At 39.8% G+C, this 72,089-nt stretch overlaps 1 protein-coding gene across 1 annotated transcript; it reads right to left on the minus strand.

Moving 5' to 3' along the window:
- Window positions 1-6,934: 6,934 nt before the first annotated feature.
- Window positions 6,935-41,641, minus strand: cplx3b (complexin 3b). Its single transcript, XM_057847313.1, has 3 exons — window positions 41,263-41,641; window positions 14,024-14,111; window positions 6,935-11,395 (listed from the first exon to the last, which is right to left on the minus strand). The coding sequence occupies exons 1-3, from the start codon at window positions 41,418-41,420 to the stop codon at window positions 11,171-11,173; spliced, it is 471 nt and encodes a 156-aa protein (XP_057703296.1). The 5' UTR covers window positions 41,421-41,641; the 3' UTR covers window positions 6,935-11,170.
- Between the last annotated feature and the right edge of the window lie 30,448 nt (window positions 41,642-72,089).

Raw genomic sequence — 72,089 nt, forward strand, 5'->3', positions numbered from 1 at the left:
ACTTTTATTGAGGGCTTGTTGCTGGGGTTACATCACTGTTGTCCAACGTGGCAGTTTCGATCGGGCAAGTTCCTTATTCTAGTCATTGATTTAACAGTCACACTCTTGATTAAATTAACAGTCACACTCTTGAGCGGGCAAGATAACTTTGTTTTGAACACACATTTGCACTCGAAGTACTGTAGCTTGGTGGAAAAGTACTGAGACGTTGTGTGATGAATCAACATACGTGTGTGTATCTGTTTATCAGCAGAATGTGAGCAATTGACGGTAATAAAAATGTAGGCACATTATTATGGGCTAAAACTGTATTCTTCATAATAGCTTGGGAGAGCTAACTTATATAACCTGCAGAGTATAATGGTCATACAATCAAGCATATCTTACACCCACCTACCGCCCTATTACTGTGGCTGCCAGGTCCCCAACTGGCAGCCAATTGAAATGTTTTTAAGACATTACATGTTGTCGATTGACCTCTTAGCCAAATGCTACACGTTTGTTTTGTTCTAACCACTAAATGACTCCAAGAACACTAATTTGGGTCCAATCAAGCAGCACGCACTAGGCATCCAAAGAAGTGATCAAGCAGCACGCACTAGGCATCCAAAGAAGTAATGACCTTTGACGGAATTGTTCAGTCTTTATGAAGGGCGCCGAGAGGCGGGGCGTCGGATCTGATTGGCTGCCGGGTGTCGCCCGGGGTTGTCCCTGTAGTCAGGGGTATGCTGCTTATCTTCTGTCAGCGTCAGCCGAGAATGGGCGTGACGTCGTCTTAGAATGTTATGTCCATCAGTTATTATTGTGGATTCATGCTATGACTTGCATAACGGCCTTTTTCATGTCACGTACACCGTTGTATCCGAGAAGTGCAATGACGGTAGTTTTCGGAATGTCCTGTTTTTGGATATCTGAAGGGTCAGCGTGACCCAAAGTCTCGGCCAAAGGATCCCAAGTGGACCCCTTGTTTTTGCCAGAACTTGACAATGCTTGGGAGGTAATCCAGATTACCAGGTTACCCGCTCTATAAAATCATGCTCTCAAATAAAATGTGCAGTATTTGCCTGTCTACATCCGAAACCAAAGTGACTGAGTTCAATGTCTTGCCATGACATTATCACATGGTGTGGGTGAGAAGTGGTTCGGTCAACTGTCAGCATAGTGGCCTGTTCTTCACACTTACACACTCATTTCTTTCATACAGGGGTCTTTTTGTCTGCCCACACAAACATTCTTCTCATGCACATAAATTTGAGATGTTTTTTATTGTTGGTTATACAATGGTTTTAATATACAGTACTAAATGCATTATGGACTAAAGCAATGGAAGCAGGCATGTCTAAGTGTGGGTATTGATTAGCATTTTAGCATAAAAATATACATGGCGGAAAACACTCAGGTGACTTGAAGTTCCACTCTGAGACCCCCAATTTGGCCAACTTTCAAAATTAACTGATATGCATGTGTGATGCATCATTGGAAAGCTTAAAATTTCAATTTTCTGGGGGAAGAAAACATTTGAACAGGAGGGAATTAAAAAAAAAAAAAAAATTAAACAGCAAAACCCTATCTGGAGGTGAGAGCACGCGAGAGCAGAATTACAGACGCTATGATTTTAACGAGATATTATCGCATACTTACCTTGTTTCGATCCAAAAACTCCATGTAGCATGTATCACTGAGTGTCAAGACATAGCTGTGAATGGCCACAGCTGGATTTTGGGGGGGATTTTATGGGTGAAACATGGTAATATAACAAGGGTCGCGATGCAGAAATCACAGACATCAAGGAGTGGTCCAGATTTTGTTTTCATATATTTACCCTTTTAAACGTTTATTTATTTATTTTTTTCCCTTTGTTTGGATCGATTATTTATCATCTAACATATCAGGAAAAAATGCGACAGTAATAAAAAAAATACAATTAGGCGATAGTTATGAGGTAGACATCGTGACTTTTTTACAGACGCCATTTTCATTTTTTTCATTGTGACATAATTTGTTTAAAGTTTAAAATATGTGAGTGAATTTTTTTTTTACGTCGTTTTTTTTAAAAAATGAAATATGAGACATCAATGAATGATTCTAAGCTAAAAACGACAGACATTTTGAATAATAAATATAATGTAATTAATTACCTTCGTTTTATGGCTGGGTTGAAACAAAAGCGGTTGCGTGATGTCTGTAAATGAGGGTTGTCAGGGTAAAACGGACAAATTAAGAATAGTTTGGGGGCTTAATGCGCCATGAATATGCTATGGCAGCATATAGATAGATTGTTTTATCAAATACAACAGTTGTTTTGGCTTAAAATACAGCAGTTTCTTTTAAAGAGGAGTGCAAGAGCAGAAACTGCTTTTTCAGTCTTGTCTGTGTTTTCTGCCATATATAATTCACATTTATTAAAATGGATTGGACGTCTATTGCTGTCAATAAGGGTTTCCTATATCAATTTCCTTCTTTTACTAACTACCTATCTACCACAACACACACATACCTGGGCTGGCAGTGAATGGGTTAAAGCAACTTTTCAGTTCTGGTCCATTTTAGCGACCCCGGTGGACAAAAGCGGAAGTGTTTTGTCTTAAGGAAAACTGTGTTTCCCATGAGGACCAGCGCACACATGCATAGTGTTGTAAAATCATGATGGTCACCTGCAGATGGATTAAACAACATTTCTCTTCCCAGAGGATGTGAGAAGGATGAAAAGTAGTGAGGTAATGAATCCATTTGTGGCTAAACAATAGCATATGGCGGTTCGCCACCGTGTGGCTTTTTGTCTCTTTTGTTGCTCTGCCATCTTAGAATTCGTGTGAAAGCGTTAGCATCAACTTCCGTCTTTATAATGAATGGAGAAGGGGGGAAGTGACGTATGCCGTAAACCAGTCAGCACATTTTTTTTTTTTTTTTGTGGCTGCTGCCACCCTCATCAAAGCTAATTAGTGCCGGTAAATGCAATACAGACCCCCTCGAAATATAAAAGAGGTGTCATTTAACTAATTGTCAGTCGACGTATCACAAATGTTATGAACATTTTTAGAAAGGTACCTAGTGTTGCTTTAAAGTGTTAGGCTTTGTGTTGGTTTTCTCCTAGTGACTTGTCCCTGTGATTGCCCATTGATTTCACCTGTTGTGCCTTCTCCTAGTGTATCCTCTAATCTGCATCCTCCTGTATTACCCAGCTGTTCCTCGTTGTCTCGTTACCCCTTGTCGGCATGTATGTGTATATAAGCACCCAGTTTCTTGTCACTCCTTGTTGCGTCATTGTCAATGTACTTGTCCACATTCATGCATGCGTTTTCCCCCCCAGTTCCTCCTGTTACTCGCCCTGCTTTGAAAGTAAGTTGATTTGTTAGCCTGACCTTTGTTTGTTAAGAGTTCTTGGAAACCCCAGTCATTTTGTTGGTACTTTGTTTTTTTGTTGGCATTAATTAAAAACCTTTTGCACCGCCATTTTGCCTCGCGTCCCTTTCCCTGCATTTGGGTCCACACACCACCTGCCTGCCCGCGTATTCCTGACAGAAAAAGCATGTTTATTTCGTAATTCATGCTCTATTTTTTCGCTCCTGAATGAAATGGACCACTTGGATGCGTGAGGAAGCGATCGATCTATTTATTCAGTTTTTTTAATCCCACGCTACGAAAATGACAGACTTCGTGCTTCGGTCTTGCTTTAAGGAAGAGGGCGCTGTGACATGCACGGGAGAAGGAGTCGTCTTCACTGTACAGCTGTACTGTTGTATGAGAAGGACTAAGGATTCAGCTGATTTTGCGGATTAATCCGTTTATTTTTCACATCACGCCAGCCAAACGGCTGCAGAAACATTTTGCTATCTGAGGAAGGCGTGTGAGCCTTTTTGGGGTTTCAAAAGGTTCCCATTCGCCGGTGGATATTGGCCAAAACAAGCCCTACTACTGTGGGATCATGGGACTTATGAGGAAGTGAGTAAACATCGTGTTTTGTATTATGTCAAATACTGGGATCATTTTAATATGTAGGTGGCTTGCTTTTTGTGGCTGACATGCTTGTCGCACATCACCCCGCCGGGAGAGCACTATACTTGGCTTATTGCCCTCTTCATGTGCCCGGTGTTCTGTCAAATTTTCCAAACGATCAGAAATTGCAACTTTGTGTTAAAAATAGCCGCGATTACAAAGTAAACACTACAAACTTTCTTTAAATAAAGGACTACTTACGTTTGATCATGGATGGGCATGTAAAAAGCTCTCCTCATACACATATTGTCACGTTAGCTGCATAACAACTGCAGCCGCCCTCCTATGAGTCTCTCGCTGTTTACGACTTCGCCGTGTAGTAAAGCATTATTTTTCCATATTCGTGTTAACCATTTGGCAGCTACACGCTCCTCCGACGTCGGCCGGTTTGTTCGGCGGTCATTGTCCAGCTGCTTCCCCGCAAACGAGCCCTCTGCCCTCAGCAGGGGAACGACGAGCTCTAACTTCTTCGCCGCCGGGCGGGTTCCCGATCGGCGAAGACAATCGACAACCCAGTCGTCATGTGAAATGATCCGGGCTATTTATGTGTGATTTTCCGCTTCGAAGACTTTGAAACATCACTCGGTTTGGGTTAGCATGTCGGCTAGCTGCCACACCTCTTGGTTTGTTTACATTCTCCGAAGCCGGGGAAGGGAAATGACATAAGCCTGATTTAGGTGGCATAAAATATCGTTCGGGAGGTGCGACAGTAAAGGTGAAGTCAACAGTTTTGACCAATATGGAGTAATTTTTCCATGTCGTCTTGAATAAATGCATTTGTATTATTTCATATTCCATTTAGCACAAGACTGTTATTTGTCATGACGTGCCATTTATTTAGCTATTGGGGGGAAAAATACTTGGATAAAAAAAATATCTTTTTAAGATATTGGAGTAGAGAGGCTGAAACAATGACATTTTGCGGCTCTCTTCGTCGCGTTTTCTTCGTTCTGAATATTTCCCCCTCAATGGGCTGAATAGTTAAACCGATGAGCCCATTCTCCCGCTGACGTCATCCACCTGTTGGGGACGCTAGAGCCCAAAAATGGTAGGCGTGGCTAACCGGCAGATTAAAAGATTAATTTCTTGTGCACTTTGCTAAATTGTTGTATATAGTCGAATCGTCTCAAAATATGATTCTAATTCACATAATAATGCTTTTTTTTCTCTCTCTCTCTTGTCATACGCACATTAAGCTCGTGATAACAATAACTCATTCATGTCACGTGACTGAACCCAGAAAACGGGTGATAACTGACGTTGGCAATGCACTTCGTTCCAGTCCACAGCAGAGGGCGGTAGAATGTCAAATTTTGATGATGTGACTAACAAGTGGATTAAATTGCTTTATCTCCTACCTGGTTAAATAAAGGCGAATTGTGATTCGGTGAGAATTGAATAATTTATGATTATTTCAGCATTCATACTTTTTCAGAATTTGTTTGAGGTTTGTTTTCATATAATCCTTCTTAAACATCATGGTTGTCTTGTCTTGTGATTGGGAAAACCTCATTTAATATGAACAAAAATGCGCAATGGGTACCATAATCCGACAATTTAAAATACACAAATGCCTTAAGTACTTTTGAGTAAACAGTTGTTGACCACAGTTTATAGGTGGAAAATTTACAACAACTCCATAATTACTTTGAAATGTGGTTGTTGTTTTGTTTTTAAACACAAAAACAAAAATTTTCTTAGCATGAGAAATTATGGCAGTCCTACAACTCACTGACAGTGCTTGACGTCCTTTCCATTTTGACTGGAAGGGGCATCAATGGCAGCCATTGGGTTGATTTATTTGACCAAAAATAAACCGGTGCAGCCCACAGAAGAACTACTTACCATGAAAATGAGTTTTGACACCCCTATTCTAAATGACACACAACTGAAAAACATAATCCAAAAATAAGTTTATTGCAGTCAAAACTCCCATCGAAGACAGAACGACAGAAATAGTTGATGAGAAAAACTAAACACTCATACAAAGCAAGCAAGTCTTGTGTGTTATGGCTTCACTTCCTCCTTTATTAGAATTATTATTGTTATTACTAATGCTGTTATTATTATTATTACAGTAGTTGTAGCGTTATTAGAAAACAACTTATTGCTACTTTTTCTTGTATATATCATGATAACCATCTACTGGTCTATCACTATCACGTAACAAGAACCACATCAATGAAGATTTTGATTGACAAAAATATTGAGACATTATTTCATCAATTTGGACAGCCAAATGTTGTGATGTAATTAGCAAATGTCCTAATATGTTTGTCCATATGTTGCTGCTCCCCCACAATCCAACTGGATAACAACAAATTTGCTGTAAAACACAAAAACAGACGTTCACGCACACTTATATGTAATCCAAAAGTAAAAGAAGACCATAAGCGCATTAAATAAAATTGGCAAAACAAAGCTAGGCCTGTTAGAGAAGTGCGTACCACTTTTTACAGTAAGGGTACGGACTTGAGTTGTCCGATAATTTTCAACCGATATCCCAAAATATGCAGTCGTGGACTTAACATATTTTTGTTATTGTATTGTGATGCCCTACTAGATGCTTCAATAATGATAAATGTAACAACTTCAAGGTTTTTCCAAATTAAACAAACATTCTGTGAAAAATAAGACACCAACTTCAAGTGATAGAAAAAGTGCCAAAATAATCTCCCACATAAATAAAATACATTGAAATGAGCCAAAATGTCCGTAATTAAATAGAAGCAACAATTCACAAATAAATCACGTTTAAGATAATTACCCCAAAAGAGCCACTTGAGGGCAACAAAGCATTACAAATACAGGCAGACATGTCAATGCAATGACAACTCCCAAGGTGGATTTTGCTTAGCTTTTGCACAGATTTTAATTATAACAGTGTGTTTTATTACTTTTCTTACTGACTATTTCTTTCTGGTGACTCTGTGATGAGTTAATAATGGTGTTATTCTTTTTTTTTTTTTTTTTTTTTTTTTTTGAATGCGATTTCTTCGGCACGAGGCACAGCCCGAATCGTTTGCCCGATCGGCACCGTTTGAATATCGAAACAACCACAATTTTCACGCGACGCAGGGAATTTTTCGAACGATCCTGAAAAATGTTCCGTTTGCCCGTAAATGCCAATTTTTCACAGACCCCCCCAAAAAAAAAAAAAAAAATTGTCAAAATGTATCTAGTCCTACGTGAGGCGCATACAGTTGTATACAGAATTTGGGAAAAAAAATTACGGTTCCCCAGAAATTTGCCAAAAACTTTCCCATTCATTTTTAATGGAATGCAACGTTGTTTCAAATTTCCCATTCACTTCTAATGGAATTTCCAATGGAATTTACAGTGCATTGATGCCATTGACGGCCATTTATGTCAAATCTATTGACGTCAATGTACTTGGGTTCTATTGACATACTATATGTAAGTCAATGCCATTGACTGCCATGGACGTCCAAATTTCCAATTCATTTTCATTGGCATTTACTTTGTTTAATGCCATTGACGGCCATGTTTGTCGATTCTATTGATGCCAATGTACTTGGATTCTATTGACGCAACTGTAAGTCGATGCCATTGACGACCATGGACGTCCAAATTACCCATTCATTTTCAATGGCAAAAACACAAATCAAAAGGAAATGACCAGATACTGTATGACCAGGCCACGGCCCCAAATGACGTGATATGATAGGACACGCCCCCAGAAGTCCCTAAATGACCTGATATGACCAGACCACGCCCCCCAAATGTCCGCAAATGACCTGATACGACCAGGTCCCGCCCTTCAAATGTCCCCAAATGACCTGATATGAACAGGCCACGCCAGCAAAATATCCCCAAATGACCTGTTATGACCAGGACGTGTCCCCCAAATGTCCCCAAATCAACAGGAAGTGACCTGATATTGTCTCCAAAATGTCCCCAAACCAGCCTGGGCAAGGTTAAGATCTCCACACAGCAAAGACCCAGAGTAATTTCTTCAGAAATTGCAGTTTTTCATATTTTGCTCATTTTATTTGTGCTCAATGTGTGATTAGAGTCTTTCCCTCAGGTAACAAATCCCAAGCATCTTTGTTTAGAGACATCTAGAGGTCAATCTGAGCGTAGTTACTGTGTTAAGCTGTGACCAGCCCATGCAAAAAAGGCTGCAGGCTTGTACATTAACTTAAAACCCAGCACACATACTAACATAATATTTCCCCATCTTATTTTACATGCTTTTATCGGCTGATATTATCGGACAACTCTAGTACGAACAATGGCTAATTATTAGCTTCTTGACACATTATGCTAACGCCTTCTTGTATTATTCTTGTAGGTCCAAAAGCATAAAAACAGTAGCCCGACTGTAAAGTGCTACAGATAAAGCGCAAATTGCCATCGCTGCACAAAAAAGAACAACACCACAATCACACCCCTCCAAAAAAACGACATCATGAAGCAGTGGGGTTAGCGTTAACGCCACGAGGTTGATGAGGATACCACTCAACTTGACGACAGCGAATCCACCGGCACGAAACGGTACCACACAACGAGCTCGGCGCGCACACACAACACTTAATAACGGGCACAAAATTCCGGACGTGTCGCGCTTTGGCTTCTGAAAGCGTTCACATTTATGCTTTGTTTGTTTTTTTTAGCAGCTGATTTGTACAGTATTTACATGTAGTATTTTAATGACACTTCCATGTGCAGCACAAAGACAGTTTTTTCCCCACCCTGTATCAATTATCATTTTAGGAAAGTATTGGAGAGCTACATCTTTATTTAAGAAGTTTGTTGAAAACTCCCATGTATTGCACGTAGTAGCCCAACTTCCCCAAAGTGACACATGGCTTATTTGCGCAGACGTCATATGTTATTATTTGAAAAGAAATTAAAAAAGGGCAGTCAAAGGCTTGGCTTTTTTTAAAGGGAACCTCGGACTTAAAGACTTGTAGTCTCTAATAAGCCATAATTGTTCTTTTTTACTAAAACATGTTATTAGACACACATACCGTAATTTTCGGACCTGACTATAAGCCGCCACCCACCAAATTTGACACGAAAACAACATTTGTTTATAGATAAGCTGCACTGGAGTATAAGCCGCAGCTGTATTATGGGATATTTACACAAAAAGATATTAACCGGTAACACTTTATTTTACAGCGGTATCATAAGATTGTCATAAGACCAAATGAACCATCATGAATTGCTTCAAGAAGGTTCATTTGGCCATCACTGCTTTCCTTGGGTGAGACAGTCAACCTCTGCTGCCACCTGCATTCAACACTGTTGTCGTCCAACATGCCTCCTAGAATGCATTGCAGCACTACAGATTTATGTTCTGTGCAATTTTTTTCTTCAGTTACAGTTCCAATTGTTTCATTAATCGCTAGTTCTGGTATTTGGTAACACTCTATTTGACAATTGTGCTATAAGACTGTCATAAGACAATCATACTTATGACATGACACTGCCATGAGCATTAATGAATGCTTCTGACAGATGTTATTTTGTGCCATCCAGCAAATTATCTCACTTTTGAATGGATGTAAAAGATCCGAGGTGGAAGTTTGTGACATAATTTGCCGATGAAACTGAACGACATATGTCATAAGCAATCCTTAATGCCCATGATAGTGTCATGTCATAATTATGACGGTCTTATGGTAATCTTTTGACACCGCTATCAAAGTGTTACCTATAAATCCAAATAAATCAACAAATAAGCCGCACTAGACTGTAAGCCGCAGGATTCAAAATGAGGGGACAAAATTGTGGCTTATAGTCTGAAAATTACGGTATATTATTGCCATTAATTTAAAAATCTATAATATTTAGTACTTGTTTTGACCTACGGAGGGCGCCATGTTTTACATTCGCAATGCACGCTGAGGGTGATGACGTGGTTGGGAATAGCTGTGCTAGCTAGCAAGCGAAGCTAGTATGACGACTGGCATGATTTTGTCACATTGTGCTGCTCAGATTGTTTTGTTACAGAGCTGTGGGATCAGTTCCCAATGTCGTACCTGCATCCAATTCCAGCTCATCAGCAGTGTCTTTAAACCGATCCTCAGCGGCTTGCCGAGATATTAACTTGCTGCTATAATGCCAATCGACAGTTTGTATTCTTGACCCCCTGTAGCGAGTTGCATCTTTGCCTTGGTTTTTCCGTTCATCTGCCTCTCACCGCGATTTTCCCAATTGATTTTTTTTTTTTTTATTGATCCCAATTGATTCGCGAACCATAACTCTTTTAAGCTTTATCGCACAAAGACAGACAATACATGTGGGTTATGATTGCTTTATAAGGAAAATCATGCCTCTGATGTCACGCGGTAGTCCTGTGGTGTACGCACTCTGGAAACGTGGTTTTGAATCACGCCCAACGTGCTTTGCGTTTTTTTTTTTTTTTTTTAATTTCATTAAAACGAAAACATTGAGAGGTTTTAAAATCCAATTTTTAAAACTCATACTAACATTTATCTTTTAAGAATTACATGTCTTTCTATCCGTGGTACCCTTTAAATCTAGCTTGAGATGCTAACGCTTAAGAAAGTCTTAATTAAAGTTGCCATTTTTGTGCTTTTCAAACGCTTCTATCCACAAAAAGTCATCCCTAGTCCCAGTGGCAGAACAAATGTGAACAGGGCCCAGGTGCGATGAACATAAACGGGACCCCCTGAGTGGGGGCCACTTTGTGCCTGCAAACTGGGCCCCTTAAAGGCCCGGATGCATTCGCACTCCCCTAAGTTCCACCCCTGCCTAGTCCCCAAATTGAGAAAAAATTTAATTCTCTTCAAAACAGTGTTGTTTTGTCAGTGAAATAAGACGAGTTGTTGTGTTGAGCGATTATAGAGAGGAAAAGGGAGGCCTAGATGGACCATCGAAAGAAGGAAGGGGGAAGTTCACAGCATAGTTCACGAAACAGGTTTCGATTAAAAATGTTTGGACTGTACCACTAGGCCCGGAAGGGTACCAGAAAGTGTTAGTGATCAGTAAGTTTTGTTAGAAAAACAAAAATCAGTGAACACGATTCTGTTAAAAACGATTGACCAATGTTTCGTGAATTCGAATGGCAATCTAAATTTGAGCGTTATTCCAAATAAATAAGCAAAGCGAACAACTACTTGGCGTTATTACTTCCTCCTTGCCAGCAACGCTTCGTTCAAGAAATATTAGCTCCCCGACATCACATGAGACTACAGTTCTCCGTCTGCTTCTTGAGGTCTTCAAGTGTGGCCTGGGCCTTGTCTTTCAACTGGTCCATGTCGACGTTCTGAAGGTTGGACAGCTGGCCCAGCACCGACTGCTTATGCGCCTCTTCCTGGTTGTCCTCGGCGATCATCTTTGCCAGCTCCGTGGGGAGGACCACGTCGTCGCCTGCCTGCTGGATCTGGGTCTCGTCCAACTCATTCTGATATGGTAAACAGTCAAATTGTACAACGTGAGGCTTTGCGTACTGAGAATAGGTCTGTAAAAAATTGTATGAGTCTCAATAACTTTGGAAATAATTCATGGTCTTCAACAAAACTGAAGTATGTGAATTTGTAATCATTAAAGACAATTTCGAGTTTTCCACGAAACAAAGATATACATTTTTGTTGAGTTTAGTAAAACGTCAAAGACACAGTGGTATGAAAAAGTATCTAAACCTTATGGAATTTCTCACATTTCTGCATAAATCACCATCAAATGTGATCTAATCTTGGTCAAAATCACACAGATCAAAAAACAGTGTCTGCTTTAACTAAAACCACTCAAACATTTATAGGTTTTCACATTTTAATGAGGATAGTATGCAAACATTGACAGAACGGGGGGGGGGGGAGAAGTGAACCATCAGATTTAATATTTTGTGCCCCCCCCCCCCCCCCCCCCCTTTTGGCAGCATAACTTCAACCAGACACTTCCTGTAGCTGCAGATCACTCTGGCACATCGATCAGGACTAATCTTGCCCCATTCTTCTCTACAAAACCGCTGTAGTTCAGTCAGATTCCTGGAATGTCTGGCATGAATCACTTCCTTTAGGTCATGCCACAGCATCTCAATGGGGTTCAAGTCTGGACTTTGACTTGGCCAATCCAGAACGTGAATTTTGTTCTTCTGAAACCATTCCGAAGTTGATTTACTTCTGTGTTTTGGATCATTGTCTTGTTGCAGCATCCATCCTCTTTTTAGCTTCAACTGTCTGACAGACGGCCTAAGGTTTTCCTGCAAAACGTCTGACTTCAGTTTTCCATTAATGATTGCAAGTTGTCCAGGCCCTGAGGCAGCAAAACAGCCCCAAATCACGATGCTCTCTCCACAGTGCTTCACGATTGGGATGAGGTGTTGATGTTGGTGTGCTATTCAATTTTTCCTCCACACATGATGTTGTTTGTTACTCCCAAACAATTCAACTTTGGTTTCATCAGTCCACAAAATATTTTGCCAAAACTTCTGTGGAATGTCCAAGTGCCTTTTTGTGAACATTAAACGAGCAACAAGGTTTTTTTTAGACAGCAGTTGCTTCCTCTGTGGAGTCCTCCCATGAACACCAGTCTTGTCCGTAGTTTTACGTATAGTTGATGTGTGCTCAGAGATATTGGACTGTGCCAGTGATTTCTGTAAGTCTTTAGCAGACACTCAAGGGTTCTTTTTTTTTACCTCTCTGAGTATTCTGCGCTGAACCCTTGGGTCATCTTTGGTGGACGGCCACTCCTTGGGAGAGAAGCAACAGTGCTAATCTCTCTCCATTTATAGACAACTTCTCTGACTGCCGATTAATGAACATCGACATTTTGAGATGGTTTTGTATCCTTTCCCAGCTTTATACAAATCAACAATCCTTGATTGCAGGTCTTCAGCGAGCTCTTTTGACCGAGCCATGATGCACATCAGACAATGCTTTCTCTTTCAATGCTTTTCTTACCAGGTGTGTGTTTTATAGTGGGCAGGGCAGCTTTAAACCACTCATTAGTGATTGGGCACACACCTGATTTAAAATGTTTGGTATAAATTAGGGCTGTCAAAATTATCGCGTTAACAGGCGGTAATTTTTTTTTTTTTAATTAATCACGTTAAAATATTTGACGCAATTAACGCAAATGCCCCGCTCAAACAGATTAAAATGACAGCACAGTGCAATGCCAACTTGTTACTTGTGTTTTTTGGAGTTTTGTCGCCCTCTGCTGGCGCTTGGGTGCGACTGATTTTATGGGCTTAAGCAGCCATGAGCATTGTGTAATTATTGACATCAACAATGGCGGGCTACTAGTTTATTTTTTGATTGAAAATTTTTACACATTTTATAAAAACGAAAACATTAAGAGGGGTTTTAATATAAAATTTCTATAACTTGTACTAACATTTATCTTTTAAGAACTACAAGTCTTTCTATCAATGGATCGCTTTAAGAGAATGTTAATAATGTTAATGTCATCTTGTTGATTTATTGTTATAATAAACAAATACAGTACTTATGGACAGTATGTTGAATGTATATATCCATCTTGTGTCTTATCTTTACATTTCAACAATAATTTACTGAAAAATATGGCATATTTTATAGATGGTTTGAATTGTGATTAATTAAGATTAATTAATTTTTAAGCTGTAATTAACTCGATTAAAAATTTTAATCGTTTGACAGCCCTAGTAAAAATTGGTTTCAATTGCTTTCAAAAGTCTCCTCAGGCAGAGGGTTCACTTACTTATTTTTCCCCCTTATATCATTGTTTGCTTGCTATCCACATTAAAATATGAAAAACCTATTCATGTTGGGATGGTTTCAGTTAAAGCAGACACTCTTTTTTCATCTGTGTGATTTTGACAAAGATCAGATGACATTTGATGGTGGTTTTATGCAGAAATGTGAGAAATTCCAAAAGGTTCAGATACTTTTTCATATTATTCTACGCTCATTTTAATTAATATCAAAAGCAACTTTGTGACACCTGAAGTTTGGATAATTTCATAATTTAGATGTGCATGTATTGAGACAATTTAGTCAAGATGTATTTGCATAAACGTTACAAAAACATTAATGAAAATCAAGAATACCTTTGGAAGTCGGTACTTGTCTCGAAAATGACTCCTCACCGTGGCTCGCTCTGCTTTTTTCTGGGCAAAACTAGCCTCTCGTTCTTGCCTGTAACACAGTATGACATGTTATTTGCATCGCTGATTTTAATTTCCTACAAAGTCAAGATACTCAATTTTCAAACTGATAAACGTCATTGTGTATTGCAAATGTTCTATAATTTTGTATTGAATAAAAAACCTGGAAAGGGCCAAAAATAACCGAGAATGATGAGAAGTGCATAAAAACCCCTGGTAGTTTGGAATGTTACAGAAGTTGGTGAGCTTCATCACTTTGTGAACTACTGCGGGAGAAAATAGTCCAACAGTGGAAGAATATTTCTTAACCATTGTTGTTTCATATTATTTTTTTTTCAAAAATAGCCATACAATTCTCAAAAATGTGTTTGCCTCTTGCGCCTAATGACCACTCGATAGTGCTATAGTTCAAATGAATCACCATGAAGCTTTGAATCAATTGGCTGCAAAGCTTCATTGTTTCAAGAAGCTTCATTTAGCCATCACTGCTCAATGTAATCTCCCACTTCCCTTGGGAAAGACAGACAACCTCTGCTAACACCGGCTGTCAACACTGTTGTCGTACAACATGCCTCATGCTTCCTAGCATACATTGCATCACAGCAGATACTATATATTACATTTAAACTTCATGTTCTGTGCTAATTATTTTTTTTAGTATATGTTCCAGTTGTTTTAATAATTGCTTGTTAAGTTACTTAGTTTGTTGTTACGTGATAATTTTAGTTTAGTTTTGAAACTGCGAGTTTAAATGACCTTTGATTTAATCACCTGCCATTATTTGTCTGTTTTTCATGAAGTGGATGCTCCTCAAAGGTGGGTACAGTAGCCAAAAATTTGACTCAATTAAGAGTAGCTTTACTTCTAATTAATATTACTCAAGTAAAAGTAAAAGTTGTCATCCAAAAATGGACTCAAGTACAAGTAAAAAAGTATTCATTGAACAGAACAATCAAGTAATGAGTAACATTGTGAGTAAATGCTTACTGATTTTTTAAAATAATGGTGTATTTTTTTCTTAACACAACTTCCTCGATAGGAACTGTTATTATTAGGGCTGTCAAACGATTAACATTTTTAATCAAGTTAATTACAGCTTAAAAATTAATTAATCGTGATTAATTGCAATTCAAACCATTTATAAAATATGCCATATTTGTCTGTAAGTTATTGTTGGAATGGAAAGATAAGACACAAGATGGATATATACATTCAACATACGGTACATAAGTACTGTATTTGTCTATTATAACAATAAATCGACAAGATGGCATTAACATTATTAACATTCTGATAGAAAGACTTGTAGTTCTTAAAAGATAAATGTTAGTAAAAGTTATAGAAATTTTATATTAAAACCCCTCTTAATGTTTTCGTGCAGCACATAGCCCACAGCAGCTAACGTTACTCTTATTGGCTGACCCTGGGCTGCTACAGGTGTGCAAACACCCCAGTAATGGCGGCCAACAACAAGAGGGCGACGTACACAAATCTCTACTCAGATTAGTCACGATGCACAGGCCAGATTGTGGTTGTTAACAAATTATTTATTATTTCTCTGCAACCCTATAGCAAATGTGTCACGGACTGGTACCAGTCCCCGGCCCGTTGGTTGGGAATCTCTGATGAGCTGCTGAGCCTACCATATTATGCCAAAAAGATGACACAAAAATCACCAAATTTAGACCAGAACACTCTAACCCATTACCCGTTCAAAGAGCATGAGTGCCCTCTAGTGGAGAAAAAACATTGTTACCTCTGAATGGTATAATGGAGTCATGTGTTTATTGATACAACATCTCCTTGGTGAAACTGTTAACGCTACTGTCGGCATCTCTGGCAAAAATAAAGTCAATATGTAAAATAAAGACAAAAAATGTAACGACTCTAGCGTAGCCCAAAGTAGCTGAATAAGAGTAACGTTTCTTCTTCACAAATCTACTCAAGTAGTCTCTAAGAAATACATTTTTCTCAAAAAGTTACTCAAGTAAATGTAACGGAGTAAATGTAATGCAATACTACCTGTGATCATCTTACATACTGTAAGTGTGATGATTCAAAAAGTAGTAGAAGTACACTTTCTACACCCAGCAGCACTCCATGCACCTCATGTTATACTATATTATACTATACTAAGTGTGGACTGTTCCTCCCTGTGTGCCACAAAATAGCAGGTGCCTAATACAATGCAGGTTAGAAATGGCAAATATTTTTTTATATGTAGCCTATTCAAATGCACTTGATATGTTAGAAAAACATCCTGGAAGCGTAGCGTGAGAATTTTTTTTCAGGGTACTTTTTTCCCCAAAGCAATTTGGTGCCCCTGCCAAAAGATGGCACCCGAGGCAACCGCCCAGCTTGCCTATGCTGAGAGCTGGCCCTGGGCCTTGGGCACCCAATCATTCTGCTTTGTCTTTTTATTTTTTATTTATTTATTTTTTTAAATGTGGTGTACATTGTTGTTTTTGGCAGCCTTGTTAATTTTCGTCTAAGTCTTTTGGACATAAATACATAATATAAATACATAAATATATTAGGGCTGTCAAAATTATCGCGTTAATGCGCGGTAATTAATTTTTTAAATTAATCACGTTAAAATATTTGACGCAATTAACGCACATGTCCCGCTCAGAAAGTATTCTGCCTTTTGGTAAGTTTTACAGCAAGGCTTTTTGTGCTGTCCAACAGCGAACTCTTGTGGTCGCTTTGCGACATGGTTTATTGTTTTCTTGCCAGTTCATTATGGCTGCACCACGTCTCGGGCTGATAATGTTGTGCTTATATGATCCTTGGACAAGATTTGTCCGTAAGTATGGTTGTTGTAAAGAATGTACATATTATGTTAGTAAGCGGAATGTTATATTTTTTGTATGAGACGCTTTTTGTTTATGTTTAGTGAACCTGTATAGCGTGCTAAGCTAACGTTGTTGCTAATGCAATGCTTGTATACTTTTATTTTGTAGTTTTACGACGGTCTAAAGAGGACAATGGTTTGAGGCCATTTTATTAATAAATCACATGAAAAAGGAAGAAGTCTAATTATTAAGGCGTCGTTCACTAGCTGTCTAGCTTTGGAAAAAGTAGACTCTTCGGAGTGAGGACAGCATAGACAGATTTAACTGACAGTAGAGTGAAATGCCCACTACAGTCCTTATGTACCGTATGTTGAATGTATATATCCATCTTGTGTCTTATCTTTTCATTCCAACAATTTATTTTACAGAATATATATAGAATTTACAGAAAAATATGGCATATTTTATAGATGGTTTGAATTGCGATTAATTGCGATTAATTACGATTAATTAATTTTTAAGCTGTAATTAACTCAATTAAAAATTTTAATCGTTTGACAGCCCTAAAATATATATAAATATAAATACATAAACTCTTAGTCATATTTTAGTCATTTCAAAATGCAATCGTCTCCGTCTAGTTTTAGTCAACAAATACTCAAGATGTTTTCCTTTGTAAACTTCAAAAGTTTTGGTCCGTGAATAAATAAAAAAATAAACAACAAGTTCGAATGAACATTGACAGGCGAGCACATAATTGTAGAGTTTACAAGGACATCACCCAAGGTTCAAACAGGTTTCTCCAAGTTAAATTTAAGACTTTTTAAAACCCAATTAAGACCATTTTAAAAAAAACTTAATACCCATTTCACAGCCATATCGTCAAAAATTACCACAAAGTCACTGATTTTGTTTTTCTATTTCTCGAATGTGGATTGTGTCCAAGGTGGTAGCTGCTTTCGCTTAGCTTACATTAGCAGCTTGCTGGCTGGCTTTAGCTTCTGTCTGTTCAGGCTCGTGAGCAGCTGGCTGGTTTACACAGGCAGATTGAAAAATGCCAGCAATGGAGGGAGTTTGTTATTTTTCATCTAATGGAGGTTATATGCTTGGATGATTTAGCATGGGACTCTAGCGCCTTCCTGCCCATTGTACCCAGCTGAATTTTGTTTTTGCATACGATGCAAAACGTCTCGAACACACTGCTATCCACTGGTTTGAGCCAAAGGCGAAAGGATTGTTGACTCAACCACGCTTCCTTGAATTTACATTTCCCCATCACTCTAATATGAAATGTATGGCTAGGTCAGGGGTCGGCAACCCAAAATGTTGAAAGAGCCATATTGGACTAAAAAAACACACAAAAAAATATGCCTGGAGCCACAAAAAAATTATAAGCCCTTATAATGAAGGCAGCACATGTGGTATGTACTGTATCTCTATATATTAGCTATATAGACCCTACCCACGTGACGTCACACACAGCCCTAAACCACGCCCCCGCACCATGTTGGCCGGCAACACATCGTTTTTCCCCATTGAGGCTACATACATTCCTCCTATTTACGGCGTTTTTCTGCTACTTAACGGCGATTAAACAAAATGGTGAAGGCATGTGTGGCTGTTGGTTGCACTAACAGAGAAGGTGGACGGAAAGACATAAAGTTTTACCGTATTCCGAAAGATCCCGAGAGGAGAGCAATGTGGACGGCTGCTATTCGACGCCAAAACTGGGCACCAAAAAATCACCACCGACTATGTAGTAGTCATTTTATATCAGGTAAGATGCATTTAAGATATACTTAGAGGGTTTGGGGCTGACAAATAACCACAATTAAGATCACTGCGAGGCTAATCGCCGACAACATACACGTATGTATGTAGTTAGTACTATCGCTAAACCATATAAACATAAAAACCCCTAACTGCATTGACAAACGACATGAAATAAATTAGACTTGACAGTGGATGTTAGCGAGAATAAAAGATTTTGAATTGAAAATGTCGTAACTCACCTTCCCGAGCACAAGATAGATTCCTGCCGAATTTTCGCGGACGAGGACTTCTTTCACCCAACCAGCAACAAAGTATTTATAAGCCTCCAAGCTCTTAAAGTTTTTTAAACTTTCGTGAGAATATGCCGACTTTGTGTGGATTAGGTAGTGATAGATATCTGGATAGCAGATGTCAGGCAGAGACGGCGAAGAGAACGTGTCGAAAAATAGCGATTTAGGCATCAAATATGGATCCGGCGACTGTATAAAACGAAGCTTTTCCACATAACGCCTTTTGTGTAAAACATCCAGTGAGTTTACGGCGTCGGAAAGCACTGGGTCTTCCATAAAATGCATTTTAATTTGCTCGTTCCATTGACACTAATGGTAATATAGCCACAGACAGACGGCCAAGATGGCGGGTCACGTGATTTTGTGACGTCGGTGGGTAGGGTATATTAGCTTATTATCAAAATGACTAAGTTGGCTACAAATACATAATTACCGCATTTTTTGCACTATAGGTGAGCCATATAGTGCGAAAAATACGGTAATCATGAAAGCTCATTAGAATAGAATCAAATCGAACAGAACATTGTCGTTGCGTACAATGTTCGTGCTGACAATGACAATAAAGTTCTATTCTATTCAAGGGTGTAGGTTTGGTCACAACATTAGTAAGGACAAAATAACAGCATAAACTGCATGTACACTTTTTGCTTGGAAGGGCTTAATTTCTCACAAATATGAGCCTAATTAATTGATATGCTAAATCAAGGGGTGCTCACTACGTCCATCACGATCGACCAGTCGATCGCAATGCCAGTGTGGCAACTACATATCTCACAGATTATTTAACGTTAACAGTAGAAAACACAAACAGAAGGACACTTATCTCTAAGCAGCTTCCTACTCACACAGTTTAATGTTATGCTAACTCTGATGCAGCTTGGACTTTCAGTTTCCCACCTCCACAACATTGGCGTCTTTTTAAATTACTTACAGTGGCTGCTTTTGGTCAAAAAAACGTCTAATATCTCTCCTCTTCGAAAGGGGCGGGGGGGGGGGGGGGCGTCATGTTTTCGACAAGTATTTCTGTCGGGGCTGTGTGGGGGTGAGTGTGTGTGTGTCGGGGGTGGGTCAAGTCATCAGCCATTCAAATAATCAGCACTTCATAATGGTAGGGTCAATTCTATTCTTACAACATATGGGAAGACAATCTAAATAACCTACTGCATATAACTAAACTCATTATATAATGCATATAAGGTCGCTTAAAAGTTGGTGGGGACAATTTGAGCGTCCTGAAAAGTTGCTAGTGTTATAACCCTACCGTCCCTATGAAAACCTACGCCTTCTATTCTATTCTATTCTATTCTATTCTATTCTATTCTATTCTATTCTATTCTATTCTATTCTATTCTATTCTATTCTATTCTATTCTATTCTATTCTATTCTATTCTATTCTACTGAGCCTTCATGCTTACTGTATTTTTCGCACTATATGGCTCACCTAAAAGCCTTCAAAATTCTCAAAAGCTGAATGTGCGCCTTATAGTCCAATGCGCTTTATATATGGATCAATATTGGTTAATCATGGCATGACATACCCTTTAGCGCATCTCCATCTAGAGCAGGGGTCGGCAACCCAAAATGTTGAAAAAGCCATAGTGGACAAAAAACAAAAACAAAAAACCTATATGTCTGGAGCCACAAAAAAATAAAAAGCATTACATAAGCCTTATAATGATGGGAGCACATGTAGTATCTACTGTATCTATGTACAGTGTATTAGCTATATTAGCCTACTATAATAAGGACAAAGTTGACTACAAATACATAATGAGCCTTCATGATTACTGTATTTTTCGCACTATAAGGCGCACCTAAAAGCCTTCAATTTTCTCAAAAATCGAATGTGCGCCTTATAATCCAATGCGCCTTATATATGGAACAATATTAGTTAAGCATGGCATGACATTTCCTTTACCGCAGCTCCATCTAGAAGATGCGTAACGCAACCCCAAATGCCAGTATTACTACTACTACTACTGTGCCTAATAATGCGGTGCATCCTATATTTATATATAAATATATATATTTATATATATGTATTATACAGTATGTATCAATACGTATTTCCCTCCCCCATCTTTTTCCATTTTCAACAATTTAAAAAAAAAAAGCTCCAGGGAGCCACTAGGGCAGCGCTAAAGAGCCACATGTGTCTCTAGAGCCACAGGTTGTTGACCCCCGGGCTAGTTGTAAAAAAAAAAAAATCTGTTTCTGTGTATTGTAGAGCATGACATTTTGCCAGGACTCCCATTGTGACACGGGATTCACGTGGGAATCCTGCGGGACGGGATTAAAAAAAAAAAATGTAATCCCGTGATGGGGACGGGACGTGAATGAAAGTCAGCGAGAGCGTGCCGGAGCGGGAGTGACATCGATCTGTATAATAATAGTGATCTTTTTCAGTTGGTTGTAAAGCACACCAAATTAAAGCAGCAGCCATATTTGTAGTCATCTTTCAGTGAGCCACCGCTGTTTTGACTTGGGTTAGCAAATCAAAAGAACTACACTCTATCCCATAATCCATCAGTGTTTGCAATTGAGGATTTTGACCCTGGGCTGCGTTGCGTTCTCAATGATCGGCCCCCCAGCCCCGTTTATTTATTCAAGTTTTTAATCAAAATGACAAACATAAAGATATGAAATTTAACTTTTTTGTCAAGAATCAACAACAAGTGGGACACAATCGTGAAGTGGAACAACATTTATTGGATAATTTAAACTTTTTTAACAAATAAAAAACTGAAAAGTGGGGCGTGCAATATTATTCGGCCCCTTTACTTTCAGTGCAGCAAACTCACTCCAGAAGTTCAGTGAGGATCTCTGAATGATCCAATGTTGTCCTAAATGACCGATGATGATGAATAGAATCCGCCTGTGTGTAATCAAGTCTCGGTATAAATGCACCTGCTCTGTGATAGTCTCAGGGTTCTGTTTAAAGTGCAGAGAGCATTATGAAAACCAAGGAACACACCAGGCATGTCCGAGATACTGTTGTGGAGAAGTTTAAAGCCGGATTTGGATACAAAAAGATTTCCCAAGCTTTAAACATCTCAAGGAGCACTGTGCAAGCCGTCATATTGAAATGGAAATAGCATCAGACCACTGCAAATCTACCAAGACCCGGCCGTCCTTCCAAACTTTCTTCTCAAAAAAGGAGAAAACTGACCAGAGATGCAGCCAAGAGGCCCATGATCACTCTGGATGAACTGCAGAGATCTACAGCTGAGGTGGGAGAGTCTGTCCATAGGACAACAATCAGTCGTACACTGCACAAATCTGGCCTTTATGGAAGAGTGGCAAGAAGAAAGCCATTTCTAAAAGATATCCATAAAAAGTCTCGTTTAAAGTTTGCCACAAGCCACCTGGGAGACACACCAAACATGTGGAAGAAGGTGCTCTGGTCAGATGAAACCAAAATTGAACTTTTTGGCCACAATGCAAAACGATATGTTTGGCGTAAAAGCAACACAGCTCATCACCCTGAACACACCATCCCCACTGTCTAACATGGTGGTGGCAGCATCATGGTTTGGGCCTGCTTTTCTTCAGCAGGGACAGGGAAGATGGTTAAAATTGATGGGAAGATGGATGCAGCCAAATACAGGAACATTCTGGAAGAAAACCTGTTGGTATCTGCACAAGACCTGAGACTGGGACGGAGATTTATCTTCCAACAGGACAATGATCCAAAACATAAAGCCAAATCTACAATGGAATGGTTCAAAAATAAACGTATCCAGGTGTTAGAATGGCCAAGTCAAAGTCCAGACCTGAATCCAATCGAGAATCTGTGGAAAGAGCTGAAGACTGCTGTTCACAAACACTCTCCATCCAACCTCACTGAGCTCGAGCTGTTTTGCAAGGAAGAATGGGCAACAATGTCAGTCTCTCGATGTGCAAAACTGATAGAAACATACCCCAAGCGACTTGCAGCTGTAATTGGAGCAAAAGGTGGCGCTTCAAAGTATTAACGCAAGGGGGCCGAATAATATTGCACGCCCCACTTTTCAGTTTATTTGTTAAAAAAGTTTAAATTATCCAATAAATTTTGTTCCACTTCACGATTGTGTCCCACTTGTTGTTGATTCTTGACAAAAAATTAAAATTTTATATCTTTATGTTTGAAGCCTGAAATGTGGCGAAAGGTTGCAAGGTTCAAGGGGGCCGAATACTTTTGCAAGGCACTGTACATTTTAAGACCCAGATATGAAAATTCAAAACTCTTTCAAGACTTTAAAGGTATTATTTCCAAATTAATGTGCTTTTAAGACTTTTAAAGACCACGCAGGAACCCTGAATGCACCATATTTGTGATGATAATACACACTCAGCATGTAAACTATATTATTTTCAATTAATTAAACTCATCTGGACGAACTGTTTGTAAAAAGTTTTCCAAGAGTTTAGAACGACACTCACCACGCTAGTTGCTAATGCTAATGCGAATGCTATGCTCACGCTACAATTTACATTTCCTGTGTGATGATCACTCAGTAGAGACCTTTAAAGCGTACCACAGATAGTAAGACATGTAGTTCTTTAAAAATAAATGTTAGTAGGAGTTAGAGTAATTTGATATTAAAACCCCTCTTAATGTTTTTGTTTTAAGAAAATTTGTCAAACTTTAAATCAAAAAATAAACTCGCCACTCGCTTGCAGATCTTTCTCACACCCTCATACTGGATGTAACCCCAGACCATGATTTTGCCACCACCAAACTTCATTGTTTTCTGAGTGAATCTCGGATCCATGCGGGCTCCAGTAGGTCTCCTGCAATATTTGCGGCGACTGTGGTGTAATTCAATAGAAGATTCATCCCGAAAAATCCACCTTTTGCCACAAAACAGTGAAGTTTGGTGGTGGCAAAATCATGGTGTGGGGTTACATCCACTATGGAGTTGTGCGAGAGATCTGCAGGGTGGAAGGCAACATAAATAGTCTTAAATATCAACAAATCTTAGCTGCCTCTTACATTCCTAACCATAAAAAGGGACAAATTCTGCAGCAGGCTGGTGCTCCATCACAAACTTCAATCCCTACCTCAAAGTTCCTGAAGGCAAAGAAGATCAAGATCCTTCAAGACCGGTCAACCCAGTCACCAGACATGAACATCACTGAGCATGTCTGGGGTAGGATGAAAAAGGAAGCATGGAAGACGAAACCCAAGAATGATGGTGAACTCTGGGAGGCATGCAAGACTGCTTTCTTTGATGTTCCTACTGACTTCATCAATAAACTGTATGAATCCTTGCTGAAGCCCATGGAAGTCATACAAAATATTAAATTTGGATCTCACAGCACCACTACTTAATTCGCTTATGTTGTGTAACATATTTTTGTATTTGAAGTACATTTTTTGTTCAATTTTCACACTACTTTCTGTAGGCGACAAAACTTTTGTCTTGCCAAAATTTGACCTTTATGTCTTCATTAAAAGATAAATCTTGTTTCAGTGAAACAAATATATTTTTGTACATTCAACATCATTTGGGAGGGTCTTAGCTTTCATATGAGCCATTTCTGAAACCAATTGAATAATTAAAGGTCAGGTTCTGAGCAATTGTTTCTACAAAATGGATAAGCAACAAGACTTTTCTCAGGGACTGTAGTAGAAATGGCATTCCATAACGCAGTGCCATAACAGCTCAAAAATTGGTGAGTATAACTGTTTGTAAAACCAACACATTCTCTAAGCCCTTTTCTTCAGCAGAGGGCGCTAGTCTCCTAAAGCCAAACCTCGGTGAGGCTTTCACGCCCCAGTTGGCTCTCGCTTGTCCCTCATCACAATTGCTTAATTTGCTGAGAGCCCCGTGACACGGCAAATCAACAAAGCTGACATAATGTCAGCCAGATGTGGCGTGTGAGCTCACAAACAAAATATGGAGACAAGACACACATGCACGAGCATGGCTGGGGGAATTGGCGTCTCTAGAGAATGAGGATCACATCCTCTGAAGGCGATGCACCAAATGTGTCAGCGCAAGGTCGTTTTCTCCCTCGCTGAGATGTCTGTCACGTTAGGCCCGAGTGGGCTAAACAGCAAAAACCGAGTAACTGCTGTCTCGGGGATGTTACGTGAGAGCGGCCGGGATGGGATGGGACGGGATGGCGGCCTCTCGGGCTTGGTAATGTGACATCCCGTGAAAGCCAGGAGACACCAGCTGGCTGTCTTCACGGAAACACTAAAGATAACTCCTACATGCTGATGTTTAACTCCTCGAGCTAACAGGGCACTCCGCTTTAAGGTCACGTGAAAGCGGCCTAAGCATCATAATAAAGCATCAAGTGTCTTTGATTAATTTAATACGAAACATTTTTGTTGACCATAACGAAACTATTTAGTCGACAAACGATTTTTTTTCATGCCGACAAACTAAAAACGTGTCTTCAACAGTGTTGGGCACGTTACTTTAAAAAAATAATTAGTTATAGTTTCTCACTACTTCTTCCAAAAAGTAACTGAGTTAGTAACTGAATTAAGTAAAAGTAACTAGTTACCAGGGAAAGTAACTATTTCCGTTACTTTAAAAAGAAGTTGTTGTATGTCAAAGAATTTGAAATTTTCTGAGCAGTATTCGAGTCAGTTGAATAGAGAAGAACAGACAGGTAGTTGTGTTATAGAACCTTGTAATATTTATTGCACCTCACTCATTGTGTCAGCGCCGCTCTGCGTTCCACTCCAACCTCTGAACAGGCCGGGACGCGAACTTGTGCGCAACGACGCTTCCACTCGGCAGGCAAGGACGGTAACCACTGCGCCAATAAAGCTCAAGCCAACAACGTAGCCGTTAGCATCCTTACATGAAGGAATCGGCAGGGAGGTTTCAACGTTCCACAACGGACCAGCGTGTACCCGTTACACTCACCCCCGAAACCTTCGCTGCCGATCCGGGTCACGGCACCATTGTAACCGGTGTGTCAGCGCCGCCCCGCGTTCCACTCCCACCTCTGACCAGGCCGGGACGCGAAACCGCGCGCCACGACACTTCCACTCGGCAGGCAAAGACGGTAAAAGAATTTGAAATTTTCGGAGCAGTATTCAAGTCAGTTGGATAGAGAAGAACAGACCGGTAGTTGTGTTATAGAACCTTGTAATATTTATTGTACCTCACCAGCAACAGATTTATCCTACTGTAACCGGTGTGTCAGCGCTGCTCCGCATTCCACTCCCACCTCTGACCAGGCCGGGACGCGAACCCGCGCGCCACGACGCTTCCACTCGGCAGGCAAGGACGGTAAACACTGCGCCAATAAAGCTCGAGCCAGCAACGCAGCCGTTAGCGTCCTTACATGAAGGAATCGGAAGGGGGGTTTCCACGCTCCACAATGGACCTGCGTGTACCCGTTACACTACACTTGAAGTGCAACAAAAATAAACAGTAAACAATATAATAAAATAACCATCAGCAGTAAACAATATAAAGTGAGTTTAATCAATTAAATCTAACTCTCACAACCTGAGACAACTGGTCAAGTAAACATAGCCACATAACATTGACTTGAAATAGTGTTTATATCTCCACCTCGTAAAGGACAAATTTTCCTCTGAATGCCCTGCCATCATATCCCTCTGCATCTGTTTTGCGCATGTGTGTTTGCCGCACGCTCTGTTCTGGTTTGTTTGTGAAAACACCGGCTCTGATTGGCTTACCATGACCCTTGACTCTAACCCTCAGCCAATCACAATCACTTCCATCGCATCTATCCAGGTGGTGCATTCAGGTAGCCTCGTCCCCCTACTCCTCCCGTCACCCTCAAAGCGTCTGCCGTCCTCAAGATGGAAGCAGCATTCTTGCTGGCTGACAGTGGGGGATGGGAACGAGGCTAGCATTCTGGTGTAGCAAACACAGAAACGTTAGCAAGCTTTGGAAAGCATTGTGTAATTGAATGAGCAGGGACAGTCAGTCAGTAACGGTAACGGTAACGGCGGAAAGAATAATTAGTTAGATTACCCCGTTAGTGAAAAAAATAACGCCGTTATGTAACGTTCATTCTTATTAGCATTAGCAGTTAGTGTGGCGGTCTTAAACAGATTTTTTTCATACAGTTTATGCTGTCCATTTGGGTTAATTAATTGAAAATGAAGTACTGTTGTCCTGCTGAAAGTTGGCGTTGTTCTAATAGATGCTACAATACAGCCATATGAAAAAATTAGGACACCCTATTAAATATTCAGTTCTTGATTAAGAAATGTTCACATGTCAATGTTTGATCTTGTTTTTCTTTATCTCTGGAAAAGAAAGTGATGTAATTGCAGGTGAACAACAACAATTAACAGTTTTACCAATTTAACCAAATATATCTACAAAAATGCATATTCTAATTGAGGAAAAAGTTAGGACACCTTACTTCCTAATAGCTAGTGTAATCCCTCTTTGGCCGAAATAACTTCAGTAAGATGCTTTTTGTAGCCATCTACCAGTCTTTGACATCTGTCTGAAGGAAGTTTGCCTCACTCCTCAACGCAGAATACTTTCAGCTGTGAGATGTTTGATGGGTTTCATTCAGGTACATCCTGTTTCAAGTCCACCCTACAGCATCTCAGTGGGATCAAGATCTTGGCTTTGACTTGGCCATTCCAAGACTCTCCATTTCTTCCTTTTCAGTCAGTCCTTGGTGGATTTACTGGTGTGTTTTGGGTCATTGTCATGTTGCAAGGTCTAGTTTCGCTTCAGCTTTAATTTTTTTCACAGATGAGCTCATATGCTACTCAAGCACTTTCTGACAAACGATAGAATTCATTGTGGATTTTATGATGGTGAGTTGGCCAGGTCCTGCTGTAGCAAAGCATCCCTGAACCATGAGGTTCTTTTCTTGGAAAGCTATACTAGGTTTACGCCAAACATGTCCTCTGTTCGGGTGTCAATTTTAGATTCATCACAAGAACATTATTCCAAAAGTCCTGGTCTTTGTCTACATTCAGTCTGGCTAACTTCAGTTTGGCCTTCATGTTCATGTTTCCTCCTTGCACACCTCCCGGGAAGGTTAAACTTGTGAAGTCTCTTTCTGATTGTGGAGGCATGAACTTTCACATCAACAGTAGAAAGAGCCCGCTGTAGGACCCGTGATGACATTTTAGGGTTTTTGGAGACTTCTTTGAGCATCTTGCGGTCTGCTCTCGGGGTGAACTTGCTTGGGCGGCCAGACCTGGGCATGTTGGCAGTTGTTTTGACTATCCTCCACTCGTAAACTATTTTCTGGACAGTGGAATGGCTGATTTTATATTCTGGGGGTGTCCTAATTTATTCCTCAACAGAAATGGCATTCATTTCAAATTACATTTCACAGAAAGTTAAAAAAAATACAAACTTTTTTCAGTTTTAATCATTTAGTTCTATTACTTGAATCTCTCAAGATTGTTAAAATTGATATTATATATCGATATGACCAAATGTGTTTGAAAACACACAGGCTTACATAAGGTGTCCTAATTTTTTCACAAGACTGTATGTGCTCGTCTGTCAATGTTCATTCCAAATTGTAGGAATCCTTTATTTATTTAGTTTTTTGGGGGACGAAAACTTTTGAATTTTACAGACGAAAACATTATGAGTAACTGTTGACCAAAACTTTGACGCAAACGAAACGAAAATGGTATGAGATTTCATCAATTAAGGCATGGCAAGGCAAGGCAAATTTATTTATATAGCACAATTCAACACAGGGCAATTCAAAGTGCTTTACATCACATGAAGATCATAAAAATCCCATTTAAATTAATACAACGTAAAAACCAAGACAAAAGATCGCATTTAATCACAAATAGAATAAAAATAAATAAATAAAAATAAAACAGAAATAAAAATAAAACAAAAAGTACTACTACTAATAATAATTGAAATCAGCAATGGAGATAAGCACAAGAGGAATAGAAAGCAGGTAGATTGAAATATATAGCCAGTTATGGATATGCAGTACTAAACAAAAGCGTTTTTAGCCCTGATTTAAAAGAGCTAACAGTTTGAGCATACTTCAGACGTTCAGGTAACTTGTTCCAGAGGTGAGGAGCATAATAACTAAATGCTGCCTCACCCTGCTTTGTTCTTGTTCTTGGAACATGCAGAAGACCGGTTCCAGACGACCTTAGGGGTCTAAATGTCTCATAGGAATCTAACAAGTCAAGCATGTATTTTGGTCCAAGGCCATTAAGTGTTTTGTAGACGAGCAGTAGTATTTTATAGTCTATCCTTTGACTTACTGGAAGCCAGTGTAGCGATTTCAAAACCGGTTTAATGTGGTCCAGCTTCCTTGTATTTGTGAGGACTCTGGCTGCAGCATTCTGTACTAGCTGCAGCTTCCTGACTGATTTTTTATCAAGACCCGTAAATATACCGTTGCAATAGTCCAATCTGCTGAAAATGAATGCATGCATAAGTTTTTCCATGTCTTGTTGAGTCAGAAGCCCCTTAATTCTGGTTATATTTTTTAGGTGGTAATAAGCGGATTTAGTGACGGACTTTAGATGGCTATCAAATTTTAGGTCTGAGTCAATAATTACGCCAAGGTTTCTGACTTGATTTGTAGCTGTAAGTGACATTGTGCTAAGTTGCCTGCTTATCTTTGACCTTTCCTTTTTTGGCCCAAAAATGATCACCTCTGTCTTCTCCACATTTAACTGGAGAAAATTCTGGCACATCCATTCATTGATTTGATGAATGCATTTACTCAAGGAGACTAAGGGACTATAATCATGTGGGGACACAGAAATGTACAGTTGTGTGTCATCTGCATAGGCGTGATAGGAGATGTCATACTGTTCCATTATCTGAGCTAACGGAAGCATATAGATGTTAAATAAGAGTGGTCCAAGAATTGACCCTTGAGGGACTCCACACGTGAATTTGGTTTGTTCTGACTGATAGTTTCCGATTGACACAAAGAAATCCCTATCATGTAAATAGGATGTGAACCACTGAAGAATAGTGTCAGTAAGCCCTACCCACTGTTCCAATCTGCTGAGTAGTATGTTGTGATCAACAACAATCAATCAATTAAAACTAGAAAAAGATGAACACATTTTGAAATGACGAAAAATATGACTAAAACTAAAAAGTATTTTTGTCCAACAGACTAAAACGAAAATTAAAAGGTTTGCCAAAAACCATTGCATGTCACCTAAAACCATAAAAAAAAAACCAAAGCAATTCTGACATTTTTACTTTTATTTTTTACAATTTTGATACCATTTCAGACATGAATTAAATTTTTTTTAAAAAATTTGCATATCTAATTTATGATTATGTTCATCAATGTTTTGCATTTTGATCGATTTGCTCAAACAATATTGATCCAGATCAATGTATTGTTACACTCCTAATAAAGCTATACTTTACAGTGTCACCTTGAGATACGAAAGCTTTGGTACACGAAAAATTCATTTAAGAAAGTTTTTCGAAGCTTTTTTCCCTTCATATTATCAAAAATTATTCATCATATGAAAGATAATACAAATTGTAACCGCTCATTTCAGCTCGCAGCAATGCAATAATTACGTTTGACTGTAAATGTAAACCAACGATATATGGTGGAAAACACAGACAAGACTGAAAAAGCAGTTTCTGCTCTTGCACCCCTCTTGAAAAGAAACTGCTGTATTTTAAGCCAAAACGACTGTTGTGTTTGATAGAACAATATGTCTATATGCTGCCATAGCAGATTCATGGCACACTAAGCCTCCGAACTATTTTTAATTTGTCTGTTTTAACTTGGAAATCCCCGTTTACAGACGTCGCGCAACCGCTTTTGTTTCAGCCTAGCCATAAAAAGAAGGTGAGTAATTATATTTAATATTGAAAATTTCTGTCATTTTTAGCTTAGAATCATTAAACGTCTAATATTTAGTTAAAAAAAAAAAAAAAAACTTAAAAAAATTATTCACTCACATATTTTAAACTTAAAAAACAAATGACATCACAATAAAAAAATTGGCGTCTGTAAACAAGTCACGGATATCTACCTCATAACTAACGCTTAATTGTATTTTTTTTTGTCACTGTCGCATTTTCTCCGATATGTTACATGATAAATAATCGATCCAAACAAAGAAAAATTGAAAAAAAAAAAAACGTTTAAAATGGTAAATTTATGAAAATGAAAATCTCGACCACTCCTTGATGTCTGTGATTTCTGCATCGTGACCCTTGTTATATTACCATGTTTCACCTATAAAATCCCCCAAAAATCCGGCTGTGGCCATTCACAGCTGTGTTCTGACACCCAGTGATACATGCTACATGGAGTTTTTGGATCAAAACAAGGTAAGTACGCGATAATATCTCATTAAAATCGTGGCGTCTTTAATTCTGCTCTCGCGTGCTCTCGCCTGTCCAAATTTTTCTTCCCCCAGAAAACTGAGTTTGGTCAAAACTTCAAGTCACCTGAGTGTTTTCCGCCATATACATACCACAATGCTCATGTAAATTGAAACAAAAGAAGAATATAACTTACAAGGCATAAACAGCGAGATGAAATAGCAAGCAATGCTGAGTTAGCTCGTCATTTAGCACTCCGTGTTTGCTATGAATTGGAGTCGTCACGTGATAACGTCTGTAGAATGATCTGGAGCCCAACAAACTAGTTACACTTAAGCGTCACTAAAGGCAACAAAGAATTACAATTAAAGACAGGCAATTAGAGGACATGACAGGAAATTTAATGTGGTGTTTTAGTATAGCTTGGAACAAATTAGCCACTGCGGAACGAATTGATCTCATATTTTGAGGTACCACTGTGTATGAATTATAGTGCTGCAACGATTAAATGAACTTGAGGAATTCGATTAGAAAAAAGCTTCGAATCAAATTTTCCTGCTGCGAGGAATCATTGAATTACGATTGGCGTTGTAATGTTGTTGTTTTTTTTTTAAAGTGTTTGCATTTAGTTTTATTGATTTTGACGGATAGACTGTCCTCCAGTGGCAACAGTGAATATGACATAACTAATCTAAAATCAGCTCAATCCAGCTGCTCCCTGTTAAGACCAACATAAGGTAAGTGTTTGTTTGAGCTAATATGTTTTTTTATGCATTTGTAATTTAGTATATGGGTATATTTAGCTGTTTTTGTGGGAATATGTGTTTGAACGATTTGTTAAGTGCATTGTAAAAAAAAGTTATAATTTTTTAGCATTTAAGCTAGCGGCCTTTTGCTATGTAAATTAGCCAATTGTTCTTTTGTTGTACCGTATGGGCCGGAATATAAGACGGCCCTGATTATAAAACGACCCCCTCTTTTTCAAGACTCAAGTTTGAAAAAAGACTTTTTGAACACCGAATTCATTTTTATACAGAAAACAATTACAGTACATCCGAAAGAAATGATTATAACAATATGTTTGAGAGAAAAAGCATGTTATTTTGCCTCATTCAAATCTTAATATCTGAACATTTGAATATGTAAACTAAAGTGCAATCACATTCGGAAATGAATGGTTTCTGGTTTTTGAAATGTAAATAAACCAATCTATTGTGATAAAACAACAAAATTGCCATCAAAGTGAAGTCTAACTGTAACTGTAGTCTTGAAACAAATCTGAATAAAGAAAAACATTGCAATAAAATAATGCAAACTGGTTAAACTTGGGAGTAGCTGAGATCTGTCATGACAGAACATCGCTTCAATGATATCTGGCGCCATCTAGCGTCGTGAATGGGTATAATGTCTAGACTGCGAATATAAGACGACCCCCTCTTTTTCAGTCTTATTTCAATGCATAAAACACCGTATACGGTACTTAGATGCTGATTTATTATTTTTTTTGTATTGTTTGAGGCTAATTATTTTCTGTTATGCCCCCCTCAGGAAGACATAAACATTCCGCGCCCCCCCAACTCTCTGCCGCCACTGTAAATATACTGTAGTATCATTTGTATATAAAATACTCCTCTGCATAACATTGTGTTCTTTTTATTATTAATAAAAAAAGTTAAAGAAAAAAATACTCATCCATACTGTAAAAATACACTCAACATTTTTTCACCGTTTGATACTGAAAAATACAATTAAAAAAAAGTCAATAAATAATAATAAATTCAAATTGATTAGCAACATTAACTCACTATTAGACCAAAAAAACAACAATTAATAGAACAAAAACGACAGTGTCATTAGACAGAGAGACAGTTAATTTTGCTGCTGGCAGTATCAGCTCCTTTCCCAGCTTATTTTGTGGAGTTATTTTGCACTGAGCAACTTGGTATGCTACCTTATATGATTATATGACAGTGCTCGCTGGTTTACTGATGTAACACTAACAAAGCGGGAGGATTGTTGGCAATATTCGGCACGTTTTCGCTGAAAAAAATAATTCCTGCTGTCCGCTGCGAACATTTTTAGACAAAATAAATAGACCGGTCTTTCCTCATCTCCCACTGTCAAAAAAGTCAAAGCCAAAAGTCAAATGCTGCATACGCTTCCTCATATTTCCTTGTCTTAGCTTTTTATATCTCCAGTGCTCTTATCTATGTGCTTTTGTTTGGTTCAAAAATATTGCGCACACGCTGAAAATGAGAGCGGCACTGCCACCCACTGAGTGGATGTACAATTACACTTTATTCTAGTGCGGCAAAAAAGCACGTTCCCCAATGTCACATGCGCTACCCCCAGCATTGCTCTGCGCCCCCCTGGGGGGGCCCGCCTCACTATTTGAGAAGTACTGGGCTAAGCTCAGGTATCTTAATTTATTTTTAATGCATTTCATTCTCTTGTGAAATTAAAGTGCAATTCTGCATAGTTTGAAGAAACTTGGGAATGTTATTTTGTAATAGCATTTAATGCTCTTTTGAAGTGCGTCTGTGATAGATTTATCGATTACTTAAATAAATGATAGCTACAGCCCTAATTATTGTCTGTCTCTGTGTGTGCCCTACAACTGACTAGCAAACAGTTTCACCGAAAATCAGCTGGGATAAAATCACATTTTTGTTTATACCGAATGCGATTTTTCCGTTAAACATCATTAGCTGTACAGTTTAGTGAATTAGTAAACATCAAACAGAAATACAGAAGATGTACTGTATATTTTTGCTTTTCCTTTGCCTTCAAGTGACCTTAAAGGGAACCTCGGACTTAAAGTGCATGTGACACGAAAAAGCATGTTTATTTCATAATACACGCGGTATTTTATGCTCCTGAATGATATGGACCGCTTGGATGTGTGTGGAAGCGATCGCTGTATTTATTTAGTTTTTTGAATCCCGCGCCATGAAAATGAGTGACTTCCGGCTTCGGTCTTGCATTGAGGAGGAGGGCGCTGTGACGTGTACGGTTGAAGGTGTCCTCTTCACTCTACAGCCTTACTGTTGTGTATAAGGACTAAGGATTCATCTGATTTTGCGGATTAATACGTTTATTTAGGACTGTCAAAATTATGGCGGTAACGGGCGGTAATTAATTTTTAAAATTAATAACGTTAAAATATTTGACGCAAATAACGCACCTGCCCCGCTCAGACAGATTTAAATGACAGTACAGTCAAATGCCCACTTGTTAATTGTGTTTTATGGAGTTTTGCCACCCTCTGCTGGCGCTTGGGTGCGACTGATTTTATAGGCTTCAGCACCCATGAGCATTGTGTAAGTAATTATTGACATCAACAATGGCGGGCTACTGGTTTATTTTTTGATTGAAATTTTTACAAATTTGATTAAAACGAAGACATTAAGAGGGGTTTTAATTTAACATTTCTATAACTTGTACTAACATTTATCTTTTAAGAACTACAAGTCTTTCTATCCATGGATCGCTTTAACAGAATGTTAATAATGTTAATGCCATCTTGTTGATTTATTGTTATAATAAACAAATACAGTACTTATGTACTGTATGTTGAATGTATATATCCATTTTGTGCCTTATCTTTCCATTCCAACAATAATTTACAGAAAAATATGGCATATTTTATAGATGGTTTGAAGTGCGATTAATTGCGATTAATTACGATTAATTAATTTTTAAGCTGTAATTAACTCGATTAAAATTTTTAATCGTTTGACAGCCCTAGTTTATTTTTCACATCACGCCAGCCAAACGGCTGCAGAAAAATCTTTATGAGGGAGAGGCGTATGCGCCTTTTTGGAGTTTCAAAAGGTTCCCATTCACCGTGGATATTGGCCAAAACAAGCCCTACTACTGTGGGACCATTGGATTTACGAGGACGTGAGTAAACATCTTGTTTTGTATTATGTCAAATACGAATACAGCGATTACAAAGTAAACACTACAAACTTTCTTTAAATAAAGGACTACTTACGTTTGATCATTGATGGGCATGTAAAAAGCTCTCCTCATGCACATTAGCTGCACGTTAGCTGCACAACAACTGCAGCCGCCCTCCTCTGGGGAATTAGCTATAAATTGCTCTCCGCCGGGCGTTTTGCCGGTCCGCGAAGACAATCAACAACCCAGTCGTCATGTCAAATAATCCGGGCTAGTTATGTGTGATTTTCCGCTTCGAAGACTTTGAAACATCACTCGGTTCGGGTTAGCATGTCGGCTAGCTGTCACGCCTTTTGGTTTGTTTACATTCTCTGAAGCCTGGGAAGGGAAATGACATATGTCTGATTTAGGTGTCATAAAATATCGTTCGGGAACTGCGAAAATAAAGGTGAAGTCGACAGTTTTGACCATTATGGAGTAATTTTGCCATGTCGTCCTGAATAAGTGCATTTTTATTATTTCATATTCCATTTAGCACAAGACTTATTTGTCATGACCATGCCATTTATTTAGCGATTGGGGAAAATACTTGGATAAAAAGAATATCCTGTAAAAATATTGACGTAAAGAGACAGAAACAATGACATTTTGCGGCTCTCTTCTTCGCGTTTTCCTTGTTCTGAACAATTCCCCCTCAGTAGGCTGTATAGTAAAACCGATGAGCCCAGTCTCCCGCTGACGTAATCCACCTATTGGGGACGCTTGAGCCCCATAATGGTAGGCGTGGCTAACCGACAGATTAAAAGACTAATTTCTCGTCATCTGCGCTTTGCCAAATTGTTGTATATAGTCGAATCGTCTCAAAATATGATTCTAATTCACATAATAATGCTATTTAAGACTTTTTTTCTCCTGTCGTATGCTCTTTAAAGACTTGTAGCCTTTAATAAGCCACAATTGTTCTATTGTACGAAAATACAATATTAGAAACACATAAAATATTGCCATTGTTTTAAAAATCTATAATATTTAGTACATGTTTTGATCTACGGAGGGCGCCATGTTTGTCACTGTCACTCGACGAATACTACCGGGTTACTGCAATTCCTTCTATGCGGTGAGACGTTCAATACATGCGCTCAGCGGTTAAAAGCGGCGAGTACTTACTATTTGGTTTTTATGGAGTCTTTTATTACCTTTTCATTGCCTCAAAATACTTTATGCATGTGTTTCCCTCTCATACTTTTAAGCATTATGTTTTCTTGTGGTAGCTTTAAAGCAGATTGTTGATCTGTTGACCAAATTAGTCACGTCGCATATTTAATCCAACCTTATTTGATATGACAAAACAAGCTGAAAGCGCACGGTAGTACTTTGGGTGTCAAATTCACCTCTTGTAGCACGTTTCGCCAGTGTAGCACATTTTGGCAGAAAACTGAGTTTTTTTCTACTCTCGTCTCGTCTCATCCCGTCTTTCCTGTTCAATTTGCTTTTGCTGCTCGTTTTGTGAAATATCGACAGTGCTGTCATGCTCATTCATGTTCTTGGGTTGAAACAAATTTCCCATTCATTTTCAATGGCATTTACTTTTTTTAATGCCATTGACGGGCATGTTTGCCGATTCTATTGATGCCAATGTACTTGGATTCCATTGATGCAAATGTAAGTCGATGCCATTGAGGGCCGTGGACGTCCAAATTTCCCATTCATTTTCAATGGCAGAAAAACAAATGTCCCCTAATCAACAGGAAATATCAATAGGTCATGTCCCCCAAATGTCCCCAAATGACCAGGACACGTCCCCAAATGTCCCTAAATAACCTGATATGACCAGGACACGTCCCCCAAATGACCTGATATGACCAGGGAGTGTCCCCCCAAATGTCCCCAAATCAACAGGAAGTGACCTGATATTGTCCCGAAAATGTCCCCAAACCAACCTGGGCGGGGCTAGGATCTGTATCTCCACACAGCAAAGTCCTAGAGCAATTTTTCCAGAATTTTTAGTTTCTAGTCTTCTTCTGGGGTTCAAATTGAAAGAGCTGAACAGAGACATGTTTATTTTGCTGGAGTCAGACTCTGGAAGCCCGGCAGCATAACCATGTTACATCACTGCCCTTTGACGTCAGCAACAATGACGACCTACAAGTTAAACTAATTTTACAAACTGTATAAAAACGAAAATATCAAAAGGGGGTTACGGTGGAGCAAATAAGCATTTAGTCAACCAGTAATTGTGCAAGTTCTCCCACTTGAAAATATTAAAGAGGCCTTTAATTGTCAATATGGGTAAACATCAACCGTGAGAGACAGAATGTGGGAAAAAAAAAAACAGAAAATCACAATGATTTTTAAAGAATTTATTTGCAAATCATGGTGGAAAACAAGTATTTGGTCAATAGACCCTACCCACGTGACGTCACAACTCCTTCCTCCTGACTGGTGCCGCCCATTTGTCCGTCAACAAATCATGTTTACCTGTTACGGCTACGTACATTCCTCCTATTTACGACGTGTTTTTCTGCTCGTTAACATTAATAATCAAAATGGTGAAGGCGTGTGTGGCGGTCGGTTGCAATAACAGAGAAGATAGACGGAGAAGACGGACAGACTTGAAGTTCTACCGGATTCCGAGAGACCCGGAGAGAAGAGAGCGAGATGGGCTGCTGCAATTCAACGAGAAAACTGGGCTCCAAACGATTACCACAGATTATGTAGTAGTCATTTTATATCTGGTAAGATGCATTTAATATATATTTAGAGGGTTTTGGGCTGACAACCACAATTAAGATCATTGCTAGGCTAATCGCTGACAACATACACGTATGTATGTAGTGAGAGTGCTATCGCTAAACCATATAAACATTAAAAGCCCTAACTCCATTGACAAACGACAGGAAATACATTAGACTTGACAGTGGATGTTAGCAATAACAAAAGATTTTGAATTGAAAATTTCGTAACTCACCTTTCCAAGCACAAGATAGATTCCTGCCGAATTTTCGTGGACAAGGACCTGTTTCACCCAACCAGTAACAAAGTATTTATAAGTCTCCAAGCTCTTAAAGTTTTTCAAACTTTCGTGAGAATAGGCTGATTTTGTGTGGACAAGATAGTTGTACATATCAGGGTAGCTAGCAGATGTCAGGCAAATACGGCGGAGACAGCGGGTCGAAAAACATCGATTTAGGCATCAAATATGGATCTGGCGAATGGATAAACTGAAGCTTTTCCACATAACGCCTTTTATGCAACGCATCAAGTGAGTTTACGGCATCCGAAAGCACCGGGTCTTCCATGAAATGCATTATAAATTGTTCGATCAATTGAGACCATTGATAATACAGACACAAAATGACGGACAAGGGGGCGGAACCATACAGCGAGCACGTGATTTTGTGACGTCGGTGGGTAGGGTCTATACCAAAAGTTCATGTCAATACCTTGTTACGTACCCTTTGGTGGCAATAACGGAGGCCAAACGTTTTCTGTAACTCTTCACAAGCTTTTCACACACTGTTGCTGGTATTTTGGCCCATTCCTCCATGCAGATCTCCCCTAGAGCAGTGATGTTTTGGGGCTGTCGTTTGGCAACACAGACTTTCAACTCCCTCCACAGATTTTCTATGCGGTTGAGATCTAGAGACTGGATAGGCCACTCCAGGACCTAGAAATGCTTCTTACGAAGCCACTCCTTTGTTGCCCTGGCTGTGTGTTTGGGATCATTGCCATGCTGAAAGACCCAGCCACGTATCATCTTCAATGCCCTTTCTGATGGAAGGAGATTTTCACTCAAAATCTCTCGATACATGGCCCCATTCATGCTTTCCTTTATACAGATCAGTCATCCTGGTCCCTTTGCAGAAAAACAGCCCCATAGCATGATGTTTCCACCCCCATGCTTCACAGTGGGTATGGTGTTCTTCGGATGCAATTCATTCTTTCTCTTCCAAACACGAGAACCTGTGTTTCTACCAAAAAGTTCTATTTTGGTTTCATCTGACCATAACACATTTTCCCAGTCACCTTCTGGATCATCCAAATGCTCTCTAGCGAACCGCAGTCGGGCCTGGACTTGTACTTTCTTCAGCAGGGGGACACGTCTGGCAGTGCAGGATTTGAGTCCCTGGCGGCGCATTGTGTTACTGATAGTAGCCTTTGTTACTGTGGTCCCAGCTCTCTGTAGGTCATTCACTAGGTCCCCCCGTGTGGTTCTGGGATTTTTGCTCACCGTTCTTGTTATCGTTTTGATGCCACGGGGTGAGATCTTGCATGGAGCCCCAGATTGAGGGAGATTATCAATGGTCTTGTATGTCTTCCATTTTCTAATAATTGCTGCCACAGTTGTCTTCTTTACACCAAGCGTTATTCCTATTGCAGTTTCAGTCTTCCCAGCCTGGTGCAGGTCTACAATTTTGTCTCTGGTGTCCTTCGACAGCTCGTTGGTCTTGGCCACAGTGGAGTTTGGAGTGTGACTGACTGAGGTTGTGGACAGGTGTTTTTTATACCGACAATGAGTTAAAACAGGTGCCATTAATACAGGTAACGAGTGGAGCCTGGTTAGACCTCGTTAGAAGAAGTTAGCCTCTTTGACAGGCAGAAATATTGCTGTTTGTAGGTGACCAAGTACTTATTTTCCACTCTAATCTGGAAATAAATTCTTTAAAAATCAAACAATGTGATTTTTTGTTTTTTTCCCCCACATTCGGTCTCTCATGGTTGAGGGTAACCCATATTGAAAATTACAGGCATCTCTAATCTTTTCAAGTAGGAGAACTTACACAATTGCCCCACTGTAAATATCGAATTATTCGTCATAATAATGTTTATCTTTTAAGAACTACAAGTCATTCTATCCGCGGAACACTTTAAGGCAAACTAAAACTTTTTTTTTTTCGAGAATCTAAATGACACCAAAGGTCAAAACACAGTATTTTGAATTATATCGTGTTTACGTTATATCAAATAAATAGATGATTCCTTCCATTTTTGAATCATCTCAGGGCGCCGCCATTTTGTCTCTCTCGGCTGTCGACTGAAGTTAAACGTCACACGTGATGTCATGTCCATCCAATTGTCTATCCTAGCTGACAACATTCGAAACTGGTCAATGACTAAACTCAGAAAACTTTATTTCCCGCATCACTTACGTATTAATTTTTCCTTCAAAAGTTCTCACTTTAGCCACTTTTTGGGGTTTATTTTGATACTAATATTTTGGCGAATTTTAATGCGACTCACACATGTGACCTTCATGCCCAGACACATGATACAGGATGTGCAAAGCTGCAACCTCAACAATCAATACCTACCAACTCCATTTCCCAGATGACCTTGTGCTTGGTGACCTCCATCTAGCATGCCAACATGATATATTTGATACATACAGTATATAAATCGCTTGGTTGAAAAATAAATAAATACTTCTATTTTATTTTATTTTTTTTAATGAATGCATCTTGAGTTTTAGCCTATTCATAGCTATTTTTTCACAATTTATATATATTTATTACAAATTTAAACCCACGTCTTACTCGTTTTTGGCATGCTTTTTTGCCCCTTTTGCCTTTTTTAACTCTTGTTCATTGTGACACTTCATTGTTTCAAATTTTGTCAATATTTATAGATATTTATCCCAGATAATTTTTACATTTTTAGGGTATATTTTTTCTCCACTTTTCCTCTTTTTGTGCAACTTTTACTCAATTTTGAAGCAAATTTCCTATTCTTATTCCTTTCTTTTCAGGATTTGTTTATTTTTTCATTCCTTTCGCATACATGATGTTAAGAGCAAGAGTATTTCATGTCAATCAATTAATTTCCCAGATGACGATGCATGCGCTTGTCCTACAGCTGTACACAGAACATAATAGTTAAGCACATTATTTCACTTGTTCATACTCTTACTGAAGCAAATATTATTATTTTAACTTTCTTAATTTAGACTGATTCATACACGCATCTTGCCCGAGTGGACGCTTACAAACATGAGAATTTATTTATTTAAAACCCAATGCTGACATTTTTCTCCAGTTGTTCGGTGCGTAAAAGACGCAGGAGGTCTCGCTTGGTGTTTTTACGCACGCAAAGACGCACGCAAAGGCGTTCATTTCACCCCCAGTCAAGTTTTTTGTTTTTTTTTTCGTTTTTCCTCCCCCAGACTTACTTCTCCTCCTCTAACTGTTGCTGGTATTGCTCGAATTCCTCCTGGGTCATCCCCTGCGCCGCCGCCTCTGTCTTCTCCCCCTCGGGTTTCTCCTCCGTCAATCCGCCCGTCAAGTTCTTCAGCTGGCCTCCCACCACGTGTTTCACCATAAAAGCCATCGTTCACTCACTACTTAATTTTTGCGGGCGAAATGGAGAAGTTGCGCTCCTAAATGGAGGCTGATGTGGAATCCACCCGACGCGCGTAAAAATGGTTGCGGGGTTAAAAAGATGGGAAATGGGAAGAAGTGATTCCCCGCTGAACGGCGCGTGCGGGAGCGAGAGAAGCGATCAGATTGGAGGAAGAGGAGGAGGAGGATGCTGACGAGCCGCGCGGTTATGAGTCAACAAGTTTAGCGCTCAAGTCTACCAATGGCGTGTCGCTGTGCCCTCCCTCCTGCGAGGAAAGGATGCACGCCGACGGCTGAGGGTGAACGGACGCCGGGCGGACATAGCATCGGGGAGCACTAGGGTTAGGGAGTCAAATTAGACAGGCAATCAGAGAACATGACAGCAAATTTATGAATGTGGTGATTTGGTATAGCTTGGAACGAATTAGGCGATTTACACGCAATTCATTGAGGGACAAATAAAACTCATGATACGAAAGCCGCTCCGGAACGGATTAATTTCGGATCTAGAGGTACAGTGGTGGAACAAATGTGAAGAGGGTGAACGCACCCCCCTCCCCAAGGTGAAAGTCCAGCGGGTGCAGAAGTGGGTGGAGTCAGAGGCGGGTCCACCTAGTGGCATGGGGGGCAACTACCACCATAAAAGACAGGCTTGCCACCCCAGTCGGCACCGATGGAAAAAAAATACTCAAGTAGTGAGTAATTCCTTATGAAGGAATCTGACCTTCCAGCCAGACCGCCGGAATCGCTCCAGCTGAACTGCCGGACCCGGGCCGGCGGGAACCAGGCGATCCGGCCAGAAGGCCAAACTCCGCACGCTCACCTTAGGCTTAACCAGGGGTGAAAGTGGGCCAGAACGGTCAGGAACGCAGTTCCGGTATAAGATTCAGGGCCGGAACGCTGTTCCGGTACACGGTGCATTGATTCCAAAAATATGACAGCAACTGTTAAAACACTATGTAAAAAAAAAAAAGTTTGTTGAATTGATGCGACAAAAAAAGGCAATGCAACAGAAAATTGATCAAATCTTTAAGAGCAAGGAAAGAGTTAAGGAGGCTTATTCATCATATTTAGTTTTATTTGCTCTGATTGGGAGGTTCAGAACATCTTAGCTGTCAAAGTGCACTTTGGACTTATATTTGTTCATTTATGTTAGGCTACTTATTCATCTCCTTATGATTTAAAAAAGTCAATGTTTGCGCGATCTTCAAAATATATTCCATTTCACTCTGCATAATATGTCATTTGTACTTATTTTTCTGAATGTATGTTACTTATACCTTTAGTATTAAAAAGAAAATTAAAAGAAAGCAAAAGTTTACATTAACTTAAATTTTAATATACATCCTATGGTCTTCAGTAGTTAAAATTGAGATTTGGGGTTATTGCTGTTTTGTTAACTTTTATTTTGCAAATAATTGAAAAAATAAAATTTTGAACGAAAATCAGTTTTTGTATGAGTTATAGAAATAACTGTGCCAAAAGTTTTCTTTGCATTTCAGTAGTTTTAGGAGGTTTGACCCCCACCCCAAAAATGAAAATAAATAAATAAACAAAATTTCTGGCTCCGTGGCGACATTCACATCGAGGAGTTCCGGCAAGAAATTCTAGCCACTTTCACCCCTGGGCTTAACCCTTTGTACTGTTGGAGACAGTCTTTCAGGTCCTCCGCGTGTTTGTATTCAATTCAGGTGAGACGGCTAGACTGGATTGCAGAATAAAGACTGGAGGCAAGAGATCATTACTGCATAGTTTTAATTTCAGAAATTTCTGGGTGCACTTAGCTACAAGACAGGCTGTATAGGAAATGCACACTGAGCAAGAAACCCGGCCTTCTTTAAATACAAATGAGGAGGTGTGACTGAAACGCTGGGTGATTAGTTCTTCCTGTGGATCTTGCAAAAATAAGTCATGAGCCTTGTTGTGTTGGCAATTAAAAGTCCATGACTATCTGATGCAAAACCAACTATCAGCAGTTTCAGTGAAAACCAACTGGTCATGCTTGCAAGCATATCAGAAGATTGCATTATGCGAGATGTATACTGACTTCACGTCTGACTCCATTTTAAAAGGTTTAAAGAAGGCTCACCGAAAAAAAGTTGACAATTTATTCAGGTCGACAGCGATCAAAACGGCAAGGCGAAACAGACTCGGGGGGGAAGCAAGGTCGTTCCAAGGTCACCATATCAGAAGTCAACAAAAGGTTCCCGAGAAAAAAATGACAACGCTTAGTTAAAGATTCGGTCTTTTGAAGGCTCTCGCGGGCTGGGGGCAGGAAGAAGGGTGTGTTTGGGATTATTTTCTGTTTGTGGATTGGACAGGAGGATTTGGGAGTTACTGTTCCCCGGGCAACGAGAGTTGTGGGTTTTGACACCTCAGCGTCAAAGGGACTCTTAGAGTCTTGTCAGTCGTGTTATCAGTTGGATATCGGATGTTCTCCGGGACAAAGCGTCCCACCATTTGTTCTGGACTGTCCGAGAGACTTAATTGCGAGAGTTGGTGCGTCAATCTTCCTCGTGACGCACATGTTGGGTTTCCGTGTTAAGAAGGTGTCGTGTATATTTTATGCCCTATATTCTGCTTGTTTTCCTTAAAGTGCTTGTGACACGAAAAAGCATGTTTATTTCATAATACACGCGGTATTTTATGCTCCTGAATGATATGGACCGCTTGGATGTGTGTGGAAGCGATCGCTATATTTATTTAGTTTTTTGAATCCCGCGCCAGGAAAATGAGTGACTTCCGGCTTCGGTCTCGCATTGAGGAGGAGGGCGCTGTGACATGTACGGTAGAAGACGTCCTCTTCACGCTACAGTGTACTGTTGTGTATGAGGACGAAGGATTCAGCTGATTTTGCGGATTAATACTTTTATTTTTTGCATCAAGCCAGCCAAACGGCTGCAGAAAAATCATTCTGTATGCGGGTTAGGCGTATGCGCCTTTTTGGAGTTTCAAAAGGTTCCCATTCACCGTGGATATTTACTGTGGGACCATTGGACTTACGAAGAAGTGAGTAAACATCTTGTTTTGTATTATGTCAAATACGAATACAGCGTACTACAAACTTCCTTTAAATGAAGGACTACTTACGTTTGATCATTGATAGGCATGTAAAAAGCTATCCTCACGCTCATTAGCAGTTAGCTATTAGCACGTTAGCTACACAACAATTCCAGCCACCCTCCTCCAGGGAACGAACTGTAAATTGCTCTCCGCCGGGCGGTTTGCCGATCCGCAAAGAAACTCGACAACCGGGTCGTCATGTCAAATAATCCAGGCTAGTTATGTGTGATTTTCCACTTTGAAGACTTTGAAACATCCCTCGGTTCGGGTTAGCATGTCGGCTAGCTGTCACTCCTTCTGGTCTGTTTACATTCTCCGAAGCCGGGGAAGGGAAATGACATATGTCCGATTTAGGTGTCATAAAATATCGTTCGGCAGGTGTGACAGTAAAGGTAAAGTCGACTGTTTTGACCATTATGGAGTAATTTTGCCATGTCGTCTTGAATAAATGGATTTTTATTATTTTATATTCCATTTAGCACAAGTTATTTGTCATGACCATGCCATTTATTTAGCAATTGGGGAAAGTACTTGGGTAAAAAGAATATCCTGTAAAAATATTGAAGTAAAGAGACAGAAACAATGACATTTTGCCGCTCTCTTCGTCGCATTTTCCTCATTGTGAATAGTTCCCCCTCGACGGGCTGACTGGTCCTTCTCAAGCCATTTATATAGCTATTGGGGAAAATACTTGGATAAAAAGAATATCCTGTAAAAATATTGGGAGTAGAGAGACTGAAACAATGACATTTTGCAGCTCTCTTCGTCTCGTTTTCCTCGTTCTGAACAATTCCCCATCAATGGGCTGAATAGTAAAACCAATGAGCCTAGTCTACCGCTGACGTCATCCACCTGTTGGGGACGCTAAAGCCCTATAATTGTAGGCGTGGCTAACCGGCAGATTAAAAGACTAATTTCTCGTCATCTGTGCTTTGCTAAATTGTTGTATATGGTCGAATCGTCTCAAAATATGATTCTAATTCACATAATAATGCCATTTAAGACTTTTTTTCTGGTGTCGTATGCTCTTTAAACTATGGTATTAGTGCTATTTATTTGTAGCTAGTTATTTGTAGGTATGTTAGAATAATTCAAACAGTCAAACAGTGAATACGAGAAACGATACTATTCCCGGATTGATTATATTGCGTTAGAATAATGCAAACCGTTAGATGGTGCCTACGAGAAAAGATGGTGCCTACGAGAAAATGTCTCCTTCACTTATATAATGTCTTATTTATTTAAAAATAATAGCATTTTAGGCCAAAATATACAATAATCATGAAACTCTAACTGAAAAAAATTTAAATAGAAGCATGATTGTCCTCTGGTGGATAAACACATTTTCCACCAGGCAACTCAAACTGTCTGTTTTTTCGTGGTCTATTGGTGCCACATAAAAACTAGGAGGGTTTGAAATCCGCACTTTTATTTTTGACGGCAGCGATCTAAAATATATATATATATATATATATATTTTTTTTTTTAACGACACTTGTTGTGTTTGTGTTCCAACAATTAATCAAATAACTCTAGTAATTTGATTAGAATAAAGCTTCGAATCAAATTTTGCTGCTTCAAGTATTTGTTTAATTAGAGTGGCGTTGTAATGGTTTGTTTTGAAAGGGTTTGCCTTTAGTTTTATTGATTTAGGTGGATACACTGCCCTTCATTGGCAACAGTGAATACCACATTACACTTTTAACATGGTTGAATCCAGCTGCTCCTTGTTCAGACCAACATAAGTTTGTTTCAGCTAATGTTTTTTTTAATGCATTCTTAATTTAGTTTATAGGTATGTTTAGCCCCTGTTTTGTGGGAATATGTGTTTGAACGATTTGTTTAGAGCATTGTAAAAAAAAAAAAAAAAAAAAGTTAGCATTTTATAGCATTCAAGCTAGCAGACGTTTGGTACGCAAGTTAGCCAATTGTTCTTTTGTCGCACTTAGAACCTCTTGCATTTTTTTTACCCAATTGTTCTTTTGTTGCACTTAGATCCTCATTCATGTTTTTATATGATATATTGAGGCTAAGCTCAGGTATATCTTTAAAGTGCAACACTGGATAGTTTGAAGAAACATTTCGGAATTTTATTTTGTATTCGCATTTAATCCTCTTTTCAAAGTGCAATGGTAGCAAGCCTTTGTTTAACATCTCCTAAAATTTATTCTTCAATGCATTAAATATTCCTAATCCGATTACTCCATTATTCAAACTAACTAGTTGATAGATTAGTCAACTATCAAAATAATCGATAGTTGCAGCCCTAAATATAACTGAGTAACTGTAACGTGTTACTACCCACCTCTGAGCGGGCGGGGGTCTTAGTGGATAATTATTAATGGACCCATCCACACTTTCGCGGGCTCTTCAAGATGATCATCCCATCCATCCATCCATCCATCCATCCATCCATCCATCCATCCATCCATCCATCCATCCATCCATCCATCCATCCATCCATCCATCCATCCATCCATCCATCCATCCATCCATCCACCACCTAATCCGACATCGGGTCGCGGGAGCAGCAGCTTTAGCAAGGTAGTCAAGACTTCCATCTCCCCAGCCACTTCAACCAGCTCCTCCGGCAGCACCCCAAGGCATTCCCAGGCCAGCCGAGAGACATAGTCTCTCTAGCATGTCCTGGGTCGTCCTTGAGGCCTCCAGCTGGTGGGACATTCCCGGAACACTCCAGGGAGACGTCCAGGAGGCACCCAAACCAGACGCCCGAGCCACCTCAACTCGGTACTCTCAACGCAGAGGAGTAACAGCTCGACACTGAGTCCCTCACAGATGACCGAGCTTCTCACCCTACCCATAAGGGAGAGCCTGGACACCCTGCGGAGGAAACTCATTTTGGCCGCTTGTACCCGGGATCTTGTTCTTTCAGTCTTGACCCACAGCTCGGGAACAGAGGTGAGGGTAGGAACATAGATCGACTGGTAGATCGAGAGCTTCACCTTTTGGCTCAGCTCCTTCTTCACCACAACGGACAACGGATCTCACTCGCCAAGATACTTGAACTCCTCCACTTGGGGCAGAATCTCATCCCAAACCCGGAGAGGGCACGCCACCCTTTTATGACTGAGGACCATGGTCTCGGATTTGGAAGTGCTGATCTAGGAGCTATGTTGTCTGGGGCTTTATGCCCCTGTCAAGGTCTCCCATGGCAAACAGGTCCTAGGTGAGGGACCAGACTAAGCATGGCTCAAAAGCCCCCTTATGATGAACACAAAAAACTGAGTTTTTCCTTGCCCGGATGCGGCTTAATGGGGCCCCCCTTTGGAGCCAGGCCTGGAGGTAGGGCTCGAAGGGGAGCATCTGCTGGCCGAGCATGTTTCCATGGGGCCTGGCCGGGCACAGCCCAAAAAGGCAACGTGGGTCCAACCTTTCCATGGGCTTACCACTGAAGGAATCTGACCTTTTAGCCAGATTGCTGGAATCACGCTAGCCGAACCCGAGCTGGAGCAGCTCAAACGACCTGGAAACCCCGACACCCCAGCCAAAAAGCCAAACTCCGCGCGTTCACCTTATTTTAACCCCTTGTACTGAATCCATTTTGAAAGCTGGAATAAGGCTTCGAAGCACAAGTTGACAATTTATTTAGGTTGATAGCGATCATACAACACACAGAGACCCTAGCGAGGCTCGAAGGTCACCATATCACAAGTCAACAAAAGGTTCCTGAGAAAAAAAATGACAGTGCTTAGTTAAACATTCAGTCTTTTGAAGGCTCTCGCGGGGCGGGCCATGGGCAAAAAGAAGGGTGTGTTTAAGTGTTGCTTAGGATTATTATCTGTTTGTGGGTTGGACAGGAGGATTCGGGAGTTACTGTTGTTAGGGCAACGAGGGTTGTGGATTTTCGAACCTCAGCATCAAAGGGGGTCTTGGAGTCTTATCATTCGGGTTATCAGTTGGATATCGGGCGTTCTCCGGTGTTCCTTGTGTTGGGACAGGACGTCCCGCCATTTGTTCTGGACTGTCCAGGAGAACTGATCGCGAGAGGTGGTGGTGCAGACGTGGGATCAACGTCAATCTTGCTCAGTCAGTTGCATGACGTACACATGGGGCTTCCATGATAAGAAGGCGTCATGTATCTCTTATGCACTATATTCTGCTTGTTTTCCTCAAACTATGGTGTAAGTGCTATTTATTTTATATCGGGTGTGTTAGAGTAATACAAACAGTCACCACCTGTGGGAAGGGCTAAAGGGGTCGGGTGCGTAGGGAATTGGGCAGCCTTGGTGGTCAGCAATCGTCCGATGCTGTCCGCATACGAGTGCGGTCGAGGAGGGTGCGGATATATTTTAACACGAAGAAAAAACACTATATTCCACCTCTGTGTATCATCTTACCTTTATGGTTGACCCTCCCTTCACTCAACCATGCCCCCTTTACACCTGCAAACCGGGCCCCCCAGACGCCTCGGTGCCTCCGCCCTGGCTGTCTATGAATTATATGAATTGTTGTCTATCTCTAATACATGCCCTACGACTGACTGGCGACCAGTTTAGAGTTTTTCACTGTGATTTTTTTATGTATTTTGACAAATATTCTCATTTCTCGCCAATTTTTACAAATTTCTCCTCCTTTTCATGCATCATTTATTTTTTGACGACATTTTCACTACTGTGCGGCAATTGGCAATATGTCAGAGTTGTTTTTTTGGCATATCAATATTGAACGTGAATGCTATGCTAACGGTACAAGTTACATTTAGGGTGTGATGTTAACTTTTTTCCCCCTTCAATATAAGTAAGAAACCATTAGAGTTTATCATAATCTGCTAAATTACAAACTGTTTTAAACAAATTTACATTTTGTTGGAATATTTATGATGCTGTATTGAGGTTAAAATATCAAAGCTCGCATCACGTGAATGAATTCATGACTAAAATCAGTTGAAAAATTTTTGGTCACAGATGGTGGACTAGACCACATAATAGACATAACCATCGTTAAAGTAAATATGAACCATTTCAGGTTTTTACAGAGCCCCCCGGGTGCCAGGGTAGAAAAAAAAAAAAAAAAATCTGTACCCACAGTTTACTAATCTGTGGGTACAGTTTAGTCATCTGTACTCAGAGAATACTAATCTGTACGCACAGTTTACTAAACTGTACCCATAGATTACTAATCTAATTTAGTAATCTGTACCCACAGATTACTAAACTCTACCCACAGATTAGCAATCTACCCACAGTTTACTAATCTGTACCCACAGTTTACTAATCTGTGGGTACAGTTTAGTCATCTGTACTCAGAGAATACTAATCTGTACCCACAGTTTACTAAACTATACCCATAGATTACTAATCTAATTTAGTAATCTGTACCCACAGATTACTAAACTCTACCCACAGATTAGCAATCTACCCACAGTTTAGTAATCTGTACCCACAGTTTAGCTATCTGTGGGTACAGATAGCTAAACTGTGGGTACAGTTTAATAATCTATACTCACAGATTACTAAACTGTACCCACAGTTTACGAATCTGTACCCACAGTTTAGCAATGACCCAGAAACAGTAGTCACCAATGTTTGGCGGGGACTCCAAATGCCGAGAGACCGACCGAGCAAGCACCTGCACGTTTTGCCCTCGGCAAACAAAGGGGTTTTAAAAGGTAACTATTGCACTTTTTCTTTGGTAGCCGTCTAAAATTTCACTTTCAGGTGTCATCAATCAATATGGCATGTTGTGTTTGCACATTTTCTGTGCTGCCCACAGATTTTCTGTGCTGGGTACAGATTGCTAAACTGTGGGTACAGTTTAGTAATCTGTGGGTACAGATTAGTAAACTGTGGGTACAGATTAGTAATATGTGGGTACAGATTACTAAACTGTACCCACAGATTAGTAAACTGTGGGAACAGATTAGTAATCTGTACCCACAGAGCACCTGATGATATATATATACATCCCTAAAATGTTAAAATACAGATTCGCTTTGCTTCATGAGAATCACCCAAATATACACAAATGGCACCATGAACTTGATTTGCCGTTACCGTACGTGTTTGGCATACAAACGCGAGATACGTTTCAGGAAGACTCTCGTGTCTCGTCGAGAAAGTTTGATGAGTCGTCGACAACGTTGATCCTCGCAGCGGCATCCGTGCGACACCGCGTCTGCCCTACTTTTCCTTCGCTGAAAATACAACACGTTGCTGGGTTTTTAGTGTCAAAGGCTTAGCTGCTGCTGCTACGTACTGGGAATTTAAGAAAATTACCAAAGATATTTCCTACAACATCATCCCCCATTAAGAGAATGACAAATACCATAATTGAGTCATTAAAATATCCTGATCACGATCCAAAAACAACCCAAATATTCATATGGAATTTGAGCCAAGGTCATAAGTACACATTGAGTGTCCTGTTTGCCAGGGAGGTCGGCGGCAGCAGCTGCGTTTGTCAAAAGCGTGCACAGGCACGGCGACGGCGGCGTGACGAAAGGCTCCCGGACGAGCGCAGAAACAACATTACTCCCATCATCTAAAAATAGATGCATGTCAAGGCCCCCGCAGCCTAATGCTCCGCTTTAGTCGTCTTTTTACTGCCTGTTTCCCCCTTTGACTGACGTCTGCACTCACACTGATCATCAGCGTTACCGGATGAAGAACAAGAAAACTGCAGCGGGTCTGCATCAATCAGTGATGTCATAAAAAACAGCATTCATAGAATGTCTTATATTAAGTACTATTATTGTAGGATGTCTTGCATTAATACAAACAATATTGAATGTCTAATGACATCACAAGTGAGTAAAAATCCACAGTGCAGTCTTAAGAATCAAGTCTCCAGAATCATCTCCACGGTCTAAATCTGCAGCTAACTTTTCCTTGCTGGGCACTATAATAGAACTCATAGACTCCACCATTAGTTGACAAGACAGCTCCCACAGACATTGCGCCACGCCTTCTCGTAGGGGGCCGACCCAGGCAGAACGTTGAGTTGGCTTTCATTGTGATAAACTCAAACACACGCCGGATTTAGGTGGAAATAGGAAGAAGGTTTTACTGCATACAAGCAGGCGGGAGTGATTTGTTCAAGGATTCAAGGTAATTATTATATTGAATAGCACCATGCATGCACTTTAAAACATTGTGACAAAAAAAAAAAAAAAAAAAAAAATCAATGGATAAAATTAGTGTAACTTTTGTTTAAAATATTTATGTAAAATGAACGACAACTGCCAGTTTTTTTATTTTAACCAATAATCTAGACTGTTTTACGTTCATATCTATAGAAATTCTGCAATTTAAGTATTTATTCACAAGAGTTTTTTCAACTTAAAATGCCTATGACAGGATGAAAAAAAAGTCTTAAATAGCATTATTATGTGAATTAGAGTTACATTTTGAGACGATTCGACTATATACAACAATTTGGCAAAACGTAGATAACGAAATTAGTCTTTCAATCTAATGTTTAGCCCCTGCCTGTCATTATGGCGCTCTAGCGTCCCCAACTGGAGGATGACGTCGGCAGTGTCATGGTTTCATCTGATTTAGAAGTCAGCCCATTGAGGAAAATGAAACAAAGAGAGCCGCAAAATGTCATTGTTTCAATCTCTCTACGCCAATATTTTTACAGGACATTCTTTTTATCCCAGTATTTTTCCCCAATTGCTATATAAATGGCATGGTCATGACAAATAACAGTCTTCTGCTAAATGGAAGATGAAATATTAAAAATGCATTTATTCAGTACGACATGGCAAAATTACTCCATAATGGTCAAAACTGTCTACTTCTTGCACTTTCCCAAACGATATTTTATGCGACCTGAGTTAGTCCGGCTTTTGTCATTTCCCTGCAATAGCTTCGGAGAGTGTAAACAAACCAGGAGGCGTGACAGCTAACCCGAACTGAGTGATGTTTCAGTCATATTCTCGCCTTTCGAAGCAAAAAATCAGACAAAACTACCCCGCATCATATCACACGGCGGCGGGGTTGTCGATTGTCTTCGCCGATCGGCAACCTGCTCGGCGGTGAGTAAGTTACAGCTCTTCATTCCCCTGCTGCGGGCAGAAGAGCCCGTTTGCTGGGGAAGCAGCTGGAGAATGACCGCTGGACAAACCAGCTGACGTCGGAAGAGCGTTTAGCTGCCACGTGGTCAACACGAATATGGCGTAAATTAATTCTTAACTACACGGTGAAGACGTAAACAGTGAGAGAGCGGCATGCAGTTGTTGTGCAGCTAACATGGCAGGATGTGTGTGAGGAGAATTTTTCTACATGTCCATCCATGATCAAACGTAAGTAAATAGTCTCTTATGTGAAGAAATTTTATAGTGTTTACTTCATAATCATTGTATTCACGGCCATTTTTAACACAAGGTTGCAATTTCTGATGGGGTGGAAAATTTGACAGAACATCGGGCATACCAAGAGGGCAATAAACCGAGTATATACAAAGAGCATGTTCAGCCACAAAATGCAAGCCACCTCCGTATTAAAACGTGTGCCATGATCCGAGTATTTGACATAATACAAAACACGATGTTTACTCACTTCCTCATAAGTCCAATTATCCCACATTTGTTGGACTTGTTTTGGCCAATCTTGGGGTGAATGGGAACCTTTTGAAACCCAAAAAGGCTCACAGGCCTTTCCCTGGTGCAGCAACAAATCCCTGCAGCACAATTGGCTGGCATGATGTGAAAAATAAGCAAAGGAATCCACAAAATTAGCTGAATCCGCAGTCCATCTGCATGCTATAAAGCAGTGCTTCTCAATTATTTTCTGTCACGCCCCCCCAAGGAAGACGTAAATGTTTCGCGCCCCCCCCAAACTCTCTGCCGCCACTGTAAATAGTATCATTTGTCTGCAAAATTACTATTATAAATATGCATGTGCCTAACATTGTGTCCTTTTTTTCTAATAAAGAAAAAAAGTAACATAGATCAACTTATAATAATGTATAACTTTATTAACATTGTTTTGTTTGTAACAGAGAAGACTTGACGTGCATCAATTTGCCTGAATTAAAAAAAAAAAAAATTCACATCCAAACTAAAAAATACACTCAAGGTACATTTTTGACCATTTGATACAGAAAAATAAAATGTAATAAAATCAGTAAATAATAACAAATTAAAATTGATTAGAAACATTCACTCATGAGGACATTGTGCCAAAAAATTTGACCGAAAAAACAAATCTGAATAAAAGAAGAAAAAAAAAGTGTCCTTGGACAGGACAGTTTTTATTTTTGCTGCTCACAGTATTTACCTCCTTTGCAATGGTGTGGAGTTATTTTGCAATTAGCATGCTAACTATGCTCACTGGCTTACTGATATAACACTGACAAAGCAGGACGATTGTTGGCAATATTCGGCACGTTTTCACTGAAAAAATCAAGCGGCTTAACAATGAGATTGGGGTCTAATGTCTTTAAGGGGCGTCTTAATTGATTTGGCTTCTGGCTGTCTGCTATAATTATTTTTAGACACAGTAAACAGTGGTCTTTCATCATCACCCACTGTATTAAAAGTCAAAGCTAAAAGGCAAACTGCACGAAAAAAGCGCATTCACGGCGGCCGAGGTAGAACCGTAGGTGAGGGCGGTCGTCGTGACGATCCCAAGCCGAAAACGGCACTTCTCGGGCGGCGACGTGAGAACCGGACAAGACAGTGGGTCGCTGCGTGAGTGAGTCCGGTCGGAAAACGGCTTTCGAAAACGGCGGTGGCACACTGCTCTTCATATCTGTTGTCTGTCCTCTCCCACTCTGTCTGTGTGTGCTGAGTGCTCTTCCTTAGTTCAAAAATACTGCGCGCACTCTGAAAATGAGAGCGCCACTGCCACCTACTGAGTGGATGTGCAAGTACACTTTATTCCAGTACGGCAAAAAAAAAAAAAAAAAAACATGTTCCCCGAGGTCACGTGCGCCCCCCCTGGCATCGCTCTGCGCCCCCCCAGGGGGGCGCGCCCCACTATTTGAGAAGTACTGCTATAAAGCAATGCAACGCGATTTTATTGCTCGTGAAAATGCATGTGAGGCGCTTTTGGGCTTCCCTGACCTCACACTTATTTCCTTCAGTGATGAGGCTCACTTCCATTTTTCGGGATCTGTAAATAAGCTAAACGTGCGCTATTGGAGTCCTGAAAACCCCAGAGAACTTATTCAACGTTCTCTACACGCATCATGTGTAACTGTTTGGTGTGCACTATCGCAAGTTGGCATAATTGGCCCATGTTTTTTTGAAGAAAACCAGCAGGCAGTATCAGTGGCATCTGACCGTTGTTATGTCAACATGATCAATGAGTGTTTCCTGCCAACACTGAGCCAGATCAAATGTGGGCGAGGAACACGACCACAGGGAGCAATATTAAAATGTCTATGGAATGCACGGTGCGTTGCGACGATTGATTAAATAATGCAAGTTAAAAACCAAACTTTAAGCCCCACCCTCTCAAATAAATCCATCCCTCCCATCCTCAGAGCAACAATGGCTTCAGGGCGCCAAATTTAAATAAGCAAGTTGCTCTGCCCCACCCTGTATAATGCAAATAAGGTTGCTTAAAAGTTAAAACTTGGTAGTGTTATGTCCCTAAGCCAGTACTTCTCAAATAGTGGTGCGGGGGGCGCAGAGCGATGCCAGGGGGGGCGCATGTGACCTCGTGGAACATGCTTTTTTTTTTTTTTGCCGTACTACAATAAAGTGTACTTGCACATCCACTCAGTGGGTGGCAGTGGCGCTCTCATTTTTAGAGTGCTCGCAGTATTTTTGAACTAAGCAAGAGCACTCAGCACACAGAAAAGAGATATGAAGAGCTGTGCGCCGCCACCGTTTTCGAAAGCCGTTTTCCGGCCGGACTCACTCACGTAGCAACCCACTGTCTTCTTCGGTTCTCACGTCTCCGCCCGAGATGTGCCATTTTTGGCTTGGGATCGTCACGACGACCGCCCTCACCTACGGTTCTCCCTTGGCGGCCGAGAATGTGCTTTTATTCGTGCCGTTTGCCTTTTAGCTTTGACTTTTAATACAGTGGGTGATGAGGAAAGACCACTGTTTACTGTGTCTAAAATAATTAGAGCAGAGAACCTGAAGCCAAATCAATTAAGACGCCACTTAAAGACATTAGACCCCAATCTCATTGATAAGCCGCTTGATTGTTTTTCAGCGAAAACGTGCCGAATATTGCCAACAATCGTTCTGCTTTGTCAGTGTTATATCAGTAAACCAGTGAGCATTGTTAGCATGCTCAATGCAAAATAACCCCACACCATTGCAAAGGAGGTGATACGGTGAGCAGCAAAAATAAAAACTGTCCTTTTGTCCAAAGACACTCTTTTTTTTCATTTATTCAGTTTTGTTTTTTCGGGCAAATTTTTTGGCATATTGTCCTCATTAGTGAATGTTTCTAATCAATTTGAATTTGTTATTATTTACTGATTTTATTACATTTTATTTTTCTGTATCAAATGGTCAAAAATGTACCTTGAGTGTATTTTTAGTTTGGATGTGACTTTTTTAAAAAATTCAGGCAAATTGATGCGCGTTGACTTTTCTGTTACATACAAAACAATGTTATTAAAGTATACTTTATTATAAGTTGATCTACAGTATGTTACTTTTTTTCTTTAATACAAAAAACGGACACAATGTTTGGCAGATGCGTACTTATAATAGTAATTTTATAGACAGTTGATGCTATTTACAGTGGCGTCAGAGAGTTTGGGGGGCGCGCGAAACATTTACGTCTTCCTTGGGGGGGGGGGGGGGGGGCCTAACAGAAAATAATTGAGAAGCACTGCCCTAAGCCAACCTACGCCCTTGATTTTCACTGTCCATGAAATCATCCGATCATAATTTTAATCCTAAAATTGATCAGACTAGGGAAATTTTGTCCATGCAAACATAGTCATTGGATTAAATCGATCAAAGGCCCCTGAATTGAATCGAAAACCAATGGTGGAAGACTTTGTAATGTTGGCAAATATTGAATCGATATTGCGTCGAATCGTTATGACATTTGTTTTTTGTTTGATTTACCCAAAGCATTCATTTGTTTAGGATAATACGTGCACATGACAAAATTGATGACTTTTCAGGCATGAGGAGTCTGATAATGACAATGGGGGTCTTTTCTGAGAAATCCTATTTAGTGGAACATTTGGGATTACAGGCATGTGTGGGTTTTCTTACATCGCTATCCTCCTCCTTATCATCATTAACTTTGTTTACCAATCGAGGGATTATATTCCCAAAACAACTCCCTTAATACCATTAGTAGAAAAACAAGCAAGAGTTCATAACATTCGTTGTCATTGACGGTGATCCACGTCAAACCCATCTAAACTGGGAACGATCACTTGAGGTGTCCCGCCTGATACACACTAAAGCGGATGATCCGGTGGGGTTGCCATGGCAACATCCAAAGGAGCTACTTTCCTCGCAACGAGCCCATGTCGGTTTTGAAGCTGTCCAATATTCAGAAAGTTCTCCTTTAAGCCTTGAAATGATGACACAGCGGCTCAACTCGAACATTTGGAGAATGCGCTTGCTTGCGAAGATTCCAAAGAGTGTGAAGAGAATCATTTCCATTTTAGTAAATGTGTGAAAGACCAATCAGAGGGTTTGTCAAGGCACACACAAAAAAATAATTGCTCACACAGGAAGCAAGGAGCAAGAGCAGCTGCCTCTCAACATTCACCGTGAACATGCCGCCGCCCACGCACTCCACCAATCAGGCCTGCATGGATAGCAGGAAGCGTCAAAAATGCTCATTAAGAGATATCCGACACTTTATTAGCTTGTAATCAGACTCATTTTATACCGGCTGTGATGTAATCACATGGAGATACTTGTTCTATGCACACATACAGTGGTATGAAAAAGTATCTGAACTTTTTGGAATTTCTCACATTTCTGCATAAAATTACCATCAAATGTGATTTGTTATTGGTCAAAACCACAGAGATGAAAAAACAGTGTCTGCTTTAAATAAAACCACCCAAAACATTTATAGGTTTTCATATTTTAATGAGAATAGTATGCAAAACACAAGGGTGTAGGTTTGCATAGGGACAAAACACTACCAACTTTTCAGGATGCTCAAATTGTACCCACCAACTTTTATGCAACCTTATTTGCGTTATGTAATGACTTCAGTTATATAGGTAATTTATATTGTCTTCCCATATGTTTTAATTGTTCTAAATGACATACATATATATGTATATAAAGTAGCTCCTTTGGATGTTGCCATGGCAACCCCACCGGATCATCCGCTTTAGTGTGTATATATATACATACATATATATATATATATATATATATATATATATATATATATATATATATATATATATGTATATATATATATATATATATATATATATATATATATATATATATATATATATATATATATATATATATACAGTGCCTTGCAAAAGTATTCGGCCCCCTTGAATCTTGCAACCTTTCGCCACATTTCAGGCTTCAAACATAAAGATATGAAATTTAATTTTTTTGTAAAGAATCAACAACAAGTGGGACACAATCGTGAAGTGGAACAACATTTATTGGATAATTTAAACTTTTTTAACAAACAAAAAACTGAAAAGTGGGGCGTGCAATATTATTCGGCCCCTTTACTTTCAGTGCAGCAAACTCACTCCAGAAGTTCAGTGAGGATCTCTGAATGATCCAATGTTGTCCTAAATGACCGATGATGATAAATAGAATCCACCTGTGTGTAATCAAGTCTCCGTATAAATGCAACTGCTCTGTGATAGTCTCAGGGTTCTGTTTAAAGTGCAGAGAGCATTATGAAAACCAAGGAACACACCAGGCAGGTCCGAGATACTGTTGTGGAGAAGCCGGATTTGGATACAAAAAGATTTCCCAAGCTTTAAACATGTCAAGGAGCACTGTGCAAGCCATCATATTGAAATGGAAGGAGCATCAGACCACTGCAAATCTACCAAGACCCGGCCGTCCTTCCAAACTTTCTTCTCAAACAAGGAGAAAACTGATCAGAGATGCAGCCAAGAGGCCCATGATCACCCTGGATGAACTGCAGAGCTCTACAGCTGAGGTGGGAGAGTCTGTCCATAGGACAACAATCAGTCGTACACTGCACAAATCTGGCCTTTATGGAAGAGTGGCAAGAAGAAAGCCATTTCTCAAAGATATCCATAAAAAGTCTTGTTTAAAGTTTGCCACAAGCCACCTGGGAGACACACCAAACATGTGGAAGAAGGTGCTCTGGTCAGATGAAACCAAAATTGAACTTTTTGGCCACAATGCAAAACGATATGTTTGGCGTAAAAGCAACACAGCTCATCACCCTGAACACACCATCCCCACTGTCAAACATGGTGGTGGCAGCATCATGGTTTGGGTCTGCTTTTCTTCAGCAGGGACAGGGAAGATGGTTAAAATTGACGGGAAGATGGATGCAGCCAAATACAGGAACATTCTGGAAGAAAACCTGTTGGTATCTGCACAAGACCTGAGACTGGGACGGAGATTTATCTTCCAACAGGACAATGATCCAAAACATAAAGCCAAATCTACAATGGAATGGTTCAAAAATAAACGTATCCAGGTGTTAGAATGGCCAAGTCAAAGTCCAGACCTGAATCCAATCGAGAATCTGTGGAAAGAGCTGAAGACTGCTGTTCACAAACACTCTCCATCCAACCCCACTGAGCTCGAGCTGTTTTGCAAGGAAGAATGGGCAAGAATGTCATTCTCTTGATGTGCAAAACTGATAGAAACATACCCCAAGCGACTTGCAGCTGTAATTGGAGCAAAAGGTGGCGCTACAAAGTATTAACGCAAGGGGGCCGAATGATATTGCACGCCCCACTTTTCAGTTTTTTATTTGTTAAAAAAGTTTAAATTATCCAATAAATTTTGTTCCACTTCACGATTGTGTCCCACTTGTTGTTGATTCTTGAAAAAAATTTAAATTTTATATCTTTATGTTTGAAGCCTGAAATGTGGCGAAAGGTTGCAAGGTTCAAGGGGGCCGAATACTTTTGCAAGGCACTGTATATATATTATACATATATATATATATATATATATATATATATATATATATATATATATAGGTATATATAATATATTTGGGCTGTCAAAATTATCGCGTTAACGGGCGGTAATTAATTTTTTCAATTAATCACGTTAAAATATTTGACGCAATTAACGCACGTGCCCCGCTCAGACATATTTAAATGACAGTACAGTGAAATGCCCACTTGTTAATTGTGATTTATGGAGTTTTGCCGCCCTCTGCTGGCGCTTGGGTGCAACTGCAACTGATTTTATAGGCTTCAGCACCAATGAGCATTGTGTAAGTAATTATTGACATCAACAATGGCGGGCTACTAGTTTATTTTTTGATTGAAAATTTTACACAATTTTATTAAAACGAAAACATTAAGAGGGGTTTTAATATGAAATTTCTATAACTTGTAGTAACATGTATCTTTTAAGAACTACAAGTCTTTCTATCCATGGATCGCTTTAACAGAATGTTAATAATGTTAATGCCATCTTGTTGATTTATTGTTATAATAAACAAATCCAGTCCTCATTTACCGTATGTTGAATGTATATATCCATCTTTTGTCTTTTCTTTCCATTCCAACAATAATTTACAGAAAAATATGGCATATTATATAGATGGTTTGAATTGCGATTAATTGCGATTAATTACGATTAATTAATTTTTAAGCTGTAATTAACTCGATTAAAATTTTAATCGTTTGACAGCCCTAATATATATATATATATATATATATATATATGTGTGTGTGTGTACTATACACAAAATGAAAAAATCTACATATAGTTTAGTTTGATATATTTATCAAACTAAACTAGAAATATGCACGGGTAACTTCCTGTTGATTTTGGGGCATTTTTGGGTCTCTTCTTGTTGATTGGGGCATTTCAGATTCCCTTCCTGTTCATATTGGGTCACTTCCTGTTGATCTTGAGGCATTTCAGGGTCACCTCTTGTTGATTTGGGGTATATTGGGGTCTCTTCCCATTTAAGTGTGACACATTTCAGGTCACTTCCTGTTCATATTGGCTCACTTTCTGTTGCTCTGGGCGCATATTCCGAGTCACTTCCTGTTCGTATCGGGTCACTTCCTATTGATATAGTGGCATTTCAGGGAGCCGTACGTTTTTGACAAAAACTGTATATGACTGAGCATTTGCATTACATGCTAAGCTACCATCACTTCCAATTAAATATTTAACTACTAGTATACTGTATAATATTACAACAAGAATCACAAGTGATTCAAGGGCGATTCCATTTTGAACCATATAAAGTTGTTGAGTAAGAAACATAAATATTCAATTTCTTAGAAACATGACTTCTAGAAAGTATTGTAAATGAACTTATGACCTTCAGCAAATCCCCCACGATGGCAAGAAGTAACACGCAGGAACCCGCACACACATGGACACACATCGTGTGGCATTTAATCCGTTTCAACATTAGTATGTTAACACACTACTAGTGGATAACAAGCTCATCTTCACATTGCAGGCTTTAAAGATCAACAGCTAAATCGCCATACGCACATGATGCATTCCTTCTATCATTGCTCTCTTCGTCCATCCGCCCACTTCTCATCCCTCCATCCCCCCGCCTCTCTCCTTCCATGTCGCGTATGGCGTGCATCCTCAGGGCTTCTTCGTAGCACACAGGGTATCACAAAGGCTCCGTGCTGGCTGGGTTTATATGGAATTAGCTGAGCAGAAAATTCCCTTTTTATGACGACACTCAAACAACCTGCTAGTCTGAGTATTAGGAGGAAGAAGAGGAGGAAGAAGATCAGGAATGTAGTGATGATATGAGGCCAACTTCTTTCAGTGCAGTTATCGCTAAGCGGTTTACAGCTAATATCATATCCAGTTACATTAATTGTAAAATGATTGGGCATATCTTAATCACATGTATGTACGCTAGCGTGATTATGCTAATTGTCGTAATGAGTAGATGTAAATTTCACCAGTTGGGTAGTTGATTGGTCGCCCTGAGGGATGACGCATGGTCAACTTTATAGTTTTAGCAAGCCATTAGCGTCAATGTTAATTAGCAGCTAGTTTATAAACCACTGACACGAACACTTCACATGCTAATGTGCTCTAAATGGACAATGTTAATGTGATTAATGTCGGAATATGTGTAACGTGTCTGCATTGAACTGTGCCGCACGACTAGATTAGGGTGACCATATTTTGATTTCCAAAAAAAGAGGACACTCGGCCCGGCCTCGAGATACTTGAATTTTATTCGAAGTTCACTCAAAGATGCCTATATCACTTTAATATATGTTAAGTGTCTGTTTTATTTAAAAAATAAAAAAAAACAACAACAACAAAAAACAGGCCTATTGCCATATTGTATATATTATACACTATATGGAAATATTTTTTTTACTTAAATGGTTACTTAACTGGCTTTATTCTTCCTAAAAAAAATAATCAAACCTTAAAAAAAAAAGAATAATGATTAAAAATTCATATATATATATATATATATATATATATAGTATATCAGGGGTCGCGTTAACCGAATATTTTCCGTCGTTGACCGGTTTTTTAAAACGGTGACGGAAAAAACTGAAGTCCGTCCGTCATTTTGACAGGTTGCAATTCACACCCCAGACCACAGGGTGGCATATTAATTAGCTATTGTCTCTCTTAATGCATGACGTCGTTGGCTATTCTGTCAGAATATTGTAGCATCACCGTGGTCTGGCGGCAGCACCGTGATTGACACATCAACGCGAGGTTCTTATTGGTGCACCCGGTGTGCCAGCGCGTCATCCAATTGGTGGACTAGATTGTCGCCTGTGTATAGACAAGTTTCCGAGGTACTTCCGGTTTACTTCCTTATGTCTTCCTTCCCCTTCCGTTTCTGCCTGTTTACCGTTGAAGTCAATGGCGGTGGAATCGAAGTTGGAAGGTCTTTATACAAGATCCCGGGAATGTTATTTTGATGTAGGCGGGTGGAGAACCAAGCCAAGGCCTCCATGCTTCGTACCATGTCGATTTCCAAACCATGGGTGCTCGTACTCGTCATACAGGTGGGAGGGAAGGAGATGTACAAAACTGACAGCTCCTGCAGTCATGCCCCCGCTGTTATGGAAGGTAATGTGCTCTAAAAATACGAAACCTAAAATCTGGCGCATGAAACGACTTGTTGCCTTTGCTATTGATATTACGATGATGATTGTAATTACGAAGTTTAATCATTTTTACAACAACTAGCTTCTGCTACTGCTGCTAGCCGCCTGTTGCTAATCGTGTTTGAATGCACCGCATAAATCCAAGTGTTACAAGTTTTTATTCGTTTGTTTACAGCTGTGAAATGCTGTTATAAAAGAGAAGACAACTTGACTTGTACGTTGATGGACATATATCGAACATATATCGTTTGCGTTCCACAATGATGATGACAGCTCGACTCCCGGGAGAGGCCGAGAGAGGCAGGAATTGTGACAGATGGTGGTTCGCCGAGATCGCCGTGATCCAACTACGAACTTATGAACGGTAGCATCTTTAAATATATGCTATTGGAGCTGGAATTACCGAGGACGGGAAACAAGCACATCTAAATGCCGCCGAGGGCCTCCGTGATGTCGCTATTTGTTCACGAGGCTCCGGAGCTCTGCGGTCTGATATCACATTCTCGTATGCTATTTTTGCAATACTTTTATAAATGTGATTTATTGACCTGTTTTGGAGTGCACCAATCGTTTCAAATAAAACAAGAAATTGAATCATGTCTAAATGTTTTATTGCGATCAATGCCTGCAATAAAAAAAAGAATGACATACTATTTGTGTTTACATCATATGTACATAACCTTGTAGCATTTCCTTGTAACAAAACAATCCATGTCAGCCCTTCTGCAGTCGGCAAATGTAATATAACTTGTAATTTCACCTCATTTTGGTCACGAATGGCCGTAGTATCAATCCATTCCTCACGTTAACACAGGCTGACCGTTGTTAATACGTTTGTCCACGAATGATCAACGAAGTGACACGAACTGCCGTCCAATCTCATCTACGTGTCATCTAGGTCGTGCTGAATAAATTTTTGAAGATTCCATGGGTTGCTCTGGCTAGATTTCGTAGTTTTATCGTCGTCAATACACTGCTAATACACTGCTACTCGACCGGACCGGAAGTGCGAAGCAGACATTTTCCAAGATGGCGGCGCCCGTATTTCGCTCAGGAAACTTGTCTATAGACCCCAATCACATGACGTCACAACTCCGCCCCCTGACTGGAGCAGCCATATTGTCCGTCAGCTCGTCGTGTTTACACATTACCGCTACGTACATGCCTCCTATTACGGCGTGTTTTTCTGCTCGTTAACATTAATAATCAAAATGGCGAAGAAGTGTGTGGCGGTTGGTTGCAGTAACAGAGAAGATAGACGGAGAGACTTGAAGTTCTACCGCATTCTGAGAGACCCGAAGAGGAGAGCGACATGGACTGCTGTAATTCGACAAGAAATCTGGGCACCAAACGATCCACAGACTATGTAGTAGTCATTTTATATCTGGTAAGATGCATTTAATATATATTTAGAAGATTTTGGGCTGACAACCACAATTAAGATCATTGTGTGACGTTGGTGATTGGGGTCTATATAGTTGCCTCTTTTTCTTTGGGAGTGGAGTTGTTTTGTTGGTGTTGGCGGTAAGCAGAGTAAAAAGAACTTCCGTGTCTAATTTTTCGCCGCCAAGCAAGCGTTACAATATTAATTAAAAATTAATGAAAACTAAATACTATTGAATATGTCATCATTATCATTTTAAAAATTTAAGTGACTGGTAAAAATAGATTATGACTGGATTTTTATGACCCTGTCAGTCAAAATGACAGACAACGAAAATGTCTAGCGCAACCTCTGATATATATATATATATATATATATATATATATATATATATATATATATATATATATATATATATATATATATATATATATGCATATATATACATATATATACATATATACATATATATACATACATATATACATATATATATATATACATGCATATATTAGGGCTGTCAAAATTATCGCGTTAACGGGCGGTAATTAATTTTTAAAAAATTAATCACTTTAAAATATTTGACGCATTTAACGCACATGCCCCGCTCAAACAGATTAAAATGACAGCACAGTGTAATGTCCACTTATTACTTACTATTAATTACTTTTTTGTGTTTTGTTGCCCTCTGCTGGTGCTTGGGTGCGACTGATTTTAAAGGGTTTCAGCACCATGAGCATCGTGTAATTATTGACATCAACAATGGTGAGCTACTAGCTTATTTTTTGATTGAAAATTTTACAAATTTTATTAAAACGAAAACATGAAGAGGGGTTTTAATATAAAATTTCTATAACTTGTACTAACATATATCTTTTAAGAACTTGAAGTCTTTCTATCCATGGATCGCTCTAACAGAATGTTAATAATGTTAATGCCATCTGGTTGATTTATTGTTATAATAAACAAATACAGTACTTATGTACCGTATGTTGAATGTATATATCCATCTTGTGTCTTATCTTTCCATTCCAACAATAATTTACAGAAAAATATGGCATATTTTATAGATGGTTTGAATTGCGATTTATTACGATTAATTAATTTTTAAGCTGTGATTAACTCAATTAAAAATTGTAACCGTTTGACAGCCCTAATATATATATATATATATATATATATATATATATATATATATATATATATATATATATATATATAAAATGCAGACCAATGGAAATGTAATCCAATCAATACACACACACAGTAGGTTATGTGCCAACTCAACAATTTTTTAAATTACTATCACGACAATTGTCGTTGACAAATTGTTATTCTCACTCAATTTTTATTCTCATTCAATGTTCTAGATTGTACGCAAACAATAACCGAACTAAACTGACAAGCTATTCAACCAGCATGTTTCCAAACGCAGCAGTTCAAAACTACATTGCCCATAATGCCTAGCGCAGCTGAGTTCACTGATTGCTACCCTGTTTGCGAGTACGGGAGGCGAGGCAAAATCAGACTTTGCTATAAAAGTTTACAATCATCGGCAGCGCAAAGATGCAACACCAAACGGGATTTTACAGATTACACCAGTACAAATCTCCAATAGAAGTCAACAGTTGCCATTATATACGTATTTATCGTAAAAAAAAAAAAAAAAAAAAACTCATAAGAAACACAGCTATTTAGAATGTACCAAATAAACTAACGCAGAACAATTACGAGACTCATGCAATATACTGCATCTCTGTGTACACATATAACCCTATATGCAACAGAAGACACGTGATCGACATTAACAGGAGATAAACCTACAGAAAGGTGTAGGGAGCCACGTCTTTTAGAACTCCTTATTGAACTCCTCACTGTAGTCTGATTTCTCGCCAAACCATCAGTAGATGGTAGTAATTCCCCATGAAACAAAGGGTAAACTGCCAACAAAAAGAAGAAGATCTACTCCTTCTCCCGGCCCTACTAGTAGGAGCCACGTCAACGCAGGGAGGCGCTGCCTCCTAGCGGCCGGAGAGATTCTCTTCAAATTGGTCCCGTGAAAAATCATAAAAACCGGACATTTTCATGAATTTATGAAACCCGGCCGGACCCTCCGGAGGGCACGTAATAAGAGGACGTGTCCGGGCAAAAGAGGACGTTTGGTCACGTACCCGCACTGCACGGTGCGGCTAGTACGGCAGCAGAGAGTGACAACCGCTAGGCCAAGAGCCCAGGCTAGCAGCTCTAGCCTTCAGTGCACTCTCTTGAAGGGACCGGGAGGGAGGTTTCACATGCCACGCACTAGGGCTACAACAAATGGTTCTTCATATAATTGATTAATTGGACAATTAATTAAACAATCGTATAAATGTTTTTTCAAATACAGTGGGGCAAATAAGTATTTAGTCAACCACCAGTTGTGCAAGTTCTATTACTTGAAAGAGCCTGTAATTGTCAACATGGGTAAACCTCAACCGTGAGAGATAGAATGTGGAAAAAAAAACTGAGAATCACATTGTTTGATTTTTAAAGAATTTATTTCCAAATTAGAGTGGAAAATAAGTATTTGGTCACCTACAAACAAGCAAGATTTCTGGCTGTCAAAGAGGTCTAACTTCTTCTAACGAGGTCTAACGAGGCTCCACTAGTTACCTGTATTAATGGCACCTCTTTTAACTCATTATCGGTATAAAAGACACCTGTCCACAAACTCTGTCAGTCACACTCCAAACTCCACTATGGCCAAGACCAAAGAGCTGTCGAAGGACACTAGATACAAGATTGTAGACTTGCACCAGGCTGGGAAGACTGAATCTGCAATAGGTAAAACGCTTGGTGTAAAGAAATCAACTGTGGGAGCAATTATTAGAAAATGGAAGACATACAAGAACACTGATAATCTCCCTCGATCTGGGACTCCATGCAAGATCTCACCCCGTGGCGTCAAAACAATAACAAGAACGGTGTGCAAAAATCCTAGAACCACACGGGGGGACTTAGTGAATGACCTACAGAGAGCTGGGACCACGGTAACAAAGACTACTATCAGTAACACAATGCGCCGACAGGGAATTCAAATCCTGCACTGCCAGACGTGTCCCCCTGCTGAAGAAAGTACACGTCTAGGTCCGTCTGGTTTGCTAGAGAGCATTTGGATGATCCAGAAGGGGACTGGGAGAATGTGTTATGGTCAGATGAAACCAAAATAGAACTTTTTGGTAGAAACACAGGTTCTCGTGTTTGGAAGAGAAAGAATACTGAATTGCATCCGAAGAACACCATACCCACTGTGAAGCATGGGGGTGGAAACATCTTGCTTTGGGGCTGTTTTTCTGCAAAGGGACCAGGACGACTGATCTGTGTATAACATAGGTGTCAAACCAGTTCCACAAAGGGCCAAGTGGGTGCTGAATTTTGTTCTAACCGATACCGCGCAAACAGTTTAACCAATGAATTTTCTGTTGAAACAAGCAGCACCTGACAAAGTTTAACTGATTACCCATGTAAGAGATCAGATTGGTCAAAAGGTGTCCTCTTCATTGGTTGGAAAGAAAACCTGCACCCACTTGGCCCTTGATGGAGTCAGTTTGACACCAGTGGTGTAAAGGAAAGAATGAATGGGGCCATGTATCAAGAGATTTTGAGTGAAAATCTCCTTCCATCAGCAAGGGCATTGAAGATGAGACGTGGCTGGGTCTTTCAGCATGACAATGATCCCAAACACACAGCCGGGCAACAAAGGAGTGGCTTCGTGGCAGATCTCAACCCCATAGAAAATCTGCGGAGGGAATTGAATGTCCGTGTTACCCAACGACAGCCCCAAAACATCACTGCTCTAGAGGAGATCTGCACGGAGGAATGGGCCAAAATACCAGCAACAGTGTGTGAAAAGCTTGTGAAGAGTTACAGAAAACGTTTGGCCTCCGTTATTGCCAACAAAGAAATTGAGATGAACTTTTGGTACGGACCAAATACTTATTTTCCACCAAATAAATTATTTAAAAATCAAACAATGTGATTTTCTGTTTTTTTTTTTTTTTCCCACGTTCTGTCTCTCATGGTTGAGGTTTAACCATGTTGACAATTACAGGCCTCTCTAATATTTTCAAGTGGGAGAACTTGCACAATTAGTGGTTGACTAAATACTTATTTGCCCCTCTGTATACGAATGGGTTTATCTGTGTGGCTAGCTTAGCGTTCTGTGTTAAGTAGTAACGTCTCATCAACAAAGAATACAAACAATACAATTGGCTTCATTTACTGACCTCTGACGGAGGCACACTTGATCTAACAACACAAAAGACAATCTACCTCTCGACAGTTCGTAATATTAATGATTCAGCAACCCAACCTGAGTGTAGCAGTGAACTCTCTCTCTCTCTTGCTTTAATCACTGGCATGTGCGCGAGCAGCCTCACATTAAACACAAACAAGAACCCAAACTGCCAGCAAAAATCGATGATAAAATTCGTTGGCAACTTACTTATTAATCGATTTTAATCGATTTAATCGATTACGTGTTGCAGGAAAAAAATTGTAGTCCTTTTCAGAGAAGTAACTGAAACTATTTCCTTTTCAGAAGTATGGATGGAAACGGGTTTAGAACAAATATGAGTAATAGGGATGCAAAAATCTGATTGAACATATGCTACCTGACTATAAGTAGCGTTACAGTCATCACTTAATTTACCACTGACTACTATTTTCACTATAACCCCTGCCATATCTTTGTGTTTTACGCTTCAGCAGCTCCCCATCATCTCCCAACCTTCTATTTATTACCCAGCCAAGCAGCGCTGACCTCGTGAGTGCAAATGCAGCACTCAGTGGGCTCATTAGACGCCGTAATCACTTGAAATTTCCCACGATGCATCACTTCATATTCTCTCAATACATCTTGTCATCTGTTTTTCCAGCCACAAGGTGCGCCTCAAACCCAAAGCTCCATCTGTGTCTACTTCAACGATTTGCACACACACATACAAACACCTCCATTGCTTTAGGCCCGTGTTGCCACATGCGCAGTGTTATGTAAGTCTGACCTCCACGCTTGTAAACACCGCACGATCCTTTGACGAGGCCTCGTCGGCCAAACGCCACGTCCGTTACCTCACGCAACCCGCGCCACAACGTGCCGCCTCGCAATGAGAAAAGGGCAAATGAGGGGTTAAAGCATGGGGCGTCACGCTAATCTTTGTCCAGGGCAACATCGTAGTTAGGGTTTCTTTCAGTGAGACGCTATTAATCACTTCGATATAAAATACAATGATGCTAAAAGTGTCATCATGACAGTTGGTTTTCCAGTTTTTAAGTCCTGTAGTCAAGTGAAATATGTCTGGGTCATGTGATCACAGACACCCTGACTGACAATGAAATGATAAAGCAAGCTTTCAGAGACCGCAGGTGGCAGACAATTACTCTCTGATTATCTTGTTAAAAAGGCTGATATTGTCAGGGCATAAGAATCATTTGTAAGTACTCGGGTGAATACTCTCCAGTCTGTTTTAATTTTATTAGTCATTTGAATAGTTCGAAAAAATGTGAGTGTCTTGAGCCAGACTAACATTTTGCACAGTTCTTCATGATGCTTTTCACGGTTTTGGAAGCACTAGTATAAGTGCCTTTTAAAATTGGGTCGCTTAGAGACCCAGTGCTTTATCACTGTCATTCACTTTTAAAAAATTATTATTTTATTATTTTTTTAAATTATTATTTCAATTTGATTTAATCTTTTTTTTTTTCAAATATTTTGAATCTTTTCCTTGTATTTTGTTGTAATCTGGACATTGTGTCTCATAGCTAGATAGATAGATAGATAGATAGATAGATAGATAGATAGATAGATAGATAGATAGATAGATAGATAGATAGATAGATAGATAGATAGATAGATAGATAGATAGATAGATAGGTGTCTGTCTATCTATCTATCTATCTATCTAGATACTTATCTATCAAGATAATTCTCTATCTAGATAGATAATTATCTTGATAGATAAGTATCTAGATAGATAGATAGATCGATAGATAGATACGATAAGTATCTATCTATCTAGATAGATCTATCTAGATAGATCGATCGATCGATAGATAGATACCTATCTATCTAGATAGATACGATAAGTATCTATCTATCTAGATAGATCTATCTAGATAGATAGATAGATCGATCGATCGATCGATAGATACCTATCTATCTAGATAGATCGATAGATAGATACCTATCTATCTAGATACAGATACCTATCTATCTAGATAGATCGATAGATAGATACCTATCTATCTATCTAGACAGACAGACAGACAGATTGGTGTCTATCTATCTATCTATCTATCTATCTATCTAGAAAAGAAAGAAAGGAGTTATAGGGAAACAGAAGAAAAGAAGAACAAGAAAAGAAAGAAAGGAAATACCATGTGAAGGGCCTGTTGACCAGGGAAAGAAGGGGAGGGGGTGGGGGAGTTTATAAGCTAGGTGATTGGGAGTGGTAGTACCCAAATCAGCTTTGTGATCTAGAACTCAGTAATCGTGTGAATCCCTTGTGAGTGTAAGCCCGTTGGTAACCGACCTTACGCCGTTCCATCGCCAATCCCGGCACCTGAACCCCCTGTCCGAGCGCGCCCAAACACATCCAGCCACACGCGAGCTCCACCAAACACACGAAAGCCACGCAGACGAGCGGAGGCGCGAACCCAGGGCTACAGCCCCCACCCAGCAAAGGAGCCATCGTCAACCCCCTGGGATCCAGGGTGGTCCAAGTGGCCACCCGCGCTCCCATCAACCGGCCTTCAGGGGTGGGAAGAGGGGACGCACCACCTATCCCACCTATTTAAATAAGACTTCTCTTTGTGGGACATGATTTGTCCCTCAAGAATCAGTGATATGTCGATAAACTTGACTTACATCGCAACCCACACAAAATAATGTTTCGAAGCCTGGTTAAGGATTCCAAATTACGGTTTTAACTAGGATCTGAATTTAAGTTTCAGGTAAGACCTAGGGTTTTATATTTGGGGTTGAATCCAGAACACAGCAGAGAGCTCATGTGTGTTCCTAACATGCACTTACACAAACTCTCTCTCTCTACGGTTGTTTCCATGCTATAAATAGTCCTTCGACGTTTGTTTGCGCTCGTGCAAAGCGCCATGCAAATTGTGTGCTCTGCTTTTTTTATGAGGAGGTTAGAAATTAGTTGGAACGTCGCTGCAGGAACAGCACGGTGGGCTCGTGGTTACTTCATCGGCCTAAAACATTAATTCAACCAGTACACTGCTGTGTTGCCTCACAAGAAGCAAAGGGAGAAACGAGGGTTTCTTAATAAGTGTTAATGTATGAAAGTAGATTCTGAATGCAATGTTTGAATTTTTAAAATTTGTTCAAGGACACTACAGTGTTCATTGTTGCATTGCAGTGTTTCAATATAAGGTATCAAACTTGCTATATGCTAGTTTTTCAAAGGGACTGTTTGGATTTAAAGCCAAATTTAGGGATACGGAGGCAAACACTGCGTTCCTCGCAGATCTTACATAAGATCGATATTTTGGGAAATGTCTGTCGTCAACTTCACTCGGCCGTCTTCGTCCTAGCCCAAACAACTCCAGCTCTCGTGTTGAAACCCAATGAAAATGCCTCATAATGCTCGGCTGAATCCGGCCTTTCCCTCCCCCAAGGCGAATCGTGTCATCTTCATCCCTGCTGGAGTCCTGATGGTTCCATCCCCCAACTCCCAGACTCTTTTTTTCGCTCACCGAATTCAATTAAGTCGGCGCAATCGGAGCGGCTCGCCGTTTTGTTATAGCTAAGGGGGAAGGTAAGTTGGAGTTGGGCGGCCGTCAACCTTTCCAGGACTGGACGGGATGTCGGATTGACGTGAACAAATGCCTAGATGAGTTAGCTTTACCCCACAGTGACAACATCGCTACGTGCTTCTTCCTGCGCCGTTTTGACGTGTCAATTGGACTGAAGTTAGTGGCAGGTCACGAGGGCATTTGTATACCTTGCAGATGACACAATAAACAAATAATGAA

Source organism: Corythoichthys intestinalis, chromosome 1 (genome assembly GCF_030265065.1).
Source record: "Corythoichthys intestinalis isolate RoL2023-P3 chromosome 1, ASM3026506v1, whole genome shotgun sequence".
Taxonomy (NCBI): Eukaryota; Metazoa; Chordata; class Actinopteri; order Syngnathiformes; family Syngnathidae; genus Corythoichthys; species Corythoichthys intestinalis.

What these genes read in the sequence shown, in the direction of transcription:
- cplx3b (XM_057847313.1), bottom strand. Translation starts at nt 41,420, where the DNA reads ATGGCTTTTATGGTGAAACACGTGGTGGGAGGCCAGCTGAAGAACTTG. An exon ending in CAACAGTTAGAGGAGGAGAA is followed by an intron (nt 14,112 to 41,262) that starts GTAAGTCTGGGG and finishes ACTGTGTTACAG; the next exon opens with GCAAGAACGAGAGGCTAGTT. An exon ending in ACAAGTACCGACTTCCAAAG is followed by an intron (nt 11,396 to 14,023) that starts GTATTCTTGATT and finishes TTACCATATCAG; the next exon opens with AATGAGTTGGACGAGACCCA.